The sequence below is a fragment of the Macrotis lagotis genome, chromosome X (assembly GCF_037893015.1).
Source record: "Macrotis lagotis isolate mMagLag1 chromosome X, bilby.v1.9.chrom.fasta, whole genome shotgun sequence".
Classification (NCBI taxonomy): domain Eukaryota; kingdom Metazoa; phylum Chordata; class Mammalia; order Peramelemorphia; family Peramelidae; genus Macrotis; species Macrotis lagotis.
Window position 1 is genome coordinate 586,408,148 of NC_133666.1, and position 70,919 is coordinate 586,479,066.

At 37.3% G+C, this 70,919-nt stretch overlaps 1 long non-coding RNA gene across 1 annotated transcript; it reads left to right on the forward strand.

The window, feature by feature from the left end:
- The first annotated feature begins 5,301 nt into the window (after positions 1-5,301).
- Positions 5,302-52,539, forward strand: LOC141498438 (uncharacterized). The gene is made up of 3 exons (XR_012471642.1): positions 5,302-5,534; positions 51,261-51,410; positions 51,579-52,539. It is a non-coding gene; the product is annotated as an uncharacterized LOC141498438 (long non-coding RNA).
- The last annotated feature ends 18,380 nt before the right edge of the window (positions 52,540-70,919 follow it).

Genomic DNA, 70,919 nt, shown 5'->3' on the forward strand with positions numbered 1-70,919 from the left:
TATGCTATTAATTAATTTATATTAATTATATTAATTAATTAATATATTAATCATGTTATAAAAGAATAATCAAATCAAAAACAGGTAAAAACACATTAGAAAGGGGGAAAAACCATGATACATTAGACAACTTGTAAAAATTGAAGATAGTACATTTTTCTTTTCATTTAAACTCTAGAGTTCCTTTTCTGGGTAATAGATGGCATTTTCCATCACAGATCTTTTAGAATTGTCTTTAATTATTGTATGCTGAAATGAACAAGTGCACCATAGTTGATTATTGTCCGATGTTGTTGTTAGTGTATATAATGTTATTCTAGTTCTATTTATCTTGCTCAGTATCAGTTCATGCAAATCTTTCCAGGACATTCTGAAGTCCCATGCCTCATGATTTCTGATAGAAAATAGTATTTTATCACATCCATATACCACAATTTTTCAGCCATTCTTCAATTGATGAACATTCCCTCATTTTTTAATTCTTTGCCACTACAAAAAGAGCTGCTACAAATATTTTCATATATGTGGATTTTTTTACCCTTTTGTGATCTCTTTGAGATGTAGACCAAGTAGTGGTAGTAGTGGATCAAAGGGTAAACACAGTTTTATTGCTCTTTGGGTGCAATTCCAAATTGCTTTCCAGACAGGTGGGATCAGTTCACAATTCCACCAATAATACATTAGTGTCTCACTTTTCCCACATCCCTCCAACATTGATTTTTTTCCTTTTTAGTCATATTGACCAATCTGATAGGTGATACCTCAGAGACATTTTAATTTACATTTTTCTAATCAATAATGATTTAGAGCATTTTTCATATGACTATTGGATAGCTTTAATTTCTTCATCTGAGACTAGCCATTTCATATCCTTTGACCATTTATCACTTGGGTAATGACTTGTATTATTATAAATTTGACTCAGTTCTCTATATATTTTAGAAATGAGTCCTTTATCAGAAACACTAGTTGTTAAAATCATGTCCCAGCTTACTGCCTTCCTTTAAATCTATCTGGGCAAAACGTTTTCAAGTTAATCAGTTAAATTTTTTAAAGAGAAACAGTTAAATTTATCAGCTGAACTAGCATTATTGCTGCCTCTAGGGAAGCTGGATGACACAGTGGATAGATGGAATCAGAATGACTTATTTTCCTGAGTTCAAATCCAGTCTCAGATATCTAGTTCTTGTGTGATCTTGGGCAAGTCACTTAATGTTATTTGCCTTAGTTCCTTATCTGTAAAACAAACTGAAGTAGAAAATGACAAACCACTTCAACATTTCTGCCAAAAAAATCCCAAATGGGGTCACAAAGAATTGGATACAACTGAACGTGATCTATTATATACTATGAAAAGACATATTCTACTATCTCAAAACTCTAAATTGACTAGCAGTGTAATGATACCTCCTCCCCTCCTTCCACTCTTCTCCTCTCCCCTGCTCCCCCTTCTCTCCCCTGCTCCCTCTTCTCTCCCCTCCTCCCCCCTCCAGATACTGTGCAATTTATAGCATGCTGTGGTTGGAAGAGAACTATCCTGAATTCTAGACTCTTTCATTAACTTGCTGTTTGACCTTGTTCTGCTAGTTACTTTTCCCCCCTGCGCTTCAGTTGCCCTATCTGCAAAATGTGAGGATTGTGGTCCTCTCCCATTCTAGAATTCTTCCCTATTTTTTGTGTCACAGCCTCCTATGGCACTTAGGTGAATCCTTCTAAGAAAAGTTTTTTTTTAAAATGACAATTAAGAAAATGCTAAATTTCAGTTTGTGATAGAAAAAATGAAGTTGTAATTTTTTTCTGCCATCTATATTCACAGAATCTCTAATATCTATGAACAGACCTCATGGATCCCAGGTTAAGAGCATGTGGATTAAATGATCTCTAAAGTCCAATCCAGCTTCAATTTCTCTCCAGAACAGACAAGGTTGCTTTAATTATCTGCAAGTCCTTGAGAAAACTGTTGATGACAGACCCTCTTTGATTTTTTTCCCCCAATTGAATTCTCATGTCAAGAACAGGGAACATTTATACTATTTACAAAATTTATTTTAAAGAAAGATTATAAATGTCCTGGCTCTTAAATAAGTCTGTAGAGTCAAGACAGTGAAGAATGTCCACACCAGTTTTCTTCCTAGAGAGTCTGGGCAGTGACTTAGTCATTTCCAAATTTTTGATCAATTTTATTAAATATACATGTTTTTGTGAATTGATCAACCTGATGAATGTAGCTCCTCCCAGCAGTTCATAGAACTATGACAACTCTAGGTTTGGTTTGGTTTTTGTCCTTTGTTAATACAAAAAAGACTAAAATGACATCACTATGTTTGAGACAAATCACAATGTGTCTGACTGTGGCTGATAAGACCAATATGAGCTTGGAATGCGCTCAAGTTGGGCACAAATACTCCATGTGAATACCTGGGTATTTTCTCTAAACTTATGAATGTCACATTTCCTTTGAGCTGCTTCAATTCTGCCTTCCTCATAGAGCGCAGCCCCCTACTGATGAGGGCTCGCCACGCTGGGTTGTCCTGTGGTGATGTCTCCCAAGCTATACAATCAATTCTTTTTTGTTTAAGATTTTATTTATTTTGAGTTTTACAATTTTTCCCCTAATCTTACTTCCCTCCCCCCACCCCCACAGAAGGCAATTTGCCATTCTTTACGTTGTTTTCATGGTATACATTGATCCAAATTGAATGTGAAGAGGAAAGAAATTATATCCTTAAGGAAGAAACATCAAATATAAGAAATAGCAAGATATGACAATAAGATATCAGATTTTTTTCTAAATTAAAGTTAGTAGTCCTTGGTCTTTGTTCAAACTCCACAGTTCTTTCTCTGGATACAGATGATATTCTCCATTGCAGACAGCCCCAAATTGTCCCTGGTTGTTGTCCTGATGGAATGAGCAAGTCCATCAAGGTTGATCATTACCCCCATGCTGCTGTTAGGGTGTACAGTTTTTTTCTGGTTCTGCTCATCTCACTTAGCATCAGTTCATGCAAATCCCTCCAGGCTTCCTTGAATTCCTGTCCTTCCTGGTTTCTAATAGAACAATAGTGTTCCATGACATACATATACCACAGTTTGCTAAACCATTCCCCAACTGAAGGACATTTACTTGATTTCCAATTCTTTGCCACCACAAACAGGGCTGCTATGAATATTTTTGTACAAGTGATATTTTTACCCTTTTTCATCATCTCTTCAGGGTATGGGCCCAGTAGTGGCATTGCTGGATCAAAGGGTATGCACATTTTTGTTGCCCTTTGGGCGTAGTTCCAAATTTCTCTCCAGAAAAGTTGGATGAATTCACAGCTCCAGCAGCAATATAACAGTTATACAATCAATTCTAAAATTCTTCAATGAGACCTTCAGGATGTCTTGGTATCACTTCTTCTGACCCCCTTATGATCTCTTACCCCATGTGAATTCTCCATGAAATAGTCTTTTTGGCAAGTGTATGTTTGCATTCTAACAACATGGCCAGCCCATTGTAGTTACACTCTGCGGTAATGCTGGAATGCCAGGCAGTCTAGCTTGAGAAAGAATCTCAGTGTCTGGTATTATCTCCTTCCAGGTGATCTTCAATCTTCCCAAGACAATTTATATGGCAGCTATTCAGTTTCCTGACATGGCACAGGTAGATGCCCAGGTGTCACAGGCATATAGCAATGAGGTCAACACAATGACTATGTAGTACCTCAGTTTGGTGGTCAGTGCTCTTCTCTCCCAAACTTTCTTTTGGAGCCTCCCAAATACTGAGCTAGCTCTGGCAATATGTGTGTCAATGTAATCATTGGAAAGGACACTGACAAGGTAAGTGAACTTCTCCACAGTACTCAAAACTTCTCCATTTGCTATAATCAATGGTCCCACATATGGATGGTGTGGTGCTGGCTGATGGAGAACCTGGGTTTTCTAGGTCTAACAATTAACACTGAGGACAACCTTAGGAGACTGGTTATGGACAATGCTATCCCTATCCAGAGGAAGGAAAAACAAAACAAAACAAAACCAAAAAACCCTACAGAATCTGAATGAACACAACATTCATTTAAAAAAAATTTCTCTTATGTATTTCTTTCCTATCCCATGGTTTTCTTTCTTTCCCCTTAATCCTAATTCTTTATACAGAAAATGACTAGTCTGTAAACCTGTAAAACACAAATGTGTAAGTATAATAATCACCAGACTGTTCTCCATTTAGGGGAGTGGGGGGTGGGAGGGGAGGGTGGAAGGGAATTATGTAACTTAAAAATATGCATATGTATATGGATGAATGTTGAAAAACTTCATAGCATATAATTAGAAAAAATGACAATTAAAAAAAGAAATATATATATATATGTTCATTCATCAATCCATAAATAAGATATATGTAGAATTTGCTATAGCAGCTAGGAATAATTTGTGAAGACATAAGCCTTCAGGATTAGAAAAAGTCACTTGAATGTTATTATCAAGCCAGCTGACCAGGGACAGGATATAATCTTTTGTCAGTTGTTGACAGAGTTTGACAGATCCCACATCAGTCTTGTTTCTTTTTTTTTCTTTTTAAAGATACTGTTAAGGACCTTGGGTCATGGGTCTCAAATTATATGTATTAAGAGAGTTAAGGTAGTTGGTTCTTTGGTCCAGAGGAAAAAGGGGCCCTGTATACTGATTTTTGTCCAACACTGAAAATATAATATATATAATATATGATATATATGATATATATTATATAATATATAATAAAAAATAAGTATTTCCCATGTGTGAATAACTAACCGATGGTATCTGAGACACATACTAATAGATATTTGTTAAGTATCTCCTGTATACAGAGTGCTGGAGATGTAGATAAGGAATGGTCCCTACTGTCATGAAGGATACAACTTAGAAGGAGAAAAAAATACAGATAACTCTGATTCATAGCATTGCATGGAAAATGCATCAGAGTTCTAAAATCAAGTGTCATGTGAGTTAGGTGGACAGTAAGCTTTGTTCCCTGGAGTTTCCACTAGGGCTCAAGAGGTGAATATTTCATGGAATTTGTCTCTCTGGCTCAGAGTTCTTGTGCTTTAACCCTAAGTGACAGGAAAGGCTAAGCATTCCTGTGACAAGACAGGGTGGCTAGTGGGTGGAATGATTTTTTGGCTACCCTTAGATGTATTTGTGCCAGTGGGGAAAATCAAATGGAATAATGCCCAGCTGGCAAAGGGAAGTTGGCAGACTAAGGAAGAGGTTGACATTCCTGCCTTGCCCAGGTCCAGGCCCTGTGTAACTGAGATCTAGTTATGTGGGGAAGGGGAACAGATAAACTGAGAGAGAGTCTGGTGCTCTGACCCTCTGGTCATCTAGCAGCTGCCTGGTCATTACCAGATGTCTGCCTGTGCCACTCTCTTATCTCTACTCTGCTTTGGAGGAGGTTCTGGAATGGAACATGAAGGCGCTGAAGAATGGAGACCTCCTGTTGCAGGTAGAAGGTTGGACAAGAAGACCTTTAAAGTTCCTTCCAACTCTGAGAGTTTATCTTCAGTGAGATGGTATGCATGACTGTTTTCTAAATACATCATATAAGTAGGTCTTGTTTTTCTCATAAGATTGTAAGTATCTCAAGGTAGCTCAGAAGTTTAAGAGAAAAATTAGGGTCAGCTATATTAATTTCGTAAGTCATCCTCATAGAATTAATTGAATACACAGCAGTTTAGGAGCTCATTGAGAGAGGAAGAAAAGATGGCTCAGAGTAGATAATTTGTGGGACACTGACTAGGGATGGGATCAGATAGGTAGAAGAACCAAAGAGAGAGTAGCCATGAAAACTTAAAGAGGAGAGTGTCTAGGGGAGAGAAGCAGTCAACAATGTCAAATGCTATAGAAAGGTCAAGAAGGATGAAGATTGAGTAAAGATTATTGGATTTATAAATCATTAGATCATTGATTACCTTAGAGAAGAAAGTTTCCATTTGAAGTTTGGTGCCACGTTGTAAGGGATTAAGGGATTAATGGGAGATTGGGAAGTAGAGGCAGCAAGATAGAAAGTTTTTTCTAGGAGGTGGTTGTTGACCTTTTCTTGAAGAAGACTAAAATGATATCACTCTGTTAGTGACAAGTTACAGAGAATCCAACTGTGGCTGATTAGAACAATATGAGCATGGGAATGCTCTCCCACAGGTAGGGCACAAGTAGACAATGAAAGGGATGATAGACCTACGTATATGCTAGAACATAGATTTTTACTTGAAGGAATGACAGGGCCAAAATAAATATTTTTTTTAAAGATATGACTCTTTTATATGTCCCTTTATCTTCTCTGACACCACTGCTAACCTGATTCAGGCCCTTATCATCTCACACCTGTATTATTACAATAGCCTGCTGTTTAATCTCCTTGCCTCCAGTCTCTCCCCATTCCAATCCATTCTCCACTCAGATGCCAAATTGATCTTCCTAAAGAACAAGTCTAACCATGCCACCTCCCTATTCTGTCAACTCCAGTGGCTCCCTATGGGTTGCAGGTTCCTCTTGTGAAAGACTTTTGTAACTTGATCTCTTCTTACCTTTCCATTCCTATATCTTACTCATACATACTTTCCAATCCACTGACACTCACCTCTTTGTTGTATCTCTCACACAGTTCTCCTCCTGATGCTGGCATTTTCTCTGGTGTTCCCCAAACCTGGAACTCTGTCCCAATTATCACCTCTCTCCTGGTGTACCTGTCTTCCCATTAAGTCTCAACTAAAGTCCCATCTTTTATAAGAAGTGTTTCCCACTCTCCTTAATCTTAGTGTCTTCTCTCTGAGGTTCTTTCCAATTTATCTTGTTGGTGAATAGTTGTTTGCATGCTCTGTCTCCCTTTTAGACTTTGAGCTACTTGACAACAAAGACTGCTTTTCTTCATTTCTCTGGGACTTAAGAACAGTGTCCAGCTTAATAAATAGGTGATTAATAAATGCTTATTGATTTGCTTTGCTTTGAAAGATATCAGAGCATACATATTTGTAATCAAGAGAGAGAGAGAGAGAGAGAGAGAGAGAGAGAGAGAGAGAGATCGAAAATTAGAATTGGGAGCAGGGAACTGGAAGAATTGTCATTTATGATTACTGAGCCACTGTTAGTGATTCTACAGGATGATGTAGAATATGCGAGAAAGCAGAGGACTAGAGAAGTACAAATGCCCTGATTTTTTCCCCCCTCAAACAAGAAGAGAATAGAATGTTATACATATGTATATATATATATATATATACATATATGTATATACACACACATACACATATGTATATATAGGCAAGTGAGTCTAATTTAGGTTTATGGCAAAATTCTAGAATGAATTATTATAATAATGTTTGTTTGTCCTGCAATTTCAAAGAAGACCACAATAGAAAGGAGGTGATGACATGACAAGCACATGAATTGGATTTGAGTGAGGGGGCTCTGTGCTGTCACCAGTCTTGTTTTTTTCCTCCAGAGTCATTTGAGTCCAGGGGCCAGATCTGAATCAGGATGACTGGAGATGGCCCTGCATGAGAGGCAATCAGGTTAAGTGACTTGCCCAGGGTCACACAGCTAGTGTCTGAGACCAGATTTGAATGTCTGTCCTTCTGACTCCAAGGCCAATCCTCTATCCACTGTGCCACCTAGCTGCCTCTAGAATGGATTATTAGAGATAATTAACAAAGGATCATTGAATATAAAAAAAGCCAGCCTGGCTTCCTTAAGATTAGGTTTTGCCATATGTTATTAATGGCATAATGGATAGTGGACCTGGAGTCAGCAAGATGTGAGTTCAAATCCAACCTCAGATTTGGGGCAAATAACCCTGTTTTCCTCAGTTTCCTTATCTGTAAAATGAGTATAAATTGGAGTACAAATAAAATTGGAGAAAGAAATGTTACTCCAGTATCTTTTCTTAAAAAAACCCAAATGGGGTAACAAAGAATCAAATATGACTGAAATAGTTGAACAAGAATATTAATAGTACTGGGGAGGCTTGTGTTAATCCCTCTCTCCCACAAAACCAGCTCAGGTTATTATGAACCAAGGCACTGTGAATAGTTTGAATTATACTTTTCCCAGATGCATTGCTCTAGTTATCAGCTATGGACCCTTTGGTACCAAGAGTATATAAAACTAGTTTTAGGACCTGGGTGCTCCCTAGCCCCAGGACACTTCCTTAACTATGGCCTTTTTCTCCTTTCTCTTGACTGCTTTTACTGCTTTACAGATTGTTTTTACTTGGTGGTATTTGAATATGTTTTCATTAAAGAAATTGTTTATCTGAATCCTCAGGCTCTGACTAATCCACTAAATCAGACATGAAACCATGACTGGGACAGAAGACTAACCCCTATTTCCTTTTTTGACAGTGCTCTTAAGCTGTTAGTTCAGGGAAATGTGGTAGATATAATTTACCTACATTTTAACAAAAGCATTTAATAAACTAACTCATATTATTGTAGAAAATATGAAGAGATGCAGGTTCAAGGATAACATGATTAGATGTGTATGGAAATGACTGAGCTGGAGTCAAATAGTTTGATGAAGGAGTGCCTCACTTTTTTTCAGTGACTGGATGAATAAAGGAATAGATAGCATCCTGATCAAGTAACCAAACTTGGAGTCAGGATTCAAAACATATCGATAGGTTAGGACACTCAAGTGTCTGAACTAATGATCTAATAAGATTGGATATGGTAGGAATGAATGAGACATCTTGGAACTGGGTTAAAAAAACTCCACTTCACAAATAGAAACCAATAGAGGCATGGTTAGATAGTAATTCATCTGAAGAAGATCTGGGGGTGGATCTGTGTCTAGTGGACAGAGGCATCAGTATGGGTCAAACATGTGATGAGGTATTTAAATGAAAGCTAATGCAATCTTGAATTGCATTAAGAAAGAGGTAGTTTCCAGGAACAAGGAGATACTTCTGTACTCTGTCTTAGCTAGATAAAATCTGAAATGCTGTCTGACGTAATGGGCATCACAATTTTCTTGGGGAAATCACATTAATTAATCACTCACATTAAGGTAATGTGTTAAACATGAAAGATAGAAATATAAACAAGTAGCATAACATATAACCTCAAAGATCTTACAATTTAATAGAGGAAGATAATACATACAAAAGTAGCAGTGAGCAAAGAGAACTGTTTTGGCCAGGAAGGACAGAAGGAATGATGACTGAAGGAGCCAAAGGACAAATGATTGACCTGCCCTTTCCAGGAAATGTGGAATAATCAATGATTGCTCTCAGATCTAAAGTTGGAAATTGGGATGAGTGGTAAGGCATAAGGATGTCTGAGAAATGGTGTGAATGGTCTAGGTTCTAGAAAGAAAAAAAGAATCCCAGAGTTCCTGATGTGGTATCTTGGGTACTGATAAGAGGCAGAGACTGGAGTGAATATTGAATAGAATGGAAATGACTGGGAAGGCAGATAGTTATTAGGAGCCAAAGTCTTTGGTATATGATAGCCATAGGAGAGGGATGTAGAGTTATTTGACTGGAGCTCAAGGGAGTTTTCAAGAGCCTCCAGTTCCACAACAATCAATCAATCAATCAGTCAATAAGCATTTATTAAGCACCTATTCAGACACTTTGCTAATTGCTGGGTATATAAAAAGAGGCAATAGACCTATGGACATCAACGACTCAAATGGAAATCATTGTTTTTTACTCTAACCAACTCCTCCTCTGAACTTCTCTAATTCTGTGATCATCTCTGTCTTTCCATTTATCTAGGTTCCCAACCTCAGTAGCATCTTTATTGCTTCTTCCTCCTTCATCTTCAACTCCAATAGGGGCTAAGTCTTAGTGAGTTTCCTCCCCTCACCCCCCACCTCCATATCTTTTATATTCATTCTCTTCTTTCCTTTCATAGGTTACCACCCTAGTTCAGGTCATTATGTCTTTCCTGGACTATTGCAATATTCTTTTTTTTTTTAGCTTTTTGTAAGGCAAATGGGGTTAAGTGGCTTGCCCAAGGCCACACAGCTAGGTAATTATTAAGTGTCTGAGACTGGATTTGAATGCAGGTACTCCCTGACTCCAGAGCCAGTGCTTTATACACTGTGCTACCTAGCCGCCCCTGCAATATTCATTTAAGAGAATTCCTGGCTTCTCATCTTTCATCTCTCAAGTTCGTCTTCCATACAACTTCCAAAATAATCTTCTTAAAGTATGAGTCTAATTATGCTACTACTCTACTCAAGAAGTTTCAGTGACTCCCTTTCCTAAGTAGAATAAAAGGTTCTTCATGAGAAAATAAAAAGATCTTCATAATAAAATTAAAAAAGCCTTTCCAGGCTTCTTCTTTACATTCCCTAGATTCCAATTAAGCTGTCCAACTTGACATTTCTTTTATATGACATTCCATTTTCCACCTCCATTCCTTTGTCTAGGCTGTTCACTAATCCTGGAATGCATTCTTTCATTACTTCTGCCTCTCAGAAGTCCTAGCCTACATCAAGGTTTCCCTCAAACTGTCACTTTTTACAAGAAGTCCTATGTGCATTTGCTTACCTATTGTATGCTCTGGTAAAATATATATTCTGTAAGGGAAGGAATAGTTTTTCATTTTTGTCTTTGTATTCCCAGTACTTAACACAGAGGCTTGCATATAGTAGACACTAAATAAATGATTGTTAGATTGAATTAGACAGAAGGATTGGACCATGACTTATGTTTGGCAGAAAGATTACTGTACAAAGAATTAGGAAATGGAGCCCCATACCCACCTTGTCGGAAACTCACTGGGTGATTTTGGGCAAATCATTTAGCTTCTCCATTGCCTCATCTGTAAAATAGAGATAATACTGTCCCTACCTGTCCTCCTCTACCCCACTTCCTTCTAGCATTGTCATGATGGTCCAATAGGATCATATACATGAATGTGCTTGGCAGAGTACAGACTTAAATATCAATCATTTCTATTGGGGCTCAGTACCTCCATTGAAGGTATTCAACAAATGGTAAATTGCTGACCTCATTCTCATGATTTTAGGAATAGGAAACAGAAGCCTTAAACTTCACTGACTCCATTATTTACTATCTATGTGACTTTGAGCAAATCCCAATGACAAACATACACTTGCCAAAAAAAAAGACTATTTTATGGAGAACTCACACAGGACAGGCACTCACAAGGTGGCTCAGAAAAAAATAATACAAGGACACTCCAATGTCTCTCTTAAGAACTTTGGAATTGATTGTGCAGTATGGGAGACATTGGCACAGGACCTCCCAGCATGGCGGGTATTCCTCATTAGAGAGGGTGCTATGCTCTATGAACAAAGGAGAATTGAAGTAGCTCCTAGGAAACATGACATGTGCAGGTTTAGAGTCAGTACCCCAAGTGTTCACATGGACTATTTATGCCTGTCCTAAAGTAGAGTATTCTAAGTTAATATTGCTCTGATCAATAGGATACACTATAACTTGCTTCTAACATAGCAATGTCATTTTGGTCTTCTTCAATAATGAAGGTCAAGAACAAACCAACCAGTTTCCTCAACTATAAAAAAAATGGATTGGAACTTGCCCCAGAAGAGATGTACCTTCCTTTTCTTGGAGAAGTGAGCCACCATGGGTCTGAATGTTGTACAATTTTAACCATTTTTTCCTTGTAACAAAGGCAAGATAACTAAGGATTGGCACTTGGGGAAAGGATATACCCAGAAATGTCTGTGCTGTAAAAATAAAAGGCAGAAATTAAATGCACACAGACACACATGCATGAAGGCAGGCAGGTATGGGTATCTAATGAGTCAGTCCAAGTTTTGAGTTTTTTGAATTTTTGACTTGGATAAATTCTGCAAAATTAGATTCCATTTAAGAAGACTGAGGGTAGCAAGACACAGGGGATAGTATGATGGATTTGGGATCAGGAAGTCCTATTCAGGTCTGAAAACTCTCCCTCTAACACTGAATGTTATTCAGTGAATTCCTCAGGACTGATCTACTTAAAATCAAGAAGGGTCATAATCTACCTCTGTGGAAGGATTTTATGTAGGAGGAGTGCCCTGTGACTGATAAAATCCCAACTTCTTTAAGTACATATATGTATGTGAGATGTTATAGAGATGCAAATTTAAGCTTGATTTAAAATACTTTCCATCAGAATTAACCAATAGCAAAAGGGGATAAAATTCCCGAATAAAATCATCTTTTTTTCTTATGGGGCTTATTATGATAAGAGAAAACAACATGAAAATGCATAAATAGATGCTGATAATGCTAGGGATTGGCACTTGGAGAAGCAGATTTTTTTCCCTCTTCCTTGTTCTGCCTTTTCTGAACCTTCCTTCCCTTAGTCCCATGTCTAAAAATTCCCAAGTAAAACTGAGCAGTGTTTCTATTTTATTAACTGACATAAGAATGAAAAAAGACTCTTGGGCCTTGTGCCAGACATCTACCTGATGGTCTTGTTATTCCTCTTCCCCAAATCCCTTGAATTGTGGCCTTGTCTGACTCAGAGATATTCTCCTGGCCTTCCTTCTATTCCTGTGACCTGATTTTGCTAAGCCCCAATTGATGGGCATCTCCTCAATTTCCAGTTATTTGCCACTACAAAAAAGAGCTGCTACAGATGTTTTTGTACTTGTGGTCTTTTCCTCCTTTTAATAATTTTTTTGGGGGAAAATAGATATAGTATTGGTATTGTAAGATCAAAGGTATTGGGCAGAGTTCTAAAAACTCTCTAGTATGCTTGGATCAGTTTATAACTTTATCAACAATGCCTTAGTGTCCTAGTTTTCCCATGACCTCTTCAGCATTGATGTTTTTCCTTTTTTGTCATTTTAGCCAATCTGATAGCTATGTGGTAGGATCTCAGAATTGTTTTTATTTTCATTTCTCTAATTAATAATCATTTGGAGTATTTTTTCATATGACTATAGATAGTATTAATTTCTTTATCTGAAAACTGCCTGTTCATATCCTTTGACCATTTATCAATTGGGAAATGACTTGTATTCTTATAAATTTGACTCCATTCTTGACATAGTTTAGAAATGAGTCTTGTGCTTGTAATGACACTGACCATGTCATAGGAAATTAAACTGTTCGCTCTCCTCCCTATTGTTATTGCCACCCTTTTCTCTCTCCCTCTGACTTACCCTTTAAATAAGGAATTCCTACCTTGATTGAGACTTTGTCCTGAAATGTTTACCAGGGACTTGCCTTGTTTCTCTCTCTTCAGCTTCAAAAATTGTCCTTTGGACTTTCTTCACAAGGTAGTCTGGTTTTGAGGTTTGTTTCTAACAGTGATGTTGTTTTAGTTTTTGATAATGAAAAACAAGAGCCAACTAATATGATTTTGATAAGAGAAGGGCATTTGATTCCTTAGAGAAAGACAGAGCAATAAATAATAAATAAATAATATAATAAAGGTTTTTTTTCTCCCTAGGTAAAGTAGTTATTAAGATAGATAAAGCATTTTAAAGCACTTAACTATGTTCCAAGCACTATGCTCAAAGACAAGAAAGCAAGATGGTCCCTGCCCTTGAAGAGCTTACTAGCAGAAGATTGGGGAGACATTTGATTGCTTTTTTTTTTTACTTTCTTATCTCAGTTGATGGGGTCATAGGATTTTTTTTTTTTTTAGTTTTTATAAGGCAATGGGGTTAAGTGGCTTGCCAAAGGCCACACAACTAGGTAATTATTAAATGTCTGAGGCGGGATTTGAACTCAGGTACTCCTGACTCCAGGGCTGGTGCTCTATCCACTGCACCACCTAATTTATTTTTTTTAAATGTAGTTTTAGGGGTGGCTAGGTAGCCCAGTGGATAGAGCACTGGCCTTGGAGTCAGGAGTACCTGAGTTCAAATCCGACCTCAGACACACCTAGCCATGTGGCCTTGGGCAAACCACTTAACCCCATTGCCCTGAAAAATTAAAAAAAAATGTAGTTTTAGCACGTTAATACCCAGGAATCTCTTTGGAAGTTATGAATATCTTTTCCCTTTGCAATCAGAAGGGTCAATCCCATTGATAGAAGATGGGAACATACCTGGGATGAGCTTTAAATGACATTCATGAGAAGAAAATTCAGGACTGCGAGCACTTTGGGGAGGACATCACTGAAGCAGGGAACTGGAACATGTCCTTATTTGGAGAGCCATCCTTCCTGTCCCTTTTCATATTGAACATCTAGCAGCAGAGACATCTCATCAGTCAGTTCAAGAGCTCCTCATTTCAAGAGAATTCTAGGCACAAGTGAAGGAGCAGAGTCATGCTCTAGACTGGTTTGGATAAAGAAAGTCAATCACTTGATGAAGGAACAGTTTTGAGGAAAAGAAACTTTGGAAGGAGAGAAGAGAGCTGACTATGGTCTCTACTTGTTGGCTGTGAAGACTTAGGAACTAGAGTTTTAGAAATAGTTGTCTATAGAATAATCCAAATACTCAAGGTAACAGTAACCCTTTGGGGAAACCTAACCCACCAGTGTGGGAGCAGTTTGGGAGAGTACTTCTACATAAAGAATACTCCCTCCAGCAAGGGTCACTTTTAAAAGAAACTATAAAAACAGAAGATCCTGTTGTCTTAAAAAAAAATCAACCCTTTCAGCCATGAAAATAAAGCCAAGTCATAGAGAGAAAAGCACTAGTCATACTTGAAATTGCACCCCATTTCTGGGAAGACTAATGGGGGAAAGAACTTGGCTTTCTTTGTCCTCACTATATACCCTGTACTTATGGTGTATAAATAATGAGGATGCTGGATGAGGAAAAAGGGAAAGAGAAAATAAACCAGGCTCCTAAAAGGCGTGGAACTGAGCCTCTAATTTATGAAAATCTCACTGAAACCTCAGCAGTGTTAGTGGTGAGCTTGGAATCATGGGCCTTAGAGATCATCTAGTTTAGCATTTCCCAAACATTTGGCCACAGGACACTTTGGGGATTGAAATGCATCGACAAAACCTATAAATACTGGTCTGGATAAGGGCATGATCTGGGGGATGGAACATACCCAGGACAAAGGGAGGGGATGTCAGGGAGAATTTTAGAGCAAAATAAAGGCAATAATGCCAATTTAAATAACTTTCAAATTATCACCCATAATGGATATTTTTGATATACACTTAATATTGCTAGCATAAACATTTTCTTAGGGAATATTAGAATTCCATAGACTACTGGGAACTGTCAATGTAATTTAACACCATTTTAGAGATCCTTGACTTAGAACTGTTAGACACCTGAGACTACTCTAGTCCTCCTTATTTTGGAGGAACCTGAGACTAGAAAGAAATGATTTGTACAAGGTCACACAACTAGTCAGTGGCTTGGCTAGGATTTTAATCTTAGTCCTTTGATTCCAAACCTAGAGGAATCCAAGGCTAGAGACATTAAGAAACATGCTAAAGGTGATGCAGGTAGTAATAGGGCAGTCACTAGGCCAAAACAAACTGGGATATGAAAATTGGCAGATGTGTTTACTGAACCACTGTCGATGATGTTTGAATGTCATAGGATTGAAGGAGAGCAAATGTCCCCATTTTCAAAAAAAGGAAAGACAACGGAGCCTTTACACTATAGGAGAATGGGAACTTCATTTTGGTTCTTGGCAAGATCCTAGGACATACTTAAGGGATGGTTCATGAATATCTACAAAAGGAAGTAGTGATCAAAGAGCCAGCATGGCTTTATAAAAAACAAGTCTTGCTGGACTGACTTCATTTTTGACAGACTAGTAGATCAGGAAAATGCTATAAATAAAATTTAGATTTTGTTTTATTTATTGACTTCAGTAATTCAACAAATATTTATTATGTATCTATTATGTGTACAGCACTGAGCTATTTGCCATTTCTGAGTCTTCCTTGAGATGACAGATCACCAGGTCTTGCCAACTGCCTGGTCACTACACTCTAAGGTCCTCTGGACTTTACCATCTGCCTTACCTCCAGACCTCTGAGCATTCCTATCTGACTTGCTGGTGAACCCTAAGTTCCTCTGAGACTTGCTATTATATCCTAAGACTGAACCCTTAGGCTTTCTGGGTTCTTCTGTCTGACTTGTAGTTGAGCTCTATGATGTGCTGCTTCCCTCCATTAGAGCTCATGAAAATTTTCTATTTGTATCCTTTACCCTTAAAACATTACTTTTTACTACTCCCTCCCTCCCTCCCTCCCTCCCTCCCTTCCTTCCTTCCTTCCTTCCTTCCTTCCTTCCTTCCTTCCTTCCTTCCTTCCTTCCTTCCTTCCTTCCTTCCTTCTTTCCTTTCTCTTTCTCTTTTTGCTGTCTTCTATCTTTCTTTATTTTTATTTCTCTCTTTCTTACTCTCTTTCTCTCTTTCTCCCTTCTATACTTCCTTCCTTCCTTCCTTCCTTCCTTCCTTCCTTCCTTCCTTCATTTCTTAACTTCTTTATGTTTCTTTCCTTTGTAACCAGTTTGGTTACAATTCAGAATTCATTTTGCACTAAAGGAGTATTAGAAAATAATGCTAGAGTTTGGGTATTTATCCCCAAAATAAATGTCATATGGACAGTCATAATAACCAAGAGGCTTAGAGCTAATATTTGGGATAAGCAAAATAGACAGCTGCTAGGGTGACAGAACTATGTGTATATTATAATGAGGGATATTTTTAAATATTTCTTTTATAAATGACATTAAAAGTTATGATTCAGATATACCACTTTATTAGTGTAGGAATCATCAATTATAGAAATTTTCTTATTAATGCAGATCAGTAATTTGTGGATAAATTGCTCTTAGAGAGTTGTCTGGGGTGCTGAGAGATTTGCTCCATATTTTATGGTTAATTTGTTTCAGACAAAGGACTTAAATTTAGGGTTTGAATGCAAGTCTGGTCTTCTATGCACATTGTCTGTTGTACATATTTTTAATGTGAGGAAATTCATTTAATATTGCATGGCTAGGTTAAGTCATAGAAAAAATAGTTTCGGCGAAGCTAAGTAATATGCCAAAATTTTTCATTTATTAAGAATTATTCACATTTACTATGTATAGAATCATGTGATATTTCTGCATGAGTTAAATTCTTTCAACATAGAATCTATTTCTTGAAAATAAGGTAAGCTTTAGAGTATGGGCTATGGCAGTAAGTGGGGACCAAGCTATACCTGCTGCAAAACCTGATAAAAGTATTTTCCCCAAAAGTCCTGTGAAAATGAACTAGAATTACATAAGAAGATAATGACTGGAGAAGGGAAAGCCTCTGGTGGTTGTGAAGGTCCAGTTGCAACATATTCGAAGTGGAAAATCTCCAGTGGTCACAGATGTATTATGAAAAGAGAACATGATTTAAGATCAGGAACAACAAATGTCATGCTATGTGGCCTGGGTCAATCTGTTGAAAAAGGAATCAGAGAGGCTAATTTTAGACATCACATATACTATCAGAAGTATATATGTGTTTTATCTACAATGTTCATTATACTGACAACTCTACAGAGATTCCTGAATTCCTAATTCACTTGAAATCATATAATTGTCAATAATTATAAATTTCCTAAATAAAATACATTATAATGTCATGCTAACTTTTTCAGTATTAAAAATAATCTAGGTTTTAGAAAGTTGTATAAATATAGACTTGCAGGCCAATAATTGATATATTTTTTAAAATATCTTAGTGACCTGAAAATATTAGGGGAGACTTCTTAAAGTTATTTTTTGGCTATTGATTCTATCAAACCTTTTGAATGTTCTTGAGTATTCTGCACTAGATTACATCTTGTTCAGTCATTTTCCAGTTATATTCAACTCTTTGTGACCACATCTGGAGTTTTCTTGACAGAGATACTAGAGTGTTTTAGCCATTTCCTTCTCCAACTCATTTCAGAGATGAGGAAACTGAGGCAAACAGGGTTAGGTGATTTGTCCAAGGTCACAGAACTAGTAAGTGTCTGAGATCATTGCACCATCTACTATGCCACCTAGCTAACTCTAAATTATGTAATGAATTGCACCAGAATTGAAAGCCTAAGAGGATCAAAACTCTGTCCTCCATAAACTCATAGTTGAATGAATGAGAGGTTTACAGAAAAACATTTCTTTAAACAAATTATGGAGTATAACTTACATGAAGAAATAATTGTTTGACTAGTTGTCCTCTAAGATTCTTTTCAATTCTGTCTTTAATTAGCTTTATGAATATATAACATGTTGTGCTATGGGTCATATAAAGATTAATTAAAAAAAAACCCTTTGCCCTCAAAAAGGTTATAATTCAGTTGGGATAAGACATGGGTATAAAGAGCTACAATACAAGTTACAAATATATAAACATTCAGGAAATAAATGTTAAACACTGGTCTAATTGAAGAAAGTCAAGATGATCAATTCTAGCTTCAAAATTTTCTTCTTTTATTAGAACAGGAGTGAGTTCTTTGGTTTAGCTGGAACAGCTCTTGGATAATTAACATTTAATAGACCCATTGTCTTCTGATTAATGAAAGTAACAAAAGCAGACCTCAGGTCTTCTAAATCTTATCCCACTGGAAATGTGTTAGGGAATAAATAATAATTCATAACCTTTATGATGGAAGGAATTATGTGACTGAGCTTCAAGTAGAAATTCTAAAACTTTTCTTGTGTTTCTCTTATTTGAAGTGTTTATATGTGCATTACCTTTGGATTCCTTTTGAAAGAATGATGCAAATGTCTACTTTTTTGTTGGAAATTCATCTTTTTTCATTAAGTAGACTTGGCTCTGTAAGATTTTATTTTGATATTCCCATTTCCTTTGCTTCTTGAAATATCATGCCAAAATCTCTTATTTGATTAGAAAAAGAGTAGTGCAACATTATTTGAACTGATTCACCATGTTAGTTGAAAGATTCTATTTTTTTGAATATTTGTTATTTTACATTCAAATTGTGAAGTTTAACTACTCTGTTAGTGGTTTAAAGTGTGGTTTCTTGATGTGGTTGATCTATTATTTTTTCCAAACAATATTTTTTCCTTTATTTTCAGTTTGATTTACAAAAAAATTGATGTCTTTTGCATGTAACACCACAGTATTTTATGGGTATTCTTCCATTCCTATCCAATGAGTACCCCTCTCTGAAAGACGGAAAAAATATTAAAGTCAAATATCTCAATAACTCAATTGACAGCATATTTAATATTCCATACATACAATTTCTCCCTTCTCCACTCTCTTCTATACTCCCTTTTAACTAAAAGAAAGATGTGTTTTATCATGTTATCAAGGTTAATATTAGCAAAATTTAGAATTTGGATTTTTATTTTGCTGTTCTTTTTAGTTGTATTATTGTGGTCATGGCACATTAATCTTCCAGTTTTACTAACTTGTTGATTCATGCTAGTCTTCTCATGTTCTTCAAATGGGAAGTTAGGTATCCTCTGATATCTTTCTCTCCCTCTGCCACCAATTAATAGATTCTAGTTAGATTTATAATGGTCACTACCAAGAGAAGACAGTCTTGGTCAAAGCTTAGAATATAATTCTGGTGGGGTTGATTGTAATGGGTGCAAGCCTGATTTTGGGGAAATGAATTCATCACACAATCTTCTATTAGAAGATTATTACATAGAAGATTATTATATTATAATGATATACTTCTTATTTTTCTTGCTGTAATATAATTGTTTTATTTCCAGTTTTCATTTGTGAGACTGTGGGATTGGAATCATGCTGAATGATTCCTACTTAATTCCTACTGCCAATTTTACCCATTTGCCTAGATTTTAATAGAATACTTTTTGGTAAAGTCTTTCACGCTTTAATTTGGAAAAGAGAAATGAGAAGATGAGAAATGAGATTGACAATATCATGTTTAGGTGATCAACTGGTTGGACTTAAAGTACAGTAATTGATTATTTAATGTCACCTGGGAAGGAGGTTAATGACTGCTAGGATCTCTCTGCCAGCCTTGATGAATCTTTTGAATTTTTTGGTTGCTTAGATACATCTCAGTATATTCATTAACCTAACATCAGGAAAGAATAAATGCAAAACTAAAGTCCCATTGACCATGTGGCAAGAACAATATTCCTCACTTGAAAGGTACAATTAGAGAGTGATTTGCTCTAAGTTTTACTATGAAATTCAATTCTAGCTCAGTTTCTCCTGAATCATCACTTCTACTTCTAAAACCAATGATAAGATCTTTGTCAACACACAGTGCCAACCCTTTAGTCACTCATGGTTGAGAGTAGGCTCCTCAAACCTCCATGTGCTGAACTGGATTGTATTTGCACAGATTCTTGATTATCAGGGAGTGTGAATTCAAGCATGTTCTAAGGATTAGGTCCTCATTGGCCAATCTCCCCATTACATTAATGAAACTAAAGAAATACTGAGTTAGATATAGAAACTCACATATAATTTTTTCCTATGTTGAGAAAAAAAATTTTTTGACAGGGGAAATTCTGTTACAAGGTTTTTTATATCTTTTCTTTTTTTTAACAAGGCAGTCAGGTTAAGTGACCTGCCCAAAGTCATTCAGCTAGAATGTGTCTGAGATGGGATTTGAACTCAGGTCCTCCTGACTCCAGGACTGGAGCTCTGTCCACTGCACCACCTAGCTGACCCAAAGGTTTTTATATATTAAAACTTAAATGAGCTTTATCAACTGCACTAATGATAATAATGCTGTGGAGAAAGTTGTTTATTGTCTGTCAGAATTTTGCTGTGTTATATCACCCTTGAGCCCCACTGAGGGTCTGGGCCATGGGGCAGTAGGCACAAGGTAACCTCCTCTTTTCCAAAAGTATCAAATTAATGAGCTGACTCAACTTGTGGTCAAATAGTCCAGGAATCCAGTACTCAAAAGAACCTTATAAATAGGCTAATTCAAATATTTTATCTGACTAAGGAAGACATTGAGGTTCAGAAAATTGTTGGATGAAGGTCAAACAGCTAATTAATAACTCAACTTGGACTAGAATCCAGATCTTCTGACATCTTTTTGCTAATTCTCCAAACTCAATCAGACTGAGACAGACTGGTCTTTCCTTCCTCTAGGTCTTTCCTTATCTCAGTAACCCTCTCCTGAATCTGTGAAAGGGTTTCTTTTGGTTTATTGGAATTGGAGGGCACTGTTTTGGCTTGAACTTAAGGATTTTTAGATGACAGATGGTGTAGACAAGGAACACTGTTAGGTGTCCTCCTGTACAAATATCTGGATCTGTAGCAAAAAAGTTTGCTTTCCCCCCACTCTTGACAACTGCCCAGAAAAATACCCTTAACATGTATCTTGGGGATTCCTTTTAATTTTGCATATTCCAGCTGGAGCTATTGGCCAGTGGTCACGTCTGTGATTTGTGTGTATCTTTAATAATGTTAGTTATGCAGCTTTGGAAAGTCTTTCAGTACAGATAGCCTCCTTGTTATGACCTATACTGATTATTTGGCTGGTTTCTCAAAAATGTATCTCTCTTTATCTTTCTTTCTTCCCTGCCCCCTTGCCCTCACCCCCATGTCCTTTTGCATTCAATAGGAAGGAAAGACCTCTTAAAAATTTGAGCTGCCCCAAACAGGAATGGATCACCTTAGAAAGTAATTGGAGGACTTATTATTGCAAGGGGATTCCTGTTCAATTTTGAATAGGACTCATTAATTTCTGAGGTTTCTAAGATTCTCTGATTCTGGTTTTTTTTCCTTTCCTTATTTTGCTATTCTTTCTATTTTCTGGAGCGTATGAGAAAAGAATGAGATGGTGGGGAAGGCCTTTGGTTGGTAGTCTCTGAATCACTTCCTGTGCCATTTGTGAGAAGAGCTTGGCAAGTTAACATGTTCTCTCAGGCCTTAATCTTACCCAGGGTTAGACAACCTCTCTAAAGCAGTCTGGGAAAAAGTCTCAGAAAGCCAAGTCACTAGTTTGAAATTTCACAAGTGGAATCAACCCTGGAAAAGTGACAGGAATAGAATTTACTCACCAATATCAGTTCTCCAAATATATCTCTCTTCCATGTTTTTATTTAAGAAATTTGGTTATTAGAGATTCATTCCTTTAGTTTAAAGAATGGGATTTGTAAAAAATTCCTACACTATCACAAGAATAAAAACATATTAAGGTATTATCTATTAAGAGTTTAAGAGGACTTTTAATTGTTTAGGAAAAAAATGTGACCCCTTTAAGAAATCTCTGACCTGAAATTTTAGCAGGGGCTATATATATTGCAAAATGAATCTTTGGATGGAGAGAGACCATAGCCAGCAAGTCATGCTGCAGATATGAAAATGTGACTTGCTTCCTTTAGGGGGGGGAGGGTTTTGGGCAAGCTGTGAAGCAGAGATGATTCTCAGGGGGATGAGAGCAGCAGGTTTTTGCAGGGGTGGGGGGGTAGATTAAAAGTTAATTCCCTGAAAGAAATGTTAAATATTGAGTACTGAAAATGTACGAGGTGGTTATAGATGGGCAATGAATAACAAAACCATGATAAGCAATCTCATTTCTTAGATGAGAGAGAGATTTAATTTTTTTCTGAAAAACAGTGAAATAAAGCCATTTAGGTTGTACCTAATTACTTAGAATACTGATGTCATTTGCACATATTCCTTTTAAGAATATAATTTAGGGACTAGAATATCAATAAGCATGTAAGTGTTTACTATGTGCCAGATACTGTTTTAAAAGCTGAGAATATAAAGAAACACTCCTTAGACTCAGGAAGTTCAACTTCAGTTGTGTGAAATAACATGCAAATATCTATGTAATATGAGATACAGTTTTTATACATATTTCTTTTTATATATTTAGAGATAGTATGTAGTGAAAATAGTTATATATAGTGTTTTATATCTAAAATGTAAGCATATGTGTATATGTGTGAATTTCAGAGGAAAGACATTAGTCATGGGATAGATGGGGAAGATCCTGAAAGATCTTTTGCAGAAGGTGGGATTTGATCTTATTCTGACAGTACAACAGTGGATAGAGTCACAAAGATCTGAGTTCAAATATGGCCTCAACATTTTTCAGCCATGTGACCCTGGGCAAGTCACTTAAACTTGTTAGCCTCATTTCCTCAACTGTAAAATGGTATTATGCCATTCAATTTAGTAATTAAGAGATGGATCACTGGAGATTTTGGAGAAGGTAGTTTTAGTGGAATGTTGAGGGCTCCCAAACTAGATTGGAGTGAAAGAAGAGGGAATGGCAATTCTGATTGTAGATAGACCTTTTCAATAAATTTAATGAAGAAGGGGAGAGAAAGGATGATTGCTAATAGAGATGATTGAATCATGTGTGTGTTTCCAAGGATAGAAGAGATAGGGCAATTTTTGTAGATTGCCAAGAAGCAAGCAGTAGATATAAGGAACTATTGAAGATGAGTTACTTGGGGTAGAACAAAAATTGGGGGAGGGAGATAATATGCTAATGAACACAGTGGGATGGAATCAAGGAGTAGATTGAGAAACTAGAGATTTTTTTTAAAACCAGGTGTTATTAAGCTAATAAAATTAATATTTCATTTTGGTAAGATGTATACTTATATGTGGATCATGATTCTTTTATCTACTGCATCTAATATTTGGAATCACTATTCACCTGATGACAATGATCAAAGGTGAGATTTTAGAACTTAGCCTTGCCTTTGAACCCAATTTTCCCATTTTAAAGTATTGAGGCTATTGTATTATTAATACTTTATGTGAATTATTCTGTCAGATTTTTTCCCCTTAAAGAAACATAACCTAGAGAGGTGAACCATAATGGAATAAAGTTCTAGGATCAGGAGAGAGCAGATTTGGGTTGGACATGATTGAGAATAACTTGGATAACTTGGAGCTAAAGATGACATGGCATAAAAAGCATTGGATGACTGAGGGAAGTAAGGGACTTTTCCTATATATGGTTTTTTAGAATCTTGACTACAGAATTACCCCCAAAGGATTACTGAACCAAAACCAACAGATGCCAATTTTCACATTAGTTTTCATCAAAGTGGCACTATGGTAATTTAATTTCAAAATTTATGCTAGGGGCACAGAGGATAGAGTACAGGCCTTGGAGTCAGGACTTGATTTCAAATTCAGCCCCAGATACTTCACACTTACTAGCTATGTGACCCTGGGCAAATTTTTTAACCTTGATTGCCTCACATCCAGGGCCATCTCCAGTCATCCTGATTCATATCTAACCACAGGACCCAGATGGCTCTGGAGGAGGAAGTGAGGCTGGTGAATTTGCACAACACCTCCTCACTCAGATTCAATTCATGTGCATGTCATGGTATCCCTGATGTCATGGCCTTCTTAAGAGAATGAAGGACAAACAGCAACAACAAAATAATGGTTTCAGTAAATTATTCCCTGGATTTGAAATCTGAAAATCTTGCCCTGATGAATGACTTTTGATATAATTTCCCTGAACCTTAGCTTCCTTATTTGTAAAATAAGGATAATAATCTGTTCTATCTTAACAGAGTTATTGTAAAGAGAATCTTTAGCAAGTTGTAAAGCATTGTATATATATATATATATGTATATATGTATGTATTTTTCCTTCTCTTTTAACATGATCAGTTCCTTTCTTTCCAGAGTTCCTTCCTGTTATCCCTTATACACTTACACACTTGTCCTATTCTCTTCTTTTAATTCTTTCCTGTTTTGGAGTAATCCAGTCTAGGCAATGAGCTTGTTTCTCATTTTCTTGTATGTCAGGTCAACAAGGATTTTTTTAAAACACCATGCCAGTCACTTTGTTACATCTTGTTTAGAGGTAGAAAGGAGGGACCTAAAAGATCATTGATTTTAATCTCGGGTTTTTACAAAAGAGAAAATGGAGAAATAGAAATTGAGAGACTTATCTTTAGTCATGGGGGGAATGCCAGTTTGTAGAAATGATATTCTTCTCTAAAGGCTTTTGACCCTACCCCATAACACTTTCCATTGTGCTGTCTTTTATTCTTAAGAGACTTCAATGGGGTCCCCTGAATAAGAGTGACACAGAACATTAATCAGGGCTCTTATTTCCACACCCTTGTAAATTAGGGGTGGTTCAGGAAGGCAGCCCAACGGCATGAGAAAGAGGAATAGGAGGAAAGTCATTTGAATAGTTACAGTTTTTAAAAAGTGCATTTGTATAAATCAGCCCCGAACTTTTGCAGGGTTGCCTATGGATGAGAAATTTGACTACCTCTGTGTAGCTCAAGAGAACAGAACTGGGAGCAACAGGAGAAGTTAGAAGGATGCAACTTTTGTTAACTAGTTAGAATGATGCAACTATGGCATGGAATTGCATCATTAAATAGTAAATTTCCCATCTCCTGGAACTTTTAAATGAAGTCTTAGATGATCACTTTGTATAGAAGACCATTGGTTTTTTTTCTTTTTTAGATTTTTGGCAAGGCAAATGGGGTTAAATGGCTTGCCCAAGGCCACACAGGTAATTATTAAGTGTCTGAGACCGGATTTGAACTCAGGTACTCCTGACTCCAAAGCCAGTGCTTTATCCACTGTGCCACCTAGCTGTCCCTATAGAAGAGCATTGTAAAAGGAATTCAAACGTGGTTTGGATTAAATGATCTTCACAAGGTCAAAGGATTATATAATTGAAAGGGGGCTTAGATAAAATCAAGTATAATTTTGTAAAGATCCAGAGAAGTTTGGTCTGTGGTCATGCAGGTAGCAAGTAACAGAAATAATATTTAAAATCATATAGTCTGACATCAAAATACAATACTCTTTCAATAATTCCATGGTACCCACAATTCTGAGATTCTGAATATCCCACTATGGTGATCACTAAGGCAAAATGGTGGTCTCTGTCCACTCTGTCTCCCTAATTTCTGATTCAGTCTGTCTCTGTGTGTTATCTTTTTCCTGTCCTAATCTTTATCATCTCTCTGTTATCTACTTATCTGTCTAGGGTGTAGGGGGTGTTCAGGGAGGACTAGCACCTCTGGTGAGAGGGTCTGCTAAGTCCTTTTCTGGGTTGTTCATCCACCTTTGGTAAGTTTAAGGGGATGTCTATTCCAACCATGTGAAGACTTTCCCTGGTAGAATGGGCAGACAAAAACAATTTGTTCCAATGGCCTTGAAAGCGGCTGAAGCAGCTGCTCTGAAGCATTTAGAGTTTGGTCAGACATCAAAGACATCAAGGTCACCCACTGTGTCCTGGGCCATTGTCAGTCATCTTGACTTTTGTTTTACCTCTGGACTTTGATGACTCTGGGAGAGTGAGGCTGACGATTTTGTGTAATTTTTCCTCTCTTAAATCTAAGTCATACAAATTAAGACATCACTGTGACATCATTGGTCATCACCATGACATTTTCTGGTTACCTTTGATGTTTTAATAGCTTTTACCTGGATAAACATGTTGGGAAGAGATGGATGAGGAGATACACATATCTCTGATCTAAGTCCCAATCCCTTAGCAGCTGCCTGGCAGGAATTTCTTTATTAACAACAGAATTTCTTAAGACTTGAATCAAGGAAATAGGATTCTGAGGACTTCAGCTCAATGTTGACATCAAGGACTGGCAACGAAACTGGAGTGAGCATGAAATCTGCGTTCAAGGGAAAGTGTGGTCAGTAGAGGACCAGGAAGACAGGGATTCATATCCTGCCTCACAAACTTATTAGACACTACTCTCTTAACCTTTCTGAGTCTCAATTTACTCATGTATAAAATGAGAATAATTAAAAAAAACCCTACTTTAGTCAATGAACATTTATTGAGTGCCTATCATGTGCCACGCTCTTTGCTGATTGTTTTGAGACTTGAATGAAATAATGCATGTAAAGTGCTTTGTAAACTTTTATTACTATTGCTATTTTTTTCTAATTCTAACTGTCCTCAATTTTAGTCTTAGAGAGAATATAGTAGGATCACAGATTGAGAATTGGAAGGGACCTTAGAGGTCATCTAGTCTATCCTCTTCATTTTACAGGTGAGGAAACTGAGGCACAGAGAAGCTAGTGATTTGTTTATGGTGACATAGTATCTGCCTCGGTATTGGAAGAAAAATTTTCCTGACTCAAGATTAATTAGTTTATCTTTTACACCAAGCTTTCTTTTAAAAACTTCTATCTCTGGCTCTGTGGAATTGTTGGCTAAATTCCATTTTAATGCAGGTTAAAAGAAATGCTTAAAAAAAGGATTCTGCTTTTTGTATATAAGTAGGAAGTAGTGGTGGTGGTGGTTTTGGTGATGGGGATGGTTTCGATCCTTCTAAAGTACTGAAAGCCCTTCAAAGATTTCACTTACCAGGTTGTCTATCAGATTACCTAATAAGCAAGATGCTCATTGGACCAATCTGAATTATCTTTCCCTCTTTCTCTTAAGAGGGCAAACCTGTTGATTTCTGTTGCTGCCTGTCACAGGATAGGCAGGAAGCCAGCTCCTAAGTAGAGCCACACTTAGCTTGGGCTCCACATTAAGGGGGCTTCATCACTGTTTAAGTCACATGTGCTAAGTTGGCTTGTTTACAAAAGCCAGTTGGCTTGTTTTAAGGGAGAGTTCAATGTTGAAGCCCGGCTCGTGTCTTTCTTGTTCTTTACTCCTTTTACCTCCATGGGAGCTCCAGAAAAATATGCTCCTGCAGACCTGGAGATGTTTTCCTGGAATTAATAAGAATCAACCCATAAATCCTGTTGAAAGCACTGTATAACACACTGTCCTGCTTGTTTGCTGAGGCGAGTTTTACAGGAAGGTATTAGAAGTAAAATTCTTCTTGACTTTTTGCCCAGTGAGGGAGGACAGGCTATAACTCTTCCCAATGGCTCTGGCTCATCTTCTTTGTGGTCCTTCTGTGGGGGGGTTCTTAATCCATTCACCTTTCTAGGTCACTTGCTTACCCAATGGCACCACTCGTTCACTTACTCACCCCTCTGAGAGAATCCCAAGTCTCAAAGAATTTTAATTCTTGGATGAAACTACCTCTGGGGCAGAACAATGGCAGTCTGTTCCACCACAATGTAGCTGAATTTGGAAGTGAGGACAGTGTCCAAGGGAAGGCCTCTGTACTTTGCCAACAACTCCCTTCCTTTGCTCTAGAGGTCAAACCGTCTGGAGAGCTAGGCTGGATTTTTTCAGTTGTAGCTGCGCGAATCGCTGGGAAAAAAACCCTCCCTGGGGATGGTGTTAAAGTAGCTCAGACATTTTTGTGAAAGGGGGTGAGCAGAGTAATTCCCAGAACCCTCTTATGAACAATTTGAAACTGACAATTCCTGATAGGGTAAGAGGTCACCTGAGAGAGGGATCAATGGCCAAATGTCAGAATGAGAAAGTACTTTAGAGTTTCAACATCTAGTATCTATAATAGCTTACATTTAAAAGTAATATCATTCTAAAGGTTTACAAAACACTTTCCTACTAATAACCCAGAGGCTGATGTTTTGTCCTTCATTCTTGAAAAAGACCATGACATCAGGGAGGTGATACCATGACAATCACATGAACTGGATTTGAGTGAAAGGGGCTGGGCTAAGTTATCAGCTTTACTTTCTCCTCCAGAGTCATTTGGGTCCTGTGACCAGATATGGATCAGGATGACTGGAGATGACCCTGGATTCAGGGCAATCAAACTTAAGTGACTTGCCCAAGGTCACACAGCTAGTAAATGTCAAGTCTCTGAGGCTGGATTCAGACTCTTGTTCAACTGATTCTTAAGGCCATTGCTTCATCCACTGTGCCACCCAGCTGTCCACTCTGCAAAGTATTATAAGCATAGAAGAGGAATCTGAGTTTCAGAAAAATAGAGTGACTTGTTCAGGGTCATGCAAGCAGAATTCACCAGAATTGGAATCTGAATCCTGGTTACATTACTTCAAAGAATTCAATTAAATAATTCAAAAAATTCAATAAATTCAATTAAGGAACTACTATGTGCCAATGACTGTGGTAAACACTGGGGATACAGAAAAAGACAAGACAAAAGCCCCTGTCCTTAAGGAGTTTACAATCCAATGAATACAGGGTGGGTTCTCTACTATTTCATACCATTCATTTTATTGAGGAGGAAACTGAATTCCAGATGGGGAAGATATTTGTTCAAGTTCATACAAAACACTGGCAGAGCCAGGATATGAACTAGGGTCTTTTGACCTCCAATTGAGAGTTTTTTTCCCATGAGATTAATGTAGAAAAATAAGCCCAATACTTTACCTAGCTTTCTGGATAGCCTTGTTCAAGCATTACTCTTTGAAAGATATTTCAAAAAAGTAATTTTCAAAAGAAATAATTTACATTTCCTGAGATATATTTTCCTCAACATGAGTAAAAATTTATTTTCAAGTTACAGTTCATTGTTATTGTTATTTGGGGGAGTGATGGTAGTGGTGACTGGGGCTGGAAATGAGCCCTACTATTTACTAGTTGGGAAACACTGGGCAAATCACTTTACATGTTCTAAAATATAAGCTTTGTGCTGGTGGAGGTTGTTCCATTCTCTGCATTTGTATCTGTGGTTTCTAGAACAGGGAGCTTAATAAATCCTTCTTGATTGATCTATAAAAAGGTTTAAATTAATATTCTTCTCTTGAAAGACTATATCTGAAATGTTGTGGTCTCTTTGGAGCACCAAATTTTAGGAAGACCAATGTCCAGCTCCCCCAGGTCTTTATAACATTTTTTAAAAATAACTTTTCATTTTTGTAACTCTCCTGGGTCCTACCACAAGATCTTATATATAGTAGGTATATAAAATACATTTTAGTTGAATAAATGAATGAGTGCATTATGATGTGGAGCAGAGGGCAATGGATGTGAAAATCACTACAAGGAACAAAAGTCCAGAACCCCAAGCTCTGAGTTTATATAGATCAGTTCAATGTTGGTGGGGGGGTGTTGACCCTTCCCAAATCATATCTTGAGCCTCAGAATTTATCTCATTTGTTTCCCCTCCTCCAAAGATTCCTGTAGAACTCTTAATTGAGCTCATTTCTAGATCTCCCCAGATGTGGTTTAAAAGGCCTCACTTCCTGTGTGAATATTCAAGGTAACATTGCATATCAGACAGAGGAAAGACTTTTTTTGTCTACAGGAAGAATGCAGAAACTGGGACTCACAGAAACCCCAAACAATCAAAACACTCTCCTTCCAGTGGGGAAAGTTTCCCTCTCAGAGCTCTGGATTTATTTCTCAAGTCTTTGGTTTCTCTCTCTTCCCTTGAATCTCAGGTCAGGTCTCTTTTACAGGTTCAGTTCAAAGGGTGAAACTTTGCTTTAAGATAACTTGAACCAATTAACGTCTCTACTTATCTAGGATGTTCAGAGAGTCCTTCACACGTTAAAAAAATAATTTTGCATCCTTATGTTTACTTTTAAAAACTTCTATGTTTTTCCTTCCTTTCTCATGTTTTTTTCCTTTCCCTTTAGTTCTAATTCCTCTTTCACAACAGGACTAATTAGGTAATATATTAAACAGGATTGGACATGGTCAACTTTTACCAGACTGTTTGCTGCCATGGGGAGGGGAGGAGGGAAGGGAGGGTGGTAGAAAAATGTGGAATTCATAAATTTGCAAATGGATGAATGTTGAAAAACTACCATTGCATGTAATTGAAAAAATAAAATAAAATTTCAATAAAAAATTCCAGATCTCTTTCGTCTCATGAAGTCAATCAGGCTCTTATGGGTGATGACCCTTTTTTACATGATTAGAAGAGATATTAAGACACACAGAGCTATTATCAAGAACAACTATTCTTTCGATTTCATTTGTCATTCTATTTGAGACTCAAAGAGAGGATCATAGGAATCAGGTTGAAAGGACCCATGATTATAGATTAGAGCTGGAAGTGAGTTTGGGATCCAGCTAGGAGTTTAACCCCACTCTTTTTACAGAGGCCAAGAGGGATGAAATCACTTGCCTAAGGCCAGACAGACAGTAAGTAGCAGAACCAAGATTTGAACTCTGTATCACTGATGTTAAATCAAATTCTCTTTCTACTAGAACTCTTTGTCTAGAGAACCAAGGTTGTTTGCCTAAAGTCACATGGGAATTTGAAAATTGGTTTGGATCTCTCAGAATCACAGAACTTTGGAGTTAGAAAGGGCCTTAGTGCAGCTTTTTGGAAGCCATAAACCAGTCCCTTAAATTGAATTGATATTTCCTTGGTCAACATTTAATTATTGTGTCATATTATCCCCCCCCTCAATAATAACCATAGACTTTGTTAATGTAATAATCAGGATGCCCCTTCCTAGGTAACTCAAATCAATCCAATTCAATTTTTATTTAATAAATATGTATTGTGTCAATCGTATGCAGAGAAGTAGAGACTGTGAGTCAATCTGGGAGTGAAGTTAGCATGGTCAGAGGAACCACACTGAACCATAGACAAAACTAGGAAATTACCACTTTGGAGAATAGGAATTCATGGTGGAAATTTCTCCAGGATACAGAGGCAGTGTTGTTGAGCTTCTGGATGAAGAAGTCCAAAGAGTGTGTCTCGCCAGGACTATGTAAAACCTAGGGAGATAGAAAGTTCAGATAAAATACGAGACTTGGCCATGTGGAGTTTATAGTCTATTAATAGGTTTGTGGAGTTGCTAGATGACACAGTGGATAGAGGTCAGATCTTGAGTCAGGAAGACTCTTCTTCCTGAGTTCAAATATGACCTCATACACTTACTAGCTGGGTGACTGTGATTGTGAACAAGTCATTTAATCCTGTTTACCTCAGTTTCCTCATCTGTCAAATGACCTGAAGAAGGAAATGGTAAATAATTTCACCATCTTTAATAGAAAACCACAAAATGGGGTCATGAAGAGTTCGTTAGGACTGAAAATGATTAAAGCAATGAAAATAAAGATGTAAGATTTTCACATTCAAGTTTATAGATCCTCCCTGAAATCCACCCATGGACTTCTTTTCTTTCCTTCCAAATTAAGGACCCTTGGTCTAACCTGTACTTCCTATTTGGTCACTGAACCCAGATGCCCTGGAAGAGAAAGTGAGGCTGGTGACTTAGCACAACATCTCCTCACTCAAAGTCACTTTATGTGCATGCCATGGCATCACCTCCCTGATGTCATGGTCTTCTTTGAGAATGAAGGACAGACAGCAACAGCAGCAGCAACAACAACAACAACAATAACAATAACAACAATCCCAATAAAAATCCTTTCCATAACATACCAGACAAGTAGACAATCAGCTTTTGCTATTGGTTAATTCTGATGGAAAATATTTTAAATCAAGCTTAAATTTGCATCTCTATAACTTCTACCCATTGTTCCTAGGGCTACCATCTGGGGATAAGGGGAACAACTCTAATTATTCTTTCCACTGACCATCCTCTGCTTAGCTAAGGATAGCTGTTATTTCTTCCTCTTCCCAATCAAGCCTACTCTTTTGTAGGCTAAAAAAATATTAGTTCCTTCAACTATTTTCATTTTATAATGAAATCTTGAGGCCCTTATCAACTTTGTCATCTTTTTATGGATTCTCTATTGCTTCCTGAATCTGGTACCCACAAGTGAACAAATACTCTAGATGTGCTCTGATCGGGACAGCATAAAATGAACCTATTTAGTACCTTATTCTGTTTGTCTTAATGTGACCCAAGATTATATCAGCTTTTTTTCCTTTTTTAATTGCTGAATAATATTAAACTTGCTCCCACTAAAAGTCCTAGATCTTTATCAACCAAAATGCTTGATTTTTTGAACCTAATGTAAGACTTTACATTTATCCCAATGAAATTTTATTCTTTTAGCTTCAGTTCAATGTTTCAACCTGTCAAGATATTTTTGGATCCTGACTGTCATCCAACATGTTAGCTATTCCTCCCAGCTTTGTGCCCTCTACTAAGCTGTAACTTGATCCAAGAACTGTCTTTCTAACTCTCTACTCCCTTGTAGTTTATCTGTTTGAATTGTGGAGAGTGGTGGTCTGATTACAAGGTCATTTCTGGTGACTCATCCTTGTGAGAGAATATCTATAAGTAGATAAACCAAAATTAAGTCATTCTGTATAATTCTTTATAATTTGGCCTCCAGATCCAATTTTTCAGGAAACTCCCCCCCCCCAAAAAAAGCCTTTTTTGGGCATATTAAATTAATTCTATCAATCTGACCACATGGATTAAATGATTTTAGGCTGAAGATTCTGGTCATGAAAAGAACTTCGCAGTTTCCCAAAGACAATTTAAACTTGGCTCCTCTTCCTCATCTATTATAATTCCTTAATTTTTAAAAAAACACTATCACTTCTATGACACAAGACATCAGATGAAAGCTTTAAGAGACAAAGAATTTTATGAATACTGCCTCCACTTCTTGCCAACTCTGTGATCCTGAGTTAGGCTATTAACCTTTGTTTGCCTCAGTTTCTACATTTGTAAAGTGAATGTAATGATATCAACTACCTTATAGGAAAGGATCAAATGAGATAACAGATGGAAAGCACTTTGCATACTTTAAAGTACATATAAATATTGACTATTGTTATTATTTTTACTTAGCATACTAAGAAAATTGCATCTATAGGGCCAGACTGAATGCTTGTTTTCCTTCAATACTTTAAGGAGATAGAGCGTGGAGTACTGAGTTTGGATTCAGAGGACCTAGCTCACTTGGATTCTGAGCCTCACTTTCTTCATCTACCAATGAGTTTATTCTAGATGGTCTCCATGTCCCTTCTAGCTGAGGCTCTCAGATTCTCTGATCTTTTATGCCACATAATCATTACACTGGTCCCTGTGATTCTAGGCTGTTTTGTCTTCTTGGTGTGATTGAGAAGGCAGATAAGCACAAGTCTGTGGTAAGAAGCCATCTGTTGCTGTAAGTCTAGATGGATTTCATCATCTCTTCTCCTCACACAACCTAAATCCCTGGTAACTACATCTGGGTGAACTGTAGTCACTTGTCCAGTCACACATGCACAGGGGAAACAGGGCTCATAGCCTCTAGTGCCCTTCCCTGTAAATAGAGGCCAGATCAATCTATTTATAGAAATGAAGGATAAGATGGCCCCTTTTTTGTGATTGACCAGTGCAAGTTTTCCCTTGGTCTCAATTGAGTTTCTGTGTCTATGATGGTCTAACTTGTGAACCATGCTGTAGAAAAAAGCTGAAATCACTGCAGTGGGCTAAAGGAGTTCAATAAACATAGGAATATAGCTTTAGAACTGGAAGGACAGGGAGTGAAATCATAGAGGTCATAAGATAATAAATGTAAGAGACCTGGAAGAGACCTTAGAGACTATCTAGGCCAATTCCTTGTTCTTGTCTTTTCTATCTTCAGTCCAGAACTTTTCCCACTGAATGATACCTCCCTTGCCTCTACTTGTATTGGGAAAAAAAGACCACCAATTTCCCCCAAAGCAATGAGAAAATTGAAAAAATTGGGATAGGAGCCAGGATTTTGTGTTGTTTCTTACTCTGAAATACTGGCTACAGGATAAGTTAAGCAATTAAAAAAAAGCAATTAAAAATGTAAGTAATATCTAATGTGATGCAAGACAGGGTAGTGAGAAGACAAGGTTAAGAAACAAATACAACATAGGGCTGTTTAGGAATGAAGAGTTAAGTCCTGCCAGTTATGAGAACTCTGTTGAGTGTTCCTGACAGGATGTATCTCAGAGGCAACATCAGGCAGTGGAAAGAACATTGAGAGTTAGGAAATCTGGATTTGAGTTTCATCTACTTAAAAGCAATGTGACTCTAGCTGAGACATTTTATCTCTGTGAAACTCAGTTTCCTATGAAACTATTTCTAGAGAAATTCAGTCTCTTTGAGATTCAGTGCTGTATATCTCACAGGGTTGTTGTGAAAATTAGTACTTTTCATCTAGAATTTATTAAGTACTTCACTTAGGGAAACAGAAAAAACAAAATTGTCCCTAACCTCAAGGAATGTATATTAAATTGGGGAAATAAATCCAAAATATGTACAAAGTAATTTCAGGGGAGGAAGGTTAATTGTTGTTCAGTTTTGTCTGACTCTTTATGACTTCATTTGAGTGTTCTTGGCAAAGCTATCAGAGTGGTTTGCCAATTCCTTCTCTAGTTCATTTTATAGATGAGGAACTGAAGCAAACAAGATTAACTGACTTGCCCAGGGTCACACAGCTAGGAAGTGACTGAGGCCAGATTTGAACTCAGGAAGATGTCTTCCTGATTCCAAGGGCATCACCTCGAAACCCTTAGATCTTAATATGGATGATTTGTTAACAATTGAACAGATCATGCAGAGAAGGGAGGGAAAGGGAAGGGGTTAGAAGAGAAGACAAAAGAAAGGAAGAGATGTGAAGGGAAAGGAAGGAAAAGAAAGAATAGAAAAAGGAAAACAAGGCAAGGCAGGACAAGTTCAGGGAATGGAAAAGTGGGATAGGGACATTGAAGGGATGAGGTAAGATATGGTACAAAAATGGTGGTCAGGGAAAGGAACTTCTACAGAGACTTCTTATAACTATGAATTTTTAATGATTCTTATAATGATACTTATAACTTAGTAACTGTCAGACAGAAGCAAAGGTCTGTTCCTGTTTATTCCATTGTTATAGTACAAATTCTCATTACCACTTGATTGAACTAATTATAATAACCTTCTAATAGGTCTTTTCTCTACTCTCACTTCCTTCACTAAGCCATCTTCTTTACCACTGTCAGACCAATCTTTCTTATGCATAGATCTGACCATGTCACTTCTCTGCTCAAAAATCTTTATTGCCACCTTGGTCAAAGTTCCCACTTCTCTGCCTGGCATTCAAATTCCTTCAATGCTTGAAAATATCCTACATTTCCAGCCTTATCTTACAACATACCCTCTCTACTAAAATATGTTAGCATGACATTGTCTTTTGTTCACATTTTTCCTTATACCTTTTCCTTTATTTTTGAAATTTTACTCTCTTTTGAAGACTAGTTCAAATGTCATTCTTCAAGAGACTGTTCTCATTGAACTAATTTATAAAGCCCTTTGTTTTGGACTTCTGATGTGTTTAGAATGAGTTCTTGTATCATATATCAGTTGTTATATTAGTAACAGAAACTTATTGTGTCAAAATTAGTAGCTACATCTTGTCCCCTTTCCTAGATTGTAACCTCCCTGAGGGCAGGGACTGTATTTAAGTTTTTTTATGTTTAGATACCTAAAGTGAGTTTGTGCATACAGTAGAAACAATACATAGTTGCTGAATGAATGAAAATTTATGTGTGTGTGGGTCTTTTGTAACTACAAAACATCATGTAGCTAAAAACAACTGAGAACAATGTAAATTTTTAAGAAATGATGACCAATATACAAATCTTTGTAATTTCTAATTCATTATTTGTTCTTGTCCTTTTGTTCAGAGAAAATGTGTACAGTGATGGTGGGGGAAAGGAGAAAGAATAGAAGAGAGAGGGAATAAAGTAAAGCTTTCATTGTGTTTTGAGTTGCCTTGGTTGAGTGACTCAAAAAGCAGAGACCAGACCTTTGAGTACAGAAAAGACCTCAGTGTAACTTGGCATCTCTATAAGAATCAGAATGTGAGGTGAGTCAGGTGAGCAAGGAGGGAGCCAGATAGAGCTTGTGTGGGTGAATAGCAGGGAAAGGGAACTCCAGCCAGATTTCAATATTTCCTAACCCATGGTGGCCTCAGCATGAGGTGCGAGTGGAACACACAGAGTATTTGAAAGGTCTGCTAATCTGTTGAACTTGAGCTAAAAAAGAGGTCTGACTTTCTTCCCACCCAGCTTGAGTTAGAGAGAGAAACAAGGGCCCCAGTGACGTCAATGCAGTGAGTGTGCTCCCACTGTCCAAGGACTCTGTTGAACAGGTCTAGTCTGTTTTGACAGGATGTAATCAATGAGCCAGCCAAACTCTTGAAGAAACCCAAATGCCCAGGCTGAATGTTTTGTGTGTGCCAGTCTATCCACAGGCACTGAACACTCAATCCTGGTGTCCTTGAGTCTCTGAGTATCATTTTATATTGCTTGGCTCATATAATTGTGTAATCAGTCCCTTCAAAAAGATACAAAATAACACAAAAATGCTTGGAATAGAAGAAACCACTAAATAAATATCTGTATTCATATTTGGTCCATTTTAATGGGTTATATATGTGTATGTGTAAATGCATGTGTATGAATGTATATATAGATATGAGATAAAGTGTTTCAGATCTTTTGTAACTACAAAACACTGTGTAACTAAAAATAATTGTGGAATATGTGAATTATTAAGATAAAGGTGTCCAATATCAAAACATCCTTGTGTTCCTAATTCATAAACAGTTCTTATTTTATATATATATATATAAATTATATATCTATAAATAAATATATATAATTTTATATCTATATTTGTAAATATATTTATATCTATAGATAGTTATTCTCCTTTAAGAGAGGTAAAGAGCTGGCCTCAGAGATAGGAAGGAAGCCTCAAGCTCTCTCTTTAGCACATACTATGTGATTCTGGTTAATTCACTTACGCTCTTGTCAATTCTCTATGACTATAAGGTATACAGAAAGGGCTGTATAGGTATAGGTATGGACAGAAGTAGTCCTCATCCAGGAATGCCTCATTCTCATGAAATGAAAGGTTATGGGTCAGAAAATATTTTTCCCCTAACCTTTAATAAACCTCTGATAGTATATGATATAGAAATTACAGGATTTTGAAATTCAAAAACACTTTAGAAGTTATCTAATCTGGTCAGTTCATTTTTACAGGTAATAAAAACCAGGCCCAGAGAAGGTCTAAGATCACATGAGTAGTAAGGAACAAAGTCTGAATTTGAACCCCAAGTTTTCAGGATCAGGACCAGTGGTCTTCTCATTATACCTCACTATCTCTGTGAAGTTTAATTTGACACATTAAAAATGATTATATGAATGATTATTTGAACATATCAATTTCTATTTGAATTTCACACTTGAAAAAATTGGAAGTACATTTCCTTCATTTTTCTGTCCTTCTAACCTCACCCTGCCCCCCAAAAACTAACTGAACAAACAAAAAACAAACCCAGAATCTATAAAATATTTTTTTAATTTTTTTATCTATAAAACATTTAACAGGCATTCAGTTGAAAGGGCAGAACTATTCTTTCTGTAGGCAGTTTATCTGGTGTTTGGCCTGAGAACAATTTTTCCAGGTCTTTGTCTATTAGGAATAATATTGAATCACGGAAGACATTATTTTAAACTTAAGTAGTTTCTGAAGAGAAGGTATGGAAAAAAAGATACTACCCACAGTTCATTTATCAGATTCACCAAAAGAATGAGAATTCTGAAACCAAGAACAGTAAGAAGAGAAGTTCCATAGATTTGATTCCTTTATTCCTATAGATAGTGGAGAAATCATTCTTTCTATGGGGGGAGGAATGAAAACTCATTACTTTCTGTGTAAGCCTATCCTCTTCACTTCCCCCACATCTGACCATCCAGCTTTTGCCCCTATTTGCAGTGGTTGGCATAGAGCAATCATTTGATAAATGCTTGGTAATGGATTGATTATAGAGTAGGAAAGTGAGGCACAAAGTAGTATTTGGAATTTAGAGATAACATAGTCTAAGGGGTTGATAAAAATTGTTTTAAAAATATTTTGATAACTGGATTTCCATACAATTTGGCTTCCTTCTTATTTTAATTTATGTATTTAAAAAGCATTTTTTTTCTGATGAGGCATTCATAAATAGAGATTGCCAAGTGGTCCAAGATAGAAAAGGTTAAGAATCCCTAATCTAGATCAATCTCTTAATTTTATAAATAAGAAAACTGAAATTCAAGGAAAGAAAGTGACTTGTCCAAGGTCATACAGGGAGTTGATGAATGATAGGAACTGGAATAGAAATTCTGAGTTATTTGGCATAATGATTACCTATTTGTTGGCCAAAGCAACTCTCCAAAATTATCTACTAAATTGTAGAGCAGATTTTATCTGCCCCATTGGATGAACTGCCCACATGGACAAAATCACAGAGCTTGAAAGCACTGACATCATATTTAGTCTAGGAGCAACAGTCCGTGGTTCATATCTGAGCTTTGTTTTGCTATTTGATTTCTATAGGACTTTAGGAAAGTCATGTAACTTCCCTCAGTTTCCTTATCAGTCAAAGAATGCTTGGATTAGATGGTTTCTAAGGACGCTTCTAATACTAGATTGATGATGATGATGATCTTATGATCTAATCTCTACCACTACATATAATCACAAAGTCAATAACATTTATTAAGTGTTTTAACTATGAGGTAGACACTGTGCTGAGCACAGGGAATCCAAATACAACAAAAAGGAAACTGGAAGGTGGTGGAGTGATAGAAAAAAGCTACCTGACTCAGGGGCAAGATGAAGTTTAGAGGAATTCTGTCTGGTGGGAAGTGAAAAGATGGAAATTCTGGGAGCTTTCCTTATGTGGAGCTTCTGAGAGGAGTTCTCTACTTTGCAGTCAGAGGGAGGGACCCCAGGGTAGAGGATACTGATGAGTATCAGGGCTAAAGTGATCTTCAAGGATGAATGATTTCTTATAGGGACTCTGGAATTCATGTTTTAAAGTGCCCCCAAAGGTAAAATGATGGAAAATGGATTGTATCTGCTATCTGTAAGACTGTTTTCTCTGACACCTTTCCCTAGGCCCTACTCCCTTTTCATTTTGTAATTCTCTCTACTACCCAAAAACGGATGCCCTCATCCTATACCTTACCTGTTCAAGGCCACTCCTTTATATTCTACCCACCAGGATCTGCCTTGTCTGGCAAAATTCAACTCAACAAAGATTTATTTAGTGCCAATTCTTTCCAAGAACTCTTTTAGGAGATGGGAATACATAGTAAAAATGAAACAGACCTAGACCTCAAAGAATTTTATTTTAGTGGATACAACATCTACAAAGATAAGTAAATGCACATTATTTTCAGGAGAATGAGAACACTAATATCTACAAAAATAAGTAAATGCACATTATTTTTCAGGAGAATGAGAACATTAACCTCTACAAAAATAAGTAAATGCACATTATTTTCAGGAGAATGAGAACACTAACATATGAGAAGATCTGGATAGGCAATCTTATGAGTAGGCATTTGAATTGAGTCTTGAAGGAAGATGAGGATTCAAAAAGGTGAAGTTAATAAGGGGGTTTGATCTTCTATGAAAAGGCAGATGTGTGGAAGATGGCAAGTCAAGCTGAGGATGGATATTGGGGGAGTCCAGGGTTGGGGTTCCAAATCACAATGGTGAAAGAACAAGGGGAAAAGAGATTCAAGAGTTGAAGATAATGTGTAACTGAGTGTGTCAATTTTGGACTAAATAGTTCATGAAGGGAAGAAAGTGAAACCAGAGCAACACTGATGGACAGTAGCAACAAGGAGGGATGGAAGGACTGGAACTTATGGTGAGGATGAAGAATGGTTTTAGGATGAGTGAGGTTGGATGGAAAGAGAGAAAGAAGGAAAGCATCTTTGCTTAATCTGGCTGTCTCCAATTCTTTTACTTCATCAAAACTTAACTGTCTTCTGTCACATTTTCTTAGGCATAAGCATTACATAGAAGAAAGAGCTAATAATTTAGCATTCCAGAGTTCCAATATCTTATATCAGCATTCTGGTCATAGACAAATCCCTTTGCCTGAGTTTCCCTATCTGTGGGAATGGAGACATTACAAGACTAATTTGAGGTGAGCATTTTGTAAAATTCAAGGCATGCTACAAAAATGAGATTATAATGATCACATCCATTAACACCGTAGCATGAATGAATTCCTGGAACCCTTTGGAATGGGGCACATGTCAGAGACAATATTCTATAGAGGAACAGGTGCTGAAGTTGCAATCAGAGGGCTTAAGTTTGAATCCTGACCTGCCATGTAACCTTAGGTAAGCCATTACTTTTCTTTAGGCCTTGGTTTCCTAATCCATAAAATTACATGGCTATATTAAATGATCTCTAATGCTCTCTGCAGTTGTAAATCTATGACCAAAAATTTGAGTAGGAAAAGGGGGGAGGGAAAATTAAGAACATTTCTAGACCAGGATTGTCTAAGATGGGGTGCATCCATAGATGCACTCTTGAGGATTTGGTGGTGAAGAATAAGGACAAAGTGAAGGCATTTGGATGGCCATTTAGGGAAGAAAAGTGATTCACAATGCAGCCTCAAGAACCAGGTGAAGATTAAGGACACTGTCCCACTGAAAAAAACCTTTCCTAGTTTTGTCCCTTACCCTAGCCATACTGGTTCCATCCCTTAGAGACTCATTAAAAATTGTTTTATCCTTTGAGTGTTTGGCTGATTGTCTTGGCTGGTAGAAGAGATAAATAGTTCACCAACAATCTTTCTGAGAAACTGTGGTCTGTTTTTCCCCCTGTTCCCAAATAAACCTTCATGCAGGAAAGAACACTCAGCCCTTGACCTGATTGATGTCTAATCAAAGAAGAGACTGTGGGAGCCCAGAATCTATAAATCAGGTTCCTATCTGGACTCTACAAAGAAAATCATGCCCTGATATAATCTTCCTCGGCCAGGGTTCAGACATATTCACTGTAACTTTGAAATGTTGCCTGAATATACTCAGCTAGGCGAGCCAGGAGCACTACAGACTGAGAGGCTCTGGGGAGACTTGAGGCCCCGAGTTTCTTATTTTCCAACTAATTCAGTAGAATCCCTTCTATTGACTGAAGAGGTCCAAAAGAATTTACCACTTGAAGAGAATAAAAAAGAAGACAGTTAAATTGTTATTTTCTAACACTGGAATAGTCTTCCATGAAGTTGTGGACATGACCTTCCTAGTCATTCAAAAATCCTGGGATGGTGGAATGGAAGCTTTGGCACTTTCTAACAAACTTCAGACTTTGAGTACAAACCCAATAAGAAACTATCTATGTCATCCAAGCACCAGCCTGGCTAAGTCTGAGAGTTTCATCACCAGAAGACTGGGGAGCAGGTAATGATTTTTCAAACCAATTTATAAAAAATTACCTAAAAAAGGTATAGAAGTGTTAGAATCTGTGTTGGTGAAGAGCAATGAAACAGTGGTTCTAGGAGATTTTAATGAAGCAAGATGAATTTATTTATTCACTTATTCATATGGATTCATGAAGTGTCTACTGTGTTCAGAATACTATGTAAGATCCTGGTAGAGATATAAATATTATTTGTCCTCATGGAACTTATAATCAAAAGGGAGCTAGGAAAGATAAACATAATATACAACATTACATGACAAATGCATTAAAGAGTTGCAAGAATAAGATTTCATGGTCAAGTTTCCACTGGTTGTCAAATGATTACAGGCATCTGATTTGGCAGAGTTTGCTAAATCATATTGGGATTTCTCACCCCAGAGTTCAAAAGAAACTAGGATGTAAACAACTTGGGATCAGATATATCTAGTGGTCCCCAGGTGACAAAGTAAAACATGTTCTGTGTCCCAACCCCCCAAAATATGCAAATCAAAGGTCAGTTATCCTTTCACCACTAAGTGGAAATTTGAGCCTAAAGTCTTATTCATTCAACTCTCTCATGTGACCCACCCATCTCATCATCTATCTGTCCTACCACCGCTGCTGTGCTCTTTAAGTTTTCTCCCTCCTGCTTTGGGTTCAGTAATTAAATTTCACCAATATTGCTGGTAAGACTGTGCCAACTGACTCTTCTTTGGATTAATTCATAAGCTGCTACTTTAAGTGCCATTCTTAAATATTTGAATTTTACTCCATTAGAATGAAAGCTTCATGAGGGCAAAGACTTTTCTATTTTCTATCCTAGTTAGCACTTAATAAATTACTTTTTAATTCATTCATTCAATCTATCAATTAGTGGGGTCTAACAGGGGGCCATATTTAAGGCTTGTTACAGTGTGAAAGTATTTTTTTAAGTATAAATGTCCTTCTTTATGACTACTCATCATTGCTAGTTCTGTCCTCTGGGCTTAACAGAATCAGTCCAATCATTCTTCCAGGTGACAGCTCTTCAAATATTTGAAGATAGTTTCTTTTCTTTGGCTTATGTATCTCTATTATCCTCATACATTCCTCAGCATGATCTTGAAATGCTTCCCCATCTTGAACAGTCTTTCCAACTTATCTACATTCTTTTTAAAAAGTAGCCAGAACTGACCATGGTATATTCCAGATGTGTTCTAACCTGGGTAGAGTACAGTGGACCTTTCACCAACCTTGTCCTGTAAGGCTGTGTCTCCCTTAATGAGTCTAAATTTGCATTTGTTTCTTGGCAGTCAAATCAGTGTCTGGGAGTCTGAGTCTTGAGTCTGTGTGTGTGTGTGTGTGTGTGTGTGTGTGTGTGTGTGTGTTTGTGTATGTGTGTGGTCTCTGTGTATTTCTAAATGAGTACATATCTCTAACTGTAATCCAAAACCAAATATAACTATTTTGAATTGTTCGTTGTTTTTGGACTACTACTAGTAAATAGAGTTGGAGAATCATCTAGTCCAACCTCCCACCTAGGGCAGGAATTCCTCTGTAATATCCTAACAGATGGTCAGACATGTAGCTCAAATGACTCTCCAATAACTGGGGAGCCCCAATTCTCCAGGGGATTTCCAGAAATGGTGTACACCGTGAAGAAAAACCAGAGGATATATAAGAAGGAATTTACTTGTTCAATCTCAAAAATATGTTCACCTTCTGGTGGGGGCAAGGATCTAAATCATAGAATGATTACTACTAATCTTGGAGAGAATGTATAGGACTCTTTAGGGAAAGAAAGACTCAATGGAATGATAAACCCCAACTTTAATTTCTTTCAAGGGAGGAGTTGAGTGGCCATTTGGTTACCCCGCCTCCAGGTCCAGTTTTGTTGATGTTTTACTTTTACATTACAAACATTTATAGGTTATGCCTACTTTGTGAGAGAACTCTTGTAACCAAGTAAAATGGGAAACAAAACTAAAAATACATACAGTGATCTCATCTGAAAGTACATGTAACAATTTACATCTGGAGCAGCCACACCTTTAAAAAATTAACAGAAGTCTATTTTTTTTATCCCTCCTATTCTCACTTCATTGTAAAAAAAAGTGGGCAATTATTTTAATAAAGAATATAGTCAAGCAAAAATAAATTCTCTCAATGGCTGTCTACAAATCTACACACACACACACACACACACACACACACACATATACACACAAATTACAAATTGTACATACAATATATATATTTGTTATATTTGGTTTTTGCTAGGCAATGGGGTTAAGTGACTTGCCCAAGGTCACACAGCTAGATAATTATTAAGTGTCTGAGGCTGAATTTGAACTCAGGTTCTCCTGACTCCAGGGCTAGTGCTCTATCCACTGTGCCACTTAGCTGCCCCTCTATACATATAAAATGCATTATATAAACACAGATATGGTTGCACATATACGTATCTATCTATCTATCATCTATCTATCTATGTATAAGTATACACACAGATACGCATCAAATAACACACATGTATGTGTGCAATGCGCACACATATAGGCATACTTATGTGTATACACACATATATATATATATATGAGTGCATATTTGCATATATACACATGTATATGTGTGAAATCTGAAACCATGATCTCTCTGTATCTCATGTTTCATCATCATCATTCCTCTATAATTATGAATAGTCATTATATTGATATATTTTCTTTGGGGTGAAATAATACACCACCCATATTATACACTAAATGACTACATGGAAGTTGGGAACCCTATTGCCTATATTTGAGTAAACCTAGATATAAGCTATATTTATATTTTGCTTTGGAGATTTCCCTGTAGTAAAACACCAAAGAAAACAAATGGTACTTTGGTCAATTTGGTTAACTCCCAAGATTTATTTTGATTTATGTAAACTCAGAAAATTTGGGGGACCCTGAGTAACTGATTACAATTATTAACATTATATGATCCATGAACAACCATGATGATATGTTTTAGACTTTGAGCAAGAGCTTTTGGACCTTAATTCTGGTGACAGAATGAAAGGATGTTTATTTAGTGGTGGAGTGGTTCGAGTACTAGGCCTGGAGTCCAGAAGGCCTGAATTCAAATGTGACCTCTGACACTAGCTGTATTTTCCAGGCAGAGAGACAGAGAGACAGACAGACAGACAGACACACACACACACACACACACACACACACACACACACACACACAGAGAGAGAGAGAGAGAGAGACATATAGGCAGACAGAGAGACAGACAATACAGAGACAGAGAAAGACAAAGACAAAGACAAACAGAGATACACAGAGACAGAAACAGAGACAGAGACAGAGAAATATAGAGACAGAGATAAGAGAGACAGACAGAGAGAGAGAGAGACAAAGACAGAATCACAGAGACCCAGAGAGATAGAAACAGAGACAGAGACAGAGACAGACACAGACACAGAAATAGAGAGACAGAGAAAATGGAGATACAAAGAAACAGATAGAGGCAGACACACACAGAGACAGAGACAGAAGCAGAGACAGAGGCAGAGACAAAGACAAAAAGATGGAGGCAGAAAGAGACAGAGAGAGATGGGGGAGAGAGAAATAAATGTGGGAGAGAGGAGGATAGATAGAAAGGGATAGAGAGAACAGGTGAGAAATAGATGAGGAGAGATGATGGAGAGAGAAAGAGAGACAAAGACATAGGTACATATGATGAGAAGAGCTGGAGCCATTGGTATCTGGTCAAATGCTGCTTACTTCTGTGCATGGTAGTAGGGGGATGACTGGACAGGATTATAGGAGAATTGCCTAGGCTGACTCTGTGACATCTCTGGTGACTGGGAGGCAAGGTCAGGGAGAGCTTTCTCTAGACTAAGGATCCCTTTTAAGAGACTCAGAAACTCTTGAATCTCCTACAATCACATTTCTTAAAACCTCTGTTCTTATTCTCCTTACATCTAAGTACAATAAAGGGGAAGAAGTCCCTGACTTAAGAATTAGAGGATATTAGTTCCTCCCAACTGTCATTTACTAGGTGTATGATCTTAGGAAAATCACTCAAAAGATAGTTTCCTTGTCTATAAAATGAATGTAAGAAGAATAAAAAGAAAATGAAATTATATATATGGAAGAATTTCAAAATTGTACATTCTAAAGAGATAGAGACTGTACTGCTGAGTATAGAATCTTCCTGGGGAAGAAATTCCCTTCATCTATGCCCACAGTATTGATGGCTTACGTGGTTTGCTCTTGCTCCCACAGCTGTATGTACTGGGGATAATATTTGAATGCAGGGTCTTCCAAACTCTGAAGCCTCCTTTCAGTACCCTATGACATATTGCCACTCCATCAAATAAGAAATTGTGAATTGTTAATATCTATATGTAAATTATTTCTACTATTTAATTAGGGAGATATTTCCTTCCCATCAACTATCCACTATGATACACTTTTTTCCTTCTGACTTCTAATGAGGGAGGGGAAAACATGTCCTCCATTCACATACCTCCTTCCTTGTCCCCCCCTCTTCTCGAGAGATAATGATGTTAAATTCCATTTATATATACTTTAACATTTATCAAGTTCCTTCCTCACAACCACCCAGCAAGGAACAAGTATTATCTCCATTGCACAAGATAAGGAACTCAAGGAGGAGAGTAGTAAGCATAGGGGAAAGCCCTAGGTCACATTGTAGACAACGTCAGAGCCAGGATTCCAACAAAGGTAGGTCTCCCCCACCTCCAGGTCCAGTTTTTTCCTACAAGGCCAAATTTCTTCTCAGGCTAACTAAGGAATTAGAAAGGCTAGGATTTGAAGCTGAGAGCTTCAGTTTGTTGTTGATTAAATTCTGATTGCTGAGCCAGCACCTGATGGGCAGTGGCCCAATCGAGACCAAGAAACATGAGTCATCCAGTCACGGGATGTGAAGAGTGACTCGGGGCGGTCTGTGGGTGTCAGCAGGCTGCAGACCTCTGAGGTATTGATTACACAGTCCATCATGCAACTGACCTCTCGGTTATTGTCTGTGGCACCATGAATTTTCCCCAAAACTACATTTGGGAGAAAGAGGGATCTTATCTCTTCTATCAAGGGTCCCTCATCACAGGATCTTGAAGCCTTCCTTGGCCCATCTCCAAATGCCACAGGACCCTCTCCCTGTCTCCCCAAGGGAAGGGGCAATAGACACCGTTCCCCTTGTTGGCAATTTGCATCCTCACTATCACCCCACTCTCTGACCTCTAGAAAACGGAAACAGTTCCTCATCAGGAAGCAATTAAGGATCCCAGGATCCTAATGGCTCTTTTCCTTTGCAAATTGTTTTTTTTTCGGGGGGGGGGGGGGCTAAAGGCCCAAGGCTAACCTTACCTGTAACCAGGGTAAGTGTCTGCCGACAAGGGATAAGTTTGCTCAGCCAAATATTTCTATCTGGCTCCCTGATGCCTGAAATTTGGCCAATCTTTAAAGATTCATTAATTTGCTTAGTTATGTCACCCATTAAAATACAAATGTTTCATAAGAAAGCTATCTCACTGATGATGATCCACCTCTATAAACTTTAGAGTTATGAAGTACACCCCCCCCATAACATGATGTTGAGACAATAGTGCCAGTATTATCTTGATTTTATATCTGAGGAGATAGATTCAGAAAGGTCATGCAACCAATGGCTCATATTTATATAATGCTTTAAGGTTTATATTATATGGTATATATATATATATAATTATTTCTTATTTGATTTAGCTGGGTAAGGTGGGTGTTACTATCGTCTCTATTTTTTAGATAAGGAAACAGACTGAGAAATTAAATGATCTATTCAAAGAAACACAGATAATGTCAATACAAAAATAACTAGCATTTATAGAACACAATGTTCTTTACGAATATTTTCACATTTGATCTTCCCAATAACCCTGGAAGGGGGGTGCTATTATTATTATTATCATCTCCATTTTACAAATGAGGAAAATGAGGTAGACTGAAGTGAAGTGACTTGCCCAGAGTCACACAGCTAGTCTGAGGCTGCATTTCAATTTAGGTCTTCCCAATTCCAAGTCTATTACTCTATCTACTGAGTCACCTAGCTACTGTAGATAGAAAAAGGTAATTTTCTATGAACTTAGTTCCTCATGGGTATGAGACCAGAGCTCTTACTAGTGTGCAACAGTTACTCTAGCCATTATCATCTTAGAGTCAATGCATTGGAAATAATTATAGCACCAGAGACACTATTTCCTTTGAAACTCACAACAACTCTTGATGGTAGATTCTATTATTAGACCATTTTACAGATAGCAACAAAGCCAGAAATGCCAAATGACTTGACCAAGGTCAAAGAGCTAACTGACTAATGCTGGATTCATTCTTGCAGATTTTTTTCAATTCCAATCCCAGTGTATTGTCTTCTAGGATACCTCATTCATCATAATTTTGCCTGAGATGAAATTTGGGGATAATTTGCAAAGGAAAAGGAAGATTAGGGTACCACAGACAAATTTGGTTTATTTCACATTTTCTCATGGGTCTAAGTATTAACAAGAATTGTCATTTATATAGCACTTTAAAGTAAGTCACACACATATACATTTTTTATTCACATTAATATTAATATTCACATTAATTTGTATATAATGTATATTTTAATATATTAATGTATATTTACATATTATGTATATAATCTTGTTTGAACCTCAAAAAGAACCATTTTACAGATGAATAATAAGTTAGCATTTATACAGTGCTTTAAGGCTTGCAAATCATTTTACATGTGTCATCTTGTTTGATGCACAAAAACATCTTATGAGGCAAGTGTTATTCCCATTTTACAGAAGAGAAAGTTGAGACCCTGAGAAATTAAAGGATTTTCCCATGATCATATAGCTAGCAAGTGTCAAAGGGAATATTCGAACACATCTTCTTGACTTCAAGTCCAACACTTCCTACATAGGAAGAAATAATAATGATTTTTGTCCTTAATTTTTTTTAGGTTTTTGCAAGGCAAATGGGGTTAAGTGGCTTGCCCAAGGCCACACAGCTAGGTGATTATTAAATGTCTGAGACCAGATTTGAACCCAGGTACTCCTGACTCCACAGCCAGTGCTTTATCCACTGCACCACCTAGCCTCCCCTTGTCCTTCATTTTCAAAGAAGACCTTGACATCAAGGAGGTGATGTCATGACAAGTACATGAATTGGATTTGAGTGAGGGGATGCTATGCTAATTCACCAGTATCACTTTCTTCTCCAGGGTCATCTGGATCCAGTGGCCTGCTATGGATCGGGATGGCTGGAGATGGCCCTGGATGTGAGGCAATTGGGGTTAAGTGACTTGCTCAGGGTCATACAACTAATAAGAGTCAAGGAGATTGGATTCAAATTCCTGTCCTTCTGACTCCAAGGCCACCTTAAAGGAAGAGAAATGGCTAGAATGAGGGGTGGGGAGGTAGCAGTTCTTGTGGTTCAGTCAATTTTCAGTCATGTATGACTCTTCATGACAAGGTATGACATCAGGTCAAGGTTTCCTTGGAAGAGATATTGGAGTGGTTTACTATTTCTTTCTTCACCTCATTTTACATATGAGGAAACTGAAGCAAACAGTGAAGTGATTTACCCAGGGCCAAATTACTAATAAGTATCTGAGGTCAGATTTGAAGTCAATTCTTCCTGACTCTATTCAATGTGCCTAATAGCTGCTCCTTTTTGAGCTACATGTAGTTCTTAGAAATTCTTGCTTTAGAAGATGTTTTCCACACTATTGTTCTATTAGAAACCAGTATGGATGGGAATTCAGGGAAGCCTGGAAGGATTTGCATGAACTGATTCTGAGTGAGATGAGCAGAACCAGAAGAACATTGTACACCCTAACAGCAACATGGGGGCAATGATCAACTTTGATGGACTTGCTCATTCCATCAGTGCAGCAATCAGGCACACTTTTGGGGTTTATGTGATGGAGAATACTATCTTTATCCAGAGAAAGAATTGTGGAGTTTGAACAAAGACTATTACCTTTAATTTTTTTTTAAAAAACTGTTATCTCACTATATAATTTTGGTATCTCTTGTACTTTATGTTTCTTCCTTAAGGATATGACTTCTCTCTCATCACATTCAACTTAGATCAATGTATACCATGGAAACAATGTAAAAACTAACAGACAGCCTTCTGTGGGGGGGGTGGGGGAAGGGAAGCGAGATTAGGGGGAAAATTGTGGGGTGGCTAGGTGGCGCAATGGATAAAGCACTGGCCCTGGAGTCAGGAGTACCTGGGTTCAAATCCGGTCTCAGACACTTAATAATTACCTAGCTGTGTGGCCTTGGGCAAGCCACTTAACCCCATTTGCCTTGCAAAAACCTAAATAAATAAATAACCAAAAGAAAAAGAAAAGAAGATGCTTTCTAGAAAGAATTGTCTTCTAAAAATGAAGTCTTTGTGTGAATCTGACTTTCTTCTTTTCCTCAAGGGAAAGGAAGGAAATATACATTCTTTAAGGGTGCTGGGCTGGACATTAGGGATATCGAATACAAAACTAGTAAACAGAATTTACATTCTATAGGGGGAAGGTAAAACACCAAAGGGAGCTGAGAAAGGTGGTGGTGGTAAAGGCATGATTTTGAAGTCCAGAAAGGGGGGGGATGAAACCTGGTCTGGATCACTCTACAAAATGAAGACAAGGACCTCATTGATTCTTGGGACTGAAGGAAAGCTTAATGATACAGTGAAAAGAATCCTTGTTTTGTGATCAAAAAGAGCTGGCTTCATCATCCTACTTTTGCTGTTTGCTTCCAGTTTGACCTTCGCCAAGCCACATGACCTCACTAGACCTCAGTGGCCTCATCTGTAAAACCTGGAGGATGGGGACTAGATGGTCAAAGGTCCCTTCCAACTTTCCATCTCAAGAATCCTCTTTTTGGTGTAGTTAGGTGTCACAGTGGATAGAGCACCAGCACTGGAGTTAGGAGGACCTGAGTTCAAATCTGGTCTCAGACACATAATAATTGCCTAGCTGTGTGACCTTGGGCAAGTCACTTAACTCCATTGCCTTGTTAAAAAAAAAGAGTCCTCCTTTCTTCCATCAATTGGAGTTTCTCAGTATGCTTAACTTTAGATTAGTTTGTGATGAAAGCTGGGAGAGACCTGAAAAAACATCTGATCCAATCACCTAACTTTACAAATAAGGAAACTGAGGCCCAGAGAAGTTCACCAAGATATATATATACATATATGCATATATATCAAATAACAGGACAGGGACTCCAAATCCAGGTCTTTTAATTTTTTGAAGTCCTTTCCATTAAATTCTGCCTCAGTTTGTGAAGTGTAAAAGAGACCTGCATATGGAGATATAGAGGTCTCAGGTTCAAATATCCCTCCACTCAGGACTTCTTGGATGGACCTCAGTTTCCTCATGTATAAAACAAAGGATTAGTTTTCATGGCTTCTAAAATCCCTTACTATTTTAAATTTATGGTTTTTTCTGTTGTCCTAAATTTGTTTTTCCCCCTCAGGAAATTCGACCTGGCCCTAAGTCAAGTGGCTCCAAGTTGGAAGGGACTTGAGAGGCTTAATCCAACCCCCTGCCTATGCATGTCCTTCCTGGGCCTGTGGGGGAGGCTTGCTGGCCAGCCAAGGGAAAAACAAATATTTCTATTCTAAAGGTAGGTGTGTTCCTTAAGAGAAACAAGTAGGTGCATAGTTTGGGATAAAGTCCAGGCAGACTGTTACCCCTGGATAACTTTGGCCTTTTACCTGCATTTTCCCCTTGGGGATTTTTTTTTTAATTTAAAGAATGGATTTCTCAATAAGTTCCATGTTCTGACTTTTAGGAATGAAAAAGAAGAGCCCAAATACCCAGAGGCATGTCAGGTTCTGTCCTTTCCTCCTTTGGGGACAAATCCATATTGTCAACAGGCCTTTTGTGTTTCATATTCATCACCTGTTCCAAATTGCTGGAGGAGAAGCTTTTGGATTCTTAAGTGATCTCTCTCTCCTGGAATTTTCTCCCAATAGATAAGATTCTTCTTTGGTTTAATCATTTGTGGTTCTGTTTGAAGAGAATCAGGAAAGGATTCCTAAAAGACCTGTCTCTCCATGATTCTCCATGCGTTCTTCCACAGAAGCTTATACTCCCAAGATTTCTTTTCATTGAACTTAGGGGACATTAATTCTGTTTCCCTGCACCTCCAACTCTGAAAAGAAAGTGCTGTCTTATGTCCCTGAGATGGAATTCTCAAGAAGGATAGACTATAATCCTAGATTTAAAAAGTTACGGTTGTTGTATGTATATTGGGATGGGGTGGTAGGGAATTGTTTGGATTGTTAAGACTTATTTGAATTTGAGATTTATACAATAATATTCTACTACATTAATAAACCACAATTTGTTGTATTTGTTACAGTGAAGTACTCTTGCATTAGGTGGGGGGGAAATTGGCATATGGAATTGTAGGCTGCGATATGTTTAAAAATATGCCTACATAAATGTCTAAATACACAAAAAAGAACATCAATAGAACATCTAAAATGCACAAAAGAAAATATTTTTAAAAACAAACTATACATAATAGAAGTTTACAGTCTTTTTAGTGTATTCAAATGTTTGTCTTCGTCGATGAGTTCACAATAAAAAAGAAAAATAAATAAAAATGGAATCTCTTTAATCAGCACATATTTCCTGGAGATTAGATGTGTTCTGCTTGGTCTCTTGTAACAGAACTAAGACAGATATGTAAAGGTTATAGGAAGATATATTTTAATTCAGTATAAGAAAAAAAATGTGTCGACATTCAGAACTGTGTATATATATATATATATATATATATATATATATATATATATACACACCATTTTCCATTGTGGTACATACACTAGAGAGTCTTTCTTCAGGTACAAATGGGAATCTACCTGTAGCCAAACAATTACCTCTTTGGGAAACTGTCTTTGTATCAAACTAAAGTCATTACATAAAAGTTGTCCATGTATTGGTTTGTGTGGTTCCCTCAAAATGGCAAAGAAGGTAAAAGATGCAGAGTCAATATTGAATGGCAGTGGAAACAGAGGCATATTTGTATTCTATTGTACCTCTATGATTTAGAAAAACAATAGGAGATTATGTAAAAGAGGCTACTTTTCATATTCTAGACATGGACCTCAGAAAGATAAAGGTCAGAAAAATCTCATATATTTATAAATTCATATATTTTGTAATAATGTATTATATGTGAACATGTCTATTCATAGAAGCAATGTCGTGAAAACAAAAAACAAAACAAAACTCATCAACAGGGGAATGATCAAATGAATTATGAAATATTAATGTAAAGAAATAATTCTATGCAGTAAGAAATGATTTAAGGAAATTGGAGATACATGGGAAGACTTGGATAGACATAAAACGAAGTAAGCAGAACTTGCAGAACAATATATAACAACACCATAAATAATAACAATGAAAAAAGATTGCCAAAATCAGATGAACTCCAATGACCAGAGGACAGGACACTGGACTAAGAGTTATAGGATCATAGTCCCATAGATCTAGAACTGGAAGGGACCTCAGGTCTCATCAAGCCCAATTCTCTCATTTGCCAGCTGAGAAAAAAGGGAAATTAAGTGGCTTTGCTTTAGGTAACACAGATAGTAAGCCTCAGAAGTGTGATTTGTATTGAGTTAAGATCCTGGTTCTTACTCTGTGGAGTTTTGGTCAAATTATTTGACCTTTTGGAATCTCAAGTTTTCTCATCTGGAAAATGGGGGAATTGTCATCTCACGATTTAGCTCTAGATCTGTGATCCTATGATCCTATGATCAATATTATTTCTGGAAAACTGATGATGAAACACATTCTTCTCTCCCTGCAGAAGAGATTTGGGGATATTACTGGTGTAGAATTTGATACACATGGAACTGGTCTCTGACGTTAGCTGGTTAAATGTTTTTCTTTGTCATTGAGGAAGGGTCTGTAAAAGTGGGGAAGTGGCCAAAGAATAAGAATAAAAAGCCCGTGAAACTTAATAAATGAATAAAAGGTATTGTATAGCAAAAGAGGACCAAGAACTGAAAAACTGAAAAAGTTTGAGTATATATTCCTCTAGATATTAAATAAATGACTGTGGATAAGACAATTGATATTTTTGCATCCTTATCTTCATTTTTAAATATTAATATTTACTTTCTCTATTTTGCAAATTAATTGTGAGGATAATATATGGAAATGCTAGTAACTAAAGTTCATTTAATGGTTTTTCAATTTGCAAAATTTTTTTTTACAAATTTTGTCCCTTGTCATGATTACAACAGTACCACAAGAGTAGGCACTAATGGTTTAATGTCAACATGGAAGAAGCTCTCCAATTGTGGCAATTAAAAAGGTTCAAGAGACATAGTTTCTGGGTAATTTAATTATTTTATTAATGAGACCAGCATGTTTATTTTTAAAATTTATTTTATTTTTCCAATTACAGGAAAAGGACATTTTCAACATTCATTCTTTTGCAAGCTTTTGAGTTCCACTTTTTTCCCCTTTCCCTTCTCTCCTTTCTCCCCATGGCAGCAAACAATCTGCTAATAGGTTGTGCACATATAATCATGTTTAACATATTTCCATATTAGTCATGTCATGAAAGAGGAATTAGAGCTAAGGGGTAAAAGACCATGAGAAAGAAAGAAAAAACATTTTTTTTTAAAAAAGGGAAAATAATATGCTTTACTCTGCATTTAGACTCCATAGTTTTTCTCTGGATGCGGATGGCATTTTCCATAACAGTTCTCCATAAATTGATCATTGAACTGCTGAGAGGAATTGCTGTCCATTATTGTAGAACATCTTACAATATTGCTGCTAATGTGTATAGTGTTCACCTGGTTCTTGCCAGCACATTTACTAATAAAAGGATGGTCATTTAGTTGTCTCTCTTGGACCAAAGACAATCATGGCAACAGGGCTCACAGTTCATATACCCTTTGAAGGAGTGCAATGCTGTATGAGCAAGGCAGAATTGCAGCATCTCAAAGGAAACATGGGATGTGTGAGTTTAGAGTAACTATCTTAGGTATTCACATGTACTATTTGTGACTGACCTCTGGTATAGCATTCTGAGCTCATTTTTGTCTGATCAGCTATAGTCAAACTCATTGTAACTCATCTCTAACATGGTGACATTATTTTGCTCTTCTTTGATAACAAAGGACAAAAACTAGTTACTCCTTTGAAGAGCAGTTGTTCCTCAGAGTGGGAATCAATCCTGTTTGGTTAACAACTAATCAGAGAATGGATATTACAATGAGAGACTGAGTGGCATCATGTCACCCTTGGGGATAGAGCGACTTATCCATACTACTCCCAGCCTTAGGCAATCTATTCAAAGAATGTATGCCCTTTCCACATACTCCACCTGAGTGGTGTTTGAACAAGAAAGTTAGTCCAATCTCAATATCAGAAATCAAGACTTTAGAAAAAAGGGGAAACTCTGAATCATCCCAAATCATAGGTCATTAATAATCATTTCTCTCATGGTGACACACCCCAAAGGTTTGCCCTGTGGTATTTAGAATCTTTGTTGATGCCTTGGATAAAGTCAGGGTATACCAGCATACCAGAATGCAGAAGAAAAATTTAAAACAATTTGAAAATGAGGACACTGGACTAAACTCAATAAGGTAAATTAAATAGATATAAGTATAAAGTCTTAAAATTGAGTTAGAAAAAAATCAAGGTCCCAAGTTTATAAAGTATATAATGAGATGTTAAGGTAACAGATTATCTCAGTAAGAAATGATGGATGAGGAATTTGGAGACACATGAGAAGACTTGGAATGGATGCCTAATGAAGCAAGGGAAACAATCTACACAATGACTACAGTAATGTAAATGAAAACACTAAAAGACTGCCAAACTTAGATGAGCTCTAATGACCAGAGGAAAGAATTCTGGACCTAGGGTCATAGGGTCATGGGATCCTAGATACATGGCAATTCTCTTGAAAAAGATGTGGGAGTTTTTCAGAGTACTGGAAGCTCAATATAAGTTCCTCGTGTGATTATGGCTCAATGTGGAAGCATGGGTGGAAATTGTAAAGAGACAAATTTAGTTTTGATATAAGAAAATGCTTCCTAACAACTGGAACTAATCCAAAAAGTGAAATGGGTTGCCTTTGGAGGTGCTAGGTTTCACCTCCCTAATGTCTTCAAGGAGAGTCTATAGAATCACTTGAGGAAATGATAGAAGAAATTCTTGCTTAGGTTTGGGTTGGATCAGATAGGTTCTGAGCTTCCTTCCAACCAAAGGTGTGTTGTAATCAATTAAATAGGCTCATAGGAGTCTATTGTTAAATTTTCATTTTGAACATTTATACTTCTGAAAAAAAGCAAAGTCTACTAGCAAGCTCTTCTTTTTCGTTTAAATCACTATTTTTAATGTTGCCCTTATTACAAAGAAGTTATTTATACTTCAACTTGTACCCTTTCCATTATGGTCTATAAATCTGTGGCAAAGTTGAACTTGGATTCTGTAACTTTATCACTCCTCAAATATAATTGCATACTTATCCTTTATTGCTTTATGATTTTGGGTTTTTTTTTTTGGTTTTCTTTTTGCAAGGCAATGGGGTTAAGTGACTTGACCAAGGTCACACAACTCGGGAATTATTAAGTGTCTGGGGCTGGATTTGAACTCGAGTTTCCTGACTTCCTGGTTGGCGCTCTATCCACTGTGCCCCTTAGCTGCCCCTATTGCTTTATGTTAAAGGTAATAATAGCATAATATGAGTTAATTCAGTTTTTTTTTAAAAAGTATGCACCAAGATAATATATAAAGATGTTCCCACAATTTGAGTAGACCTTTGAATAGATCATTGCTATTTATTCAACCACTGTGAGAGCAATAGGGCATTGACTCAAGACTTTTTAGCCAGTAGACAACCCATCTATAAAAAGAATTCACTATAATTAAAGAGTTGGGGGAGGAGAGAAAGGGGATAAAACTACCATGGTAAGGAAATCTAACTATACTATAGCCACAGAGAGTGAGTTGTTAAATATTTACCAGGATATCATAGATTCCAACTCTAAGATTCTGCAATAGGTTCCCATTATAGGTTTTTTAAGTAGGGATATAATGAAAGCAGTTCCTTGGAAGGATTGATCATACTTTGGCATTTAGAATGGATTCATTCTTTCTCTTTTCCTCATTCTTCTTCCACTTGGGCCTCTATTCTTAATGTGAAACTCACAAGGATATGCCTACTATTAGAGTTCTCTGGAGACATAAAATCTTTACTATTTAGTGCAGGAATCTGCTATAATTGAGTCAAGATAAGGGGGAAAAGAGCTTCCATTTATACTACACTTCAGAGTGGTTGGTCCTAAATACCATGCTTCAGTGTTATAGCTTGTGTTCTGATAATGTAAGTGTTAAGGCTGTTTAATTTAAGGAAGAGAATTCTATTGGATGACTTGATTGGTGTTATCAGGAACATGAAGAATTTCTGTGAGGATGCAGTTTTGTTGTCCTCTGTCGTCAGAAGACTAGGACAAGAGGAAATTAGGATAAGGCAGTGAAGAGTTCTGGACTTATAATCAGGAGAGAGCTGATTGTGAATCCTGGATGCAACTCTTACTAACTGGGTAACAGAACAATTCACTTAACCTCTCTGACCTTCAGTTTCTTCATTTATAAAATGGAAATAATATCTGTAGCATTTTCTCTACAGAGTGGTTGTCAAGGTTAAATTAGATAGTATGTGAAAGTGCTTGTAAATCTTTAAGCACTGTATAAATAGCAACTATGATGATGATGATGATGATAGTGATCATTTTTATTTAAATATCCTCTCAGTCATTTATCAAACATTTGTGCTAGATTTTGGGGATATAAAGAAAGGCAGTTTTCTCATCTGTAAAATAGGGTGATTGTGAGGAAAACATTTTCTAAGTTTTTAGACAATATCCAAGCATGAGTTATTATCATTGTTGTTATAATTTATATTTTTTAAACCATCAGATGCCATATTCCTTGCCTAATACCCATGCCCCTCTCTAATAGGGACTATTTCTTCTTTTGTCCTTGGGCTCATAAGGGCCAGGAGGTGACATGATCATATTCCTTGACTCTCTCAATCACTTGCAGTCTTTGATCTTCCACTCTCATTTACTCATCAGCTTTTCCTCCCTTAGAGTTCACCCTGGGGATCTTAACTCTATCCAGATCTCACCTTCCTCAAAACTATAATTCATCTGAACATCTCTGCCTTTGTCTTTACTCAAAAGTCAGGACTTTTAATCTGAAAGGGATGCCAGTATTGAAAAAAAAATTAAAGCTCCCCAAACACTGCCTCCCATACTAGCTAGTGATAAGGAGGATGAGAGTTTCTTTTTCAAATCATTATTTTCACAAGTACAACTTATCATTTGGCTAGGAATAGACACCTTTTCTAATTATTGTACTTTTAAAATGATGTTTTTCATTAACAGGGCAAAAAATGTGCTTCAAAATTTGGACCATGTTTCAGAGCTATAAAAGCTTTTATGGGGGTGGGGTATAGGACTCTTTGGGAGGCTCTGCACAATGATAGGCAATGCCAGATTCTAAAATGATCATATGGCTCTGTGTATGACGCATGTTTGATGAAACCACAGAATTGTGAAGATTTGTAGACACTGAATAATGTAAAAATCAGCAGTTCAGATGAAAGGATTGAGACAGGTTCCTGAACAGAAAAATCTGTGTCAGCTGGCTGATCTGCCAACTCTTTGTTTTGCATCTCCCTAATGCACTCATCATATAATATTCTGTATTAAAAGTGTCTGGGCTGGTATGTTATAGTTTTCCTAGACAATTAATATGAGACTAGGTACTATGTCTTTCATATCTAAATTTTTTTCTTTGCCCTAGAAAGCAGAGACCTATACATAGTTGTTTTGTTGTTTGTTTGGTTGGGATTTTTGCCCTTCATTCTTTAAGAAGCTCATGACATCAGAGAGGTAATGTGCAGACTTGCAAATGGATTGGATTTGAGTGAGGGGTATGCTGTGTTAAGACACCAGCCTCACTTTCTCAGCAGTCTTACTCTCTCCTCCATAGCCATATGGCAGAATATGGCAGAATATGAATCAGGACTCCTAGAGATGACCTTGGATGTGAGACAATCAGGAATAAATGACTTGCCCAAGGTCACACAGCTAGTAAGTGTCAGAAGCTGAATTTGAACTTAGGTCCTCCTGATTCCAGGACAGTGCTCTAACCACTGTACCAACTTAGTTGCCCCTTGTACACAGTAGGCACTTACTACAGGTGTGTATATATTGATTTGCCCATTATTTCTCCTTGACTTGATCCCACCTCCCCATACTTTGCTTCACATTCTCAGAAAGTTGAAGTGGATGTTAAAGATGAATTTTTTTCTTTTGGGGTTGTTGTTCTTCTTTCATCTTTGAATAGTAATATTGACAACACAGCCAGTATGCTGAGACAGTTTTATCAGGGTACAGCCATGTGTGTGCTACTTCTTGGAGCCATGGGTAAGAGAATATTATATGACGGGTACATTAGAAAGAAGCAAACAAAGAATGAGAGAGAGAGAGAGAGAGAGAGAGAGAGAGAGAGAGACAAAAGTGTATAAGCAGCCCTGAAAAAGGCTCAGCAAACCCCAACACCTGAAGTCCTAGTTCTTCCTGAACATTCCATACACTTCTTTGGTTTTTCCTGTGGGTTACAGGACAAACAGAATATGAAGCTATAGGAACATTTTTTTCTGGTCAACAAAAAAATCACATATGAATCATTTTCCCATCCTATGGTAGCCTAGGAAAACAGGGAGGTCTATGGACACTGGGGTGGGGACTGGCTAGTATCATTGAATGGCAGAAGTGGTATCGACTTAGTGCTGTAGCAGTAGCAGTAACAGCAGCAGTGAGCTGAATACATGGTTGAAAGAGATCCCAAGGTACCCCAGTACAAGCTGGAAGCAGAATTTGATGCCATCTGTCAGTTAGTTCTATTGCTCATTACCTAGTTCTGCATTAAGAGTTTTAAGATGGAGAGACATTGTTCCTGTTTTCTGTGTAAGGACAAAGTGCAGACTAAGAGGCAGTGACCATATCTCTCCCTCATCATACCCACTTTGGAGGCACCAAAAACTTATAGGTCCCCACTAAATTGTAAAAGCAGCAAAATAACATAAAAGACAGAAGCTCAAACCAGACATCTCCTCTACTATAAGAGATGAAGATAGTTCAACTCTAACATAAAGTCCAGAGTCAAGAAATAGGTTGGAAAGATGAACAAATCAAATAAAGACAGAACGTGACCATAAAAATTATTCTGGTGATAGGAAAGCTCAAAACACAAACCCAGAAGAAGGCAATTACTTGAAAACATCTATAAGTAAAACCTCAAAAAAATGCTGATTGGACACAACAAGAATTCTTGGAAGAGCTAAAGAATGTTATTTTTAAAAAAGAGGAAAAAATTTTAAAAATCAAAGAAGAGCAATAGGAGAAAAAAAGAAATGAGAGCAATACAAGATAATTATGAAAAGAATTGATAGTTTGGGAAAAGAGGCACAAAATACAGAAGAAAAGAGTTCCTTTAAAAAAATCATAATTTGTCAATTGGAAGCCAGTGACTTTACGAGACATCTAAAAACAATAAAGTAAAAAAGACTGAAAAATGGAAGAAAATGTCAAATATTTTGAAGGAAAAAACAAGACACCTGGCAAGTAAGTCCAGGAGAGATAATTTAAGAATAATTGGAAAGGAATTGCCAGGCCCTTCTAGTTCAACCCATACCTGACTCCAATTAGAGTTAAAGGCTAATTGACCACACAGATAATAATACAGATTGCTCACCAGGTGGGAATGGGAACAGAGCAGTTCAGCATATCCCTGAAGAATAGAGCAAAGAGAGAGAAATCTGGGAGGAAAGTTTTTTTTTTAGTTCAGAGGAAGCCAATCACGAGAAAAGATCTCTAGTTTGGATATAGTTGTGTGCTAGGAATAGTAGTGGGCATGAAAAGAGACCTACAGCTACCCTGGAAAGAGAAGTTCAATAGTAACTGGACCTGGTTTGGCTGATGGAACTAGGGTAGAGTTAAAGGGAGAATATGGGCTTCTCTGGATGAGAGAGTGTGCCAGGGAGAGAATGATCTGCATTGGAAATAAAGTGAATTTGGGTGACTGGCTGTAGCTGTTTAGACTTCATTCGTTCACTCCAAAACACTGACTCTGTATGATTCATGGTGTTAAGTACTTGGGAAGATTAAAAAGACAAGCCTTTCTGTTTTCATGGCACTCATAATCCAGTAGGGCTAATAAGACACATACACAAATATAATAAAAACTAGAATAAGATAAATGCATGAGAGAAGTACAAGAAAAATATGATGAGATCTGATGAGAGACTATTTGCTAGGAAAGAGTCATGGGAAAATGTTCATGGAGGCTTGCCCAAGGTTGCAGTTTCTACATATGCACGTCTGTGTTTATATATAGAAGGTGGGGTTGGGTACATTGGGAAACTAATTTAATACTGAACCATTAGTGATTACTCTGGATCCAGTAATTCAACCAATTGTCTAGTTCACTTCTCTCCATTTTATTCACAAAAATAGCATGATATGTTTGTTCCAATGCTTTGCTAAAATATTTCCACAGCATTCTCCTGACCCTTCTGATCTAGTAACCTTGAATTTTAAAAAAAAGGAAACAAGAGTAGTCTAAAATGGTCTCATCTTGTTGATGACATATTTGTTCTTTGTGTTCATTTTTTTCTTTTCTTGATGTTTCTGAAATGATAAGCCCCAGGATTTTGCTGGTGATCAAACTCAAGGTCTATTGTTTGCAAACTCCATTCTCTTCCCTTTTTGAACTCTGAAATGTTTGCCTTTCTCCAAACCCATAGTACCTTTCAGTTCTCTCTCTGTAAACTTTCAAAGACCATGGAGAGTGTTATAAGCATCATTCAATTGTTTCAGTACAGATACAGTTCATCTCTGCCAAGGAATTTGAATTTTATTAAGGGCAATCAGGTGCTCTCCTGACTATTTTCTTAGTAATCTTGTCTATCAATCTCCTATTAGTCATTTTTATTACTTCCACTTGTGATATAATTTTTACATGAAATAATAATGATAATAAGAATAGTAATAATAAAATACATTGGAAAACTAATTTAATACTAACCATTAATGATTACTCTGTATCCAGCAATTAAAGAGAACTTTAATACTTGCAAAACAGTATATAACTATCTCATTTTATCCTCACAGCTACCCTGGGAAAGAGGAGCTATTATCTTTATTTTCTATTAAAAACACAATTGAATATCTATACCTTCCCTCCTGTATCATCATTCTATTCAGATTCAGTAGGAGTTCCATCCCTTCTTCAATTCTCCTCTTTTTTCCAATACAATTCAAGAAACCTTAAAGAAACAATCCCTAAAGAATCCTTTCTGGTTCTCAATTTATCTTACTAACCTCATCTATTTTTCAACTTTAGCCTTCTAATACTCTGTAATCAACCTTAGCTTCTATTTTCTGGATGTTTCTTTTCAAAATATAAGTTGGTTGGTGAGTTCCCCTGCACATTCATTCTCTTTTCCATCATTCACCTTATTTTGACAACTCACCTTTTTCTCTTCTGACAACTGCTTATGAGTCCTTAGGTGAGCTAATTGCCTCTCTGGTTCTCAGTTTTATTGTTCATAAAATAAGAGCTGAAAAATGACATTTGCAGGTATAGTTTTATTCTTCATTTCTTAGAAAGAGGTGACAATGTTCCACTCCAAATCATTGCTTGGATTTTTAGCCCCTGAAGTTAGCACAATGTTTGAGCTGACAAATAGTAAACATTTATTAATAAGTTATTAATAAATGAAAGATACCTAACAAATCAGGGAAACTCAGGACCTCCTTTCAAAACCATTTGTATTTGTGCTCTTTTGGAAACCAGTAAACAAACTCCCTTAGAGAAATAGTTCTTCGGGGCTCCAAGGCCTTTCAGTTTCATTATAGATAAGTTCTTAAAAGCCAGAAGTATTTACTAATGGATTTTATTGTTTTCCTTTGGGAAGGAACTTATCTTACCTCTTTATATCCTATTTTGGACTTTACTTGGTCATTAATGGCTTGCTGAAGGGGATAGGGTTGACAGTTGGGGAGATTACAAAGATAGTTTCTCTTCTGAGGCTGTGTGCCTAAATAAAATGTTCACATTATGTGTTTGGATCTTCTTTTTGCAACTATCTCCCTCTATTTATAGCTATAAGCTTTCTATAGAGAGACAGATACATCTCATTAAGGCTTGCAAAGCATTTTACAAAAATCATTCCATTTTATTCTCACGATGATCTTTAGAGTTAAGTGTCACTATCATCTCTGTTTTACAAAAAGTTGAGGCAAACATAGGTTAAATGACTTGGCCAGGGTCACACATTTATCTGTAGTAAAGTATCTGCATCAGGATTTGATCTAGGGTTCTATCTACTCCTCGACCTAGCTATCTATTTTCTTAAAGAATTATTTTCTTTTTGATATTTATTCCTTGAGAGTTCCAAATCCTAGGCCTGACATTTAAAATAAATGAAAAAAAAAGAAAAAGAAAAGAAAAAATAGCCATGGATGTATTTAGGGGAAACAAAAGCCACATGTATAGAGGATGGAGAGGCATTTGAATGAAAGCCTAGAATTCCTATAAGGCTGCAGGAGAGCTGGCATTTGAGAGAACAGTCTTCCCCCCCCGCCCCCACTTTTCCTCCCCACCCCCACAATAGATTTGCTTTATTTAACATGTAGCTTTTGATTACATCACCCCAAGAATTTGTGTTGGCTGAACTGAGAACAGGGCAAAACTTGCGACCCCAAGATAACAGATCATTTTTCTTAAACAGTTTCTCATGGATTTCCCTGGGGGTTTATATATGGATAAAACATACACTGCTCTCTTTATGGTGGGCATTTGGAAAATGTCAATTCAGTTCAATTCAATAAACATTTATCAAGAGCCAGCTAGTCTAGGTCACTGAGGGCTGTGTACTTGTCAGTCCTGGAGAACTTCGTTTGAGTTCCAACTCTGTAAGAACACTTGCTCCCTTCAAAGTCTACATCAGACTTTACAGTTAACTCTCTTTTCTGTCAGTTATGCTCTTTGGTTCTCAGTTTGTTCATCTGGTCTTCTTGTTCCTATCTCCATTTTGCCTGCTTCTTGCCTGGAATGTACTTGTTCCTCATCTGTGCCTCTTAGAATTCCTTCTTTCTTTCTTTCTTTCTTTCTTTCTTTCTTTCTTTCTTTCTTTCTTTCTTTCTTTCTTTCTTTCTTTCTTTCTTTCTTTCAGTATTTTCAAGGCAATGGGGTTAAGTGGCTTGCCCAAGGCCACACAGCTAGGTAATTATTAAGTGTTTGAGACCGGATTTGAACCCAGGTACTCCTGACTACAAGGCCGGTGCTTTATCCACTACTCCACCTAGCCACCCCAGAATTCCTTATTTCTTTCAAAATTCTGCTTTGATATGAAGCCTTCTCTGATTCCCCACTTTCACCCCAATCAGATAATGCCTAGTACCTTCCCTATACATTTTCCTTTTGTATTTATTTTGTAGACACTTATCTATAGATATTGTATCCCTTGATAAAGTGTAAGCTTCTTGAGGGCAGGAACTATTTCTTTCTTTCTTTTTTTTTATTTCCAGTGCCTTACTCAGTATCTGGCACATAGTTTGTGCACTTAATAAACATATGCTTGTTGGCTGACAATTTGCATATAAGCATAGAAGTTTTCACCTCAACTCCAATTAATCTCAAAACAGAAGGCCTAAACTTTTTTTTTTAATTCCAATGTTTTATTTTTTTTCCCCAATTGCAAGATAAAAAATTTTAATAAAGAGGCAGCTAGGTGGCAGTGGATAGAGCACAGGCCCTGGAGTCAGGAGTACCTGAGTTCAAATCCATCCTCAGACACTTAATAATTACCTAGCTGTGTGGTCTTGGGCAAGCCACTTAATCCCATTTGCCTTGCAAAAAACCTAAAAAAAAACTTAATAACACTGAGATGGTAAACAATCTGATACAGGAAACCAATTCATCAAAGGTATAAATAACTCAATTGATTTCAGAGAAGTAAAGTTCTTTGGTCATCAGATGAAAAGATATGATACTATATTGGTTGAGAGAATCCATCCCAACCTTTGGGGCTTTGGAAAATGACAATCTAGGGCTTTAATCTTTATGGTAGGTATTTAGTTGAGGAAAGTTTGCAGATGAGGAAACTGTGAGGTGAAATTTGTGAACCTATAAAAGCTGGAAGATCTGGAATTCTCATTGTCAAGGTAATATTATCCATTTGAGCAAAGTGGCTGATGGCGGTGTCTGAGACACACCAAGATAAATTAGACACAATGCAGAAAGGCAGCTTCAGAATTCTACAAGATAATGGACTTCAGAGCTCAGAAGAGAGCTAGCTATACTTGAGTAGAATTCCATGAAGACTTTTTTTTAAGGAGATTTTATTTAGAGTTTTACAATTTTCCCCCCATTATTGCTTCCCTCTCTCCACCCTCCACAGAAGGCATTGTTAGTGTTTAGATTGGTTCCATGTTATACATTGATCTCAGTTGAATGTGATGACAAAGAAATCATATCCTTAAGGAAGAAAAATAAAGTATGAGATAGTAAAATTACATAATAATATAATGCTTTGTTTCTAATTTGATGGTAATAGTCTTTGGTCTTTGTTCAAAGTCCATAATTCTTTCTCTGGATACAGATGATATTCTCCATTACAGCTCAAAATTGTCCCTGGTTGTTGCACTGATGGAATGAGCAAGTCCATTAGGGTTGATCATCACCCCCTCCATGAAGACTTATTGATGAGAAAAAGACTGCCAGTAATCAGGAATTGTGGATGTATGCTTTGGTAAATTCTCTCAGGGACCTTGGGAGAGGGGGAAGTGTGCCATGGATATTTAGAAAAATAATCTCTCAAAAAAGTCAACTAACTCTGACAAATAATCAACAGGAAATGCACCAATGGCTGCTTGTAAGCACTAGTACTAAAAATCCCAACCCTGGGGTGACTAGGTGGTGCAGTGGATAGAGCACTGGCCCTGGAGCCAGGAGAACCTGAGTTCAAATGGGGCCTCAGACAGTTAATAATTACCTAGCTGTGGGACCTTGGGCAAGTCATTTACTTAACCCTATTACCTTGCAACCCGCCCCCCATCCCAACCCCTAAGTGTTATCTCTAGGACCATGAAGGGAGAAATAGTAAGCTGCCCTATGGGAATTCAACCTGCCCTAGTAGAAGTTGGGGAAGTATTCCTGTAATGCTCTTACATGGAAAATGAAGCATTGGGCTAGACAATCTCTAAAGTCCCTTCCATTTCCAGCACTGTTATGCATCAAAGTGGAAACTCCTAGAAGTGTCCTGTTAGATGGCAGTCAATAGTAGCAATAATAAAACTTAGTAGAATATAGAAGCACTAGAGGAGAGGAAGGTCAGATCTTAATTCCCTACCTTTGCCTTTTCAAGGATCCTTCACTGGGACAACTACACATTAAAGAAAGACTGGATGAAATATCTCCTAAAATCCATCAAAATACAGATCCTAAGGCAAGAACTAAGGCAGTTTTTGTACTCCATTATTTTTATCCTACTGTTCTGTGGTTCCCTCAATCAGATAATAGTGTTATTAGACAGAACTATAAAGTCCAGTCATGTTTAACTTACTAGTTATGGAAGGGGAAGAACTGGATTTTGAGGTCAGGAAGACATGTTAAATCCTATCATGGAGAATAACTAGAAGGAGCAATGTATTTACCAGTGGCCCTGGAGTCAGGAAGATTTCAAATCCAGCCTCAGATACTGTGTGACCCTAGACAAGACACTTAACCCTGATTGCTAAATCCTAGTTTGGATATGAGCTAGCTATGTGATCTTGGGCAAGTTACTTAACCTTTTTTGGGGAGGGGAGCCTCAATTTGCTCATCTGTAAAATGGGGATAATAAGAGCAACCTCCTCATAGAATTATGAGGATGAAATGAGATACCACAGATTCCAGTTCTTTGCTTTATAAATGCTGCCTACCTATGATAATGAGGATAATGATGATGTGAAGGCAATGATGACCTCAGAGAAATGAGCTGTGAAACATATGAAGCTTTTCATCTCTCTGAGTACTTCCCTGACTCCAACTAGGGAGTATGTCTTTTTTCTAAGATTATAGGACTTAGAACTTAATAGGTCTTTAGGAATCACCTAGTCCAATTGTGGCATTTTAGCCTGAGGACTGAGGAAAGGACTAACTTGAGGTCTCACAAGGAATAATAAGTAGCAGAATCAGTATTTGAACCCAAGTCTTATCTCTGAGTCATCTGGCATGGTGTTCATTCCATGATCAATCATGGCTCCTCGTTCAATGCAAGCAGCCTACCAGGGTAGAAGCTTAATGAGACTTGTTGATTTAAGTCTGTAGCTGTTACAGCTTTACAAGTCCATCATCCACATGATTCCAACAACCCTGAGAGTCAGGTGTTATTTTTGGCTCCTTCTTACAGATGGTGAAAGAAAGCTCGGGTCTTTAAATGACTTGCCCAGGATCATACGAGGAGTAAATATCCAAAGGGGGACTCAAATTCAGATGTTTCTGACAGTCTGGTGTTGTCTCCACTAAGTCACACAATCTCTTTTTAAACATCAGCTGCTAAGAAAAGTGGGGCAGGCAAAAGGGCGTTGGCAGAGATGGGGTTGGTACGTGCGGTAAAAACCTATCTGATGCCATGCTGTTGCCTGATCGTCCTGATGCTGAGTCAGGGGCTAGGACAGCCTAGATCCTCACTACTGCCACCGCTGTATTGTCTGGCTGGCGAAACATGGGATTCAGGCACCATACCAAGATGCTTTATGGGAGTTCAGGCAAGGGGCTGCCAGCTGCCCTCCCCTTAACCTACTCTCATCTCCAACTTTCCTTGGTCCAACCTCTTATCTGTGCTTATATTGCCTGCTCTAGAGAGGGGATTTAAAGGAGAATTCATTTATTCTCTTCCCCTTTGTGTGGTTTTAAGTTGGATTGTCATGCTTGATATCAATATGGACCCTTCTCCCCTAAGCTCATTTTCCCCTCTTTGCCTTGTTTCTATTGAGATGCTTAGCCAGGCTGTTTGACATTTTTACTTAAAACCGTTGGGCTTTACTGGTGCTAGCTAAATATATTTTGACCTCAGTTGCGACCTGCCATTCCCTCCTCAGCTAGTGTTGCCAAGGGCTGCCCCGAGCCAAAAACCTCCCCTTTTTCTGGATGGCGATTAACCCAAGCAGATTGGCAAGGAATACTCAACCTTCTCAGCCTCCCCGATGCTAAATGGAGAGGTCACTTAATAGGTGGGAAACTCAGGGCTGTCGATTTCTTCCACAGATGTGTCTCCTTTGTCACAGTTACCTTGCAAAAAGGATTGTTTCTAAGTAGGTTGGTTTTATTCTCTACTTCCCATACCATCCTCTTTATAATCTTGAGGCTGCTTGGGTCTCTAATTAAGCTTTGAGTAGACACAAACTCTTATAGCTTATTTTATATTGATACTGGAAAGAGAAGGGAAAATTTAAGAGCCCTGGAATGGAGATTACAGAAAGACTCTTGGATGCCACCAAGGTTCCAGACAGCAAAAGTTTCCATTTCATTTTAAAATTCTTTATTGATACCTTTAATTATATTTTCTAAGTTTTCCGTTGTAACTTTCTCCCTCTTTACTCCAGGAGAGATATCCCATAATAAAGAAATTAAGTTCTCACTTCAAAATATCTTTTTCTTCCCACAGACTACCCCCCCCTTCTTTTGCCCTGCTCCCCTGCTCCGACTGCCTTTGATCTGAGTTCATGTACATCTCCATGTTTCTGGTCTTTTTGCTTCCTAGTATTGGATATAATAAGAGTGGGGAATGGAAGAGAAAATAACCCCAAACTCAGAGACTTGAGGATACTTGAAGCTCATATTCAGAAACTCATTTCTGGTTTAAAGCATGATTGAAGTAAAGGAGTTAACCTAGATACTTGATAGTACATCCCGAGTCCCCTAGGGGAGGGAGGTGGCCTCCTTTCTGCTTTGCTTCTCTGCGGCTTCTCCCCCAAACTCTACTTAACTTATACCCCAAGCTATTCCTGATAGAGTAGCATGCATATTAATGACTAAGTATGGGGTGACTCATAGTTCTGGGGTCATGAGTGCTCAGTAAACACTCTCAACTTTATCTTTCCTGAAAGATGAGTCAAATCTTATTGGTTCTTCATTATAGGATTCTGGGTGAGATTCTTCTCTTATTGCATCTTCTGGGGAAAAGAAAAAGGCTCCAACAACTGTTACTCTTTGGCAAAGTGGGACAGTGATTTGCCTATTCCCAAGCAGAAGAACAATAACACTAATAATTCACATTTCTGAGGCACTTTTGAGCTTTGTGACCTAGATAGGATATGTAATATTATCATTTCCATTTTGTTGTTTAGTTGTTTCAGTCATGTCTGAATCCCTTTGGAACCTCCTTTGGGGTTTTCTTGGCAAAAATGAGTGGGTTGCCATTTCCAAATCAGCTCATTATTTATAGATAAGGAAACTGAGGCAAATGAGTTTAAGTGACTTGCCCAGAGCCACACAGCTAGTAGGCCTCTGAGGTCAGATTTGAATTCAGGAAGATGAGTCTTCCTGATTCCAGACCTGGCACTTCATCCAGTGTACCACCTAGCTGCCCATTTAAAATTTAAAATGTCCATTTTTGTTGATATAGAAACCAAGGCTTGGAGAAGTTGGACTTTGCCTACTGTCACAGAATTTATTCCATGGCAGAAGGGCTTGGACTTCATACCTCTTTCTACTACATTACAGTCTAAATAGTACCAGAGGAATTGCAGTGTGGCTGAAAGCATACTGGGAATGGGAGACCCTCATTCAAATTCTGCTTTAGGCAGAATTTGAACTAAAGTCCTGTAATTACAAATCACCATTTTCTCTGCCACACCATTTGACCTTCCCCTGATTAGCTTTGTGATCATAGGCAATTTCTCAGAGACTTGGTTTCTTTATTTATAAAATGGGGATAAGAAAATCCCTTATAGGAGTATGGTAAGAAAAGTGCTTGGCAACACAATCTAAAAGGAGCTTTGTGTTCATTATTAGTCGGAGCACTAATTATTTGTTTTAGGATCACAGAGTTAGAAGTAGAAGTTTATTTAGTCTGGACTTCAGTTCTACAAGTGAGGGAATTAAGGTCCAGACACTTATATATATAATTCAGAGCTGTATTATTTTTATATATATTCAGAGCTAGAAGGTATCTAAGGTATTATCTAGATTAACTCTTTCATTTTGTAAATGGGGAAACTGAAACCAAGAGAGGTAAGGTACCTAAGGTAGTAGATTAAAAAAGCCTAAATGGAGACCCAATTTTTTTACTGTATCCAGGAAAATCTGGGTTCAAATCCTGTTTCAGACTCACTATCTGCCCAACTCTGGGCAAGTCATTTAACTTCCTTAAGTGTCCTTATTAGTCAAATGAGGGTATTGAACTTGATAGCTTCTATGATCCCTTCCTGTTCTGTCTGATATTCTATCTCTTGATTTAACATTTTTTCCTGTGCCATATGACTTCCCTGGGGCAGTTAGGTGGCACAATGGATAGAGCACCAGTCCTGAATTTAGGAGAACCTGAGTTCAAATCCAGCCTCAGACACTTGACACTTACTAGCTATGTGATCTTGGGCAAATCACTTAACCCTGATTGCCTTGCATCCCAGGCCATCTCCAGTCATACTGATTCATATCTGGTCATTGAATCCAGATGACTGTAGGAAAAAGAAAACTGGTAACTTAGCAAGCACCCCCTAACTCAGATCCTATTCATGTACATGTCATGATATCACCGCCCCCCCCATGTCATGGTTTTCTTCAAGAATGAAGAGCAAAGAACAACATCAATGACTTCCCTATACTAAACTGCTAGAAGGCTCAAGTCAAAGGGGAAGTCTGAAAAACAATGGACTGAAAAATGAAAAATTTAATCACATGGTTATGTAGTCAAACAGTGGGCAGCTGGACATTCCTCCTCCCAAACCTTCCTCCTGTTGCTGTGAATTGACAGAATGTTTTAGTCCTGTACAAAGAAGTGAGGATGCAGCAGGAAAAGTAATAG